The sequence below is a fragment of the Equus przewalskii genome, chromosome 5 (assembly GCF_037783145.1).
Source record: "Equus przewalskii isolate Varuska chromosome 5, EquPr2, whole genome shotgun sequence".
Classification (NCBI taxonomy): domain Eukaryota; kingdom Metazoa; phylum Chordata; class Mammalia; order Perissodactyla; family Equidae; genus Equus; species Equus przewalskii.
The window spans coordinates 20,799,462-20,860,409 of NC_091835.1; the positions used below are offsets into that span (position 1 = coordinate 20,799,462).

Here is a 60,948-nt window from a genome sequence, read left to right on the forward strand (position 1 = left end):
CCGGAATAGCCTTGGCTGTGCTGCCATGATTGCTCTAAAACTCAGGGCCTTAAAGCAACAAAACTGTTATTCTTGTTGGCTCAAAGGCCACTGCAGGTCCCAGCAACTCTTCAGGGAAGCTGTCCTCCATGAGGTGGCTTGGTTTGAACCTCTACAGTAACTATGATTGATGAGGCAGGGGAAGAGAGCCCGCTAGAGGGTCTCCAGCTAGCTACTTAAATGCTTCCCCCAAGAGTAACACGCCACCTCCACGCACAACTCATTGGCCAAAGCAAGTCAGCAACCATATCTGATCTCCAGTGTGCAGGGAGTAACAATTCCCAGAATGTCTAGAAGAAAAAGAACTGGAAATATTGGAGAAGAGCCTTGATGCCCACAAAGGGATCTACCTTTCTAACAACTAGAATCCCCACATCTGTACTCTCTCCAGATAGTAAAGCACCTAAGAAATGGAGTTACCAGGAGAGGTCAGTGGGCCCAAACTACACAACAGGAGTTGGACGTGCAATTGTTTTCATAATAATAGCTAAAATCTATTAATATTAGCTAACATTGTTATGCCTGCTTTATACACTGTGTCATAGGACGTGTGATGTTGACTGTTATGATGATCTGATCAGCCTTCTTTGTTCCTGTGTTGATTCAGTTGATGAGCAGACTGCGGCCCCCAGAAACAGGGTTTCCTGTATCCATTCATTTGTGTGCCCCTCACTTGAAGCAAGTTACTTCATGGCCAACATTTTGTAATGGATTCAATTATTATTTTATCTTTGTTTCACATGCATGGATAGATAGATAAATATAGACAGGTAGATAGGTAGATAAATAGATAGATAGATAGATAGGTAGATGGATAGATGATAGGTAGAAGGATGATAGATGATAGGTGGATAGATAGATAGGTAGATAGATAACTATAGCTGTAGATACAGTTTGTGTGTGTATGTGCATAAGTGTATATGTGTGTGTATATATCTATATCTATATCTATATCTATCTATAATCATGAATGATCAATTCCATGGTCAATTTCAGTGAAGTTTCTCATTTTTTTATGAAATTTCAGAAGCACTCTGGTTTCCTTGATTACACTTAAATATATTACCAAGAGAACGCTTCTCTTATCAGTGTTTCAGTATGAAAATTATGAAGGGGACCTAATGGCAGCTATCCATGAACTGATTACAATTCCAAGTTTTGAAGATTTCATGTTCCCCGGTAAAAAAGTAATGATTGTATGATCTCAGGATTTTCTGTGACGCAGTTTGGGATCTTCCTCTAACAACAGGAGACACTATTTTTGATGTATTTATCTAGTTTAATATTAACTATCTCAACAGATGATGCTCATGAAACTTTCTTCATTGATAGTTTTCTGGTTGAAGAAAGAGAATCTCCTCTTCCCTTTTGGTGAGCTTAAACTACCATATATTTTCTTTGATTGTATTTAATCTATTTTATGCCTAATTGTACCACAATAGGTTGCTCATCCTCACTTTGATATTTAAACACTTTTAAAGTTTTTGATGTTTGTTGACTTTCCTTGAGGCCTTCCCTTTGCCAAACGTAACACAATTAAGGGTAAATTAAAATGCACACGCTCACTGAGGAATCGCGAGCAATTCCAAATGCTCGTCTTTTCTTTGAGAAGGTTCATGTCAGATGCAAGCTTCCTACACACGAACCACCACTTACTTCGTGGACTGCGCTCTGGCCAGAGCCTTCATTGGAAATCTTTACGTCGGCTGAAGTTCGAACCTTGGGAGCTCATCCGAGCCTTCACCCTGAAACTTTGGGTCTTTGAGTTTAATAATTTCCTTGGCAAATTGTTCATCTTTTTTCCAGAATGAGAATTATAATGAGAGAACAGCATTTTCCTGCTTCTCCTGCATGCCATGGGTGGGTTTTAGGGGGATGGTGGGAGACCCTGTCTCCCCAGCTGGATTCTTTCTCTTCCCCCGTAGTGGTTCCCTTTGGCCACGGCTAATGATGGTGCCTTCTCACGATATCCTTGAATGTCGTCACCTTTGACCAGAGCCAGCTCATGTGTGGATTTTAGAGCCAATTTGCCATCACTTGATGGCACCACACCAAGAGCTGTTTGAATAGCAGCCTATATCCAGTGACAGCCATACAAGAGTAAACATCTGCCGACAATGTCTCGCCATAGAAACCACGGCTGTTCCCTGTGATGTACAGTGGCTGTTGCCCTCAGCACCTTTAGTAGTGTCCTTGAGCTTCAGTCTTGCGTGTCTACATTAAAAATAACACAAAAGCCTTTCAGTGCCTACGCATGCCACTCATTGATCTGTCAGCTTCGCTTCCATCTAAGAACAGCTTGAGGGGTCTCTGAGTTGCCTCTTGGAGCAGCCACCTCACTCTACAGCTTCCTCAAAGACAGTGCCCATACCTCCTTGGAGAGCAAGGGTTAGGTCTTAGTCAATCTTATAAGCCTCATAGCAGAATCCTGGACATAGTGCATACTCAATAAATGGTGAAAAATCCAACTTCTAGGATGAACCATATGAAATTGCCAATATGTAACTCTTTTTTGACCTACAAAAATGACAATTTCATATGGTTCAACTTAATTTATACATGTACTAATTTCCATCTCATTAAAATTGTAATGTATTTTATTCTTATCAGCTCTCGAAATTATTCCTAAGATAAAATATGGTTACCTGAAAATTTCAGACTTGGTCTCTGCTGGGTCAGAGAGATTTCATTCTTTTCCTGAATAATGTATGCTTTGTATAATTTTAAAGCATAAGAAAGATTACACTATATGTATTTTAATAAACTGTGTCATATTTTTCGATGCAACACTTAACGCCTTTCTAGTTTTAAATCTAGCACAGCTCAAAGAATCACTCAGAAATTTGATCAGATTTCCAGTCTAAAATCACACAGTGCCTCCTCTAACTTCTCACTAACACAGCCATGAAAATGGCAATACTAAAACTCATGGCAAGGTGAAACACTGGCAAGGGGCAGACATCTTAATGCTGTGATCTGGAGGAACTGACATCAACCAAAACACAAAACAGAGCTGGGCGAAATCAAACAAGCAAACAGATAAATATAGACAGTTCTGAGGATTCCACCCATGGTACTCCAAGGCTTGGCCTAAACAGAATTATGATCTTTTTTTTCTTTTTGGAATCACTCTCTATCTCCTAATTGAGAGATTTACGTCTGCACCACCAAGGGAACTGTGTGGTCAGCTACTTCTCCTCCTTGAGGGCTTCATCCTCCTCTCCCTACCAGCTCTCATCTCTATTCTTCCCAGAAAGGTGATGAGGTTAAGCAGGGAGGCTGGAGGGAAGAGAAGCAGTGCATTTTGGGAGTTGTAGGCAGGATGGAGGAGGACCAGTGAATTTTGGGAGTTGAAGGCAGAATGGAAGAGGTGCAGTGCATTTTGGGAGACGTAGTCCCCCAGAGCATATGATAATGATTGCTCACATCTGTGGAGTGCTGGCTACCTATACATCAGACATTGGATTAAGTGCTTAGCATAAATTACTCAGGAAAACTCTGTTAAATCACCAGTTTCCAGCAGTGGCTCCTCTTGATTAATGTTATTACTTTACTCTTGGGAGTTACCTGGATTTTTCCTCCTAATTCCAAACAATTTCTGGATAAATCTAGAAGTCTTTGGAAAGTGTAGTTCAACAACTTATCAATCCACAGTGGACCTGTACTACTGCTTTCTTTTTTATTTATTTATTTTTGAGGGAGATTAACCCTGAGCTAACTACTGCTAATCCTCCTCTTTTTGCTGAGGAAGATTGGCCCTGAGCTAACATCCATCCGTGCCCATCTTCCTCTACTTCATATGTGGGATGCCTGCCACAGCATGGCTTTTGCCAAGCAGCACCATGTCTGCAACTGGGATCCAAACTGGTGAACCCTGGGCAGCCGAGAATCGGAGCGTGGGCCCTGGACCACTGTACCACCGGGCCGGCCCCATGCTACTGCTTTCTGAAAGAGCTCCTTGCATTCTGGAACGATTCAAGAGCTGAGCGCTCTGGGGCGTGTTCAGGTGAAAATCTACCTGTGAACATTTATAATTGCTCCAAGGGATATTGACATTAGTTATGAACTATATTAAGGATTTTTAAAGGGCTGCTCTTCTGTCGTTTTGCGCATTTAGCTTTTAACCCAATTCTGTAAGTTCAGGTGTACAAAGCTACAATTGTCTGTGTAATTGAGGTAAAATATATTCTTAAGATATTCTCTTTTTTTAAGGATCCTATTCTGGTTTTGTAAAAATCATATATACTTATTGCAAAGAATTCAAGCAGAGCAGAAAGAGTTCGAAGAGGAAAGTTAAAGAGAGCAATCACCTGCATTTCTGCCCCTGGAAAACAGCCATTTGTGATTTAAGGAGAATACAAGCCCTGACCAAAGATTCTTAATAACTGAAGACATGTCTAAGCAAAGAGGATTTCCAGAACACGCTTCCCATGAATTACACTTAGAGTTTGCATTTTGATTGGAACTGCCGACAGAGTGCGATTTGAAGCCCCTTTGCTAAAACCTAATATTTCCAGGCTGTCAAAGGTGCATGAAACCCTCTGCCCTCCTCCCCAGAGATTTCTCTCCAGCTTCCAAGATTTTGCTGACCTTGGGCAAGTCACCGCACTCCTCTAGTCTTCAGATTCCCTGGCTTCAAAATGAGAGGATCAGGCCACGTTGTCGCTAAAAGCCCCTCCATGCTTCACATTCTACGGGCTATTTTCCTTATTAAAATGGAAAATCTCCTAAGAGGTGCTTGGGTGCTCAGGGTGGAAATGGGGAGCTCAGGAATACGGGGTAAGATGAACAGCTGGGAAACCCTGGCTCCTGGAGATACAATAGAGGAAATTTGGATATTTGGGATGGAAATGAAAGGGGAGAGAGAAGGGGCCAAATTTAGGAAATTTCATTTCTTCCACAATTTAATCTAGGGTGGAGTTAAATTTTATTGTCTGCACCTGTAATCGCCAGTACATAAAAAAATAATTATATGGGGAATTAAAGCCTGAAATTAAAACACACACACACCCACACCCACATTAGTGATACGTCTTTAAATTATATGGGGGTTGCCTGCATTTCCAGTTCTCATTGTTTTCAGATCATTCATTAACCGACAGAGAGGTGTAGAGTCAGACAAACTTCTAATGCAAGCGTCAGGGGAAAAAAAAGACCAATCCCAAAGTGGCACAAATTTTCATTGAACAGCAAATGTGAATCAAGGTCCACGCGTGCCTCAGTTTATGAGAATTTGATGATCTCATACATTTTCCTTGGAGGTTTACCTTTGTAAACTGATGTGCAGGTCAGTTTGCTTAATTAGAGGGTATTCAGTAAAGTAATAGATCTCATCAACAAAACCACCCACTGAGCGAGAAGGTTCAAAGCTTAGTCGATGATTGTCTTTTTATTTACTGTTGGCCTGTCTGACTGAACTATAAGCTCATAGCAGGCAGGACTTGTTCTGCTTTATTCCCGCTGTGACCTGGAGCCTGGACCAGAGCCTGGTTCAGTAAATGCTTGTGTGTGATGTGCCCCTAGGCTTGCCTGAAAAGGTGGACTTCCCGCTGGGGAAAGATGATTTGCAAAGTAATCAGGACAGAGAATTCTTTGTAACTCCTGTTCCACACTCAGAGATGATGAGAGGAACCGACCTCCCAAAGCATGACTGACGTGGAATATCCTGACAACCTTAGTGGGTGTGGGTTGAAACCAAATTTATTTGATTTAAGAAAAGAAAGATGTGGGTTCCAGTTATCTCTTGCTGTGTAACAAACCACCCCAAACTTAATGGTGTAAAAAAACCCACTTTTCGTTCTGCTCATAGATTCTGTGTATCAGGAATTTGGACAAGGATGGCTCATCTCTGCTTCATGGTGTCTGGGGCCTCACCTGACAAGACGTGAAGGGAAGCGGGGCTAGAATCTTCAGACGCTTCATCACTCACATGTCTGGGACCTGTGCTGAGACCACTGGAACTCTGGGCTCCATTGGGTCTACTGTCCAGACCGCCTACATGTGGTTTCTCCATGTGGCTTGGGCTTCTCAGCACACTAGCTGAGTTCCACAGTGGAGCCTCCAAAGTGCAAGCATCCCCAGAGAGCCAGGGGCAGGCTGCCTCGCCTTTCTGACCTCGCCTCAGAAGTCACATGGTGTCACTTCCACCACAATCCACGGTCACAAGCTTGCCCAGATTCAATGGCCATAACCCAACCTCTTGATGGAATGGAGGCCAAAGTGCTTGTGGCTCCTTTTTAAAACTGCTCCAACATCTGAGATCTTTCCACTGGATGTCTTCATGGAGATAAAGGGCATTTGATTCTGCACTGGCAGTAACTGGTTAAAATAGCTTCATTGTCATCTTCCCGCAAGTATATATTGAATATTTACTATATATAGTAGAATTCTCGGTATGGGGCTATAGCATGGAACAAAATGACAAAAATACCTGTCTTTAAGTGGCTTATATTGCATGGGCTGAGATGGACAATAAACAGGCAAATAGGTAAAATATACTATATTAGAGGGTTACCACTCTATGGAGAGAAAGTGATCATGGAAGGGGTTAAGGCGTATGGGGCATGGAGGGAGGGCAACAGCAGTTTAAAACAGGGGGCGGTGCTCAGCAAAGAAATGACGTTTAGCCAAAAAGACCTGAAAGAGGTAAGGGAGGGTGGGTGATGGATTAAAAATGGCCCCAAATTCTTTGACACTCTTCCCTTTGAGATGTGTCACCTCTTCTTGAGTCCAGGTGTGTTCCGTGATTGCCTTGACCCACAGAACATGGAGAAAGTGACTTGGTACTCGTTTCCTGGTTAAAGCCGTAAGAAATGGGCAGCTTCCATTTTCCATCTTGGGAACCACTTGTTCTCGGAGTCCAAGTCACTATCCCCAAAGCCCCAACTGTCCTGTTGGACAGACCATGTTGGGGAGAGACTATGTAGAAGGGGAGCCCAGTGGAGGCCAGCCTTCCAGGGGCTCCTGCCATGACGTGTATGTGACATCTCCCAGGACTCTCCAGTTCAGCCCAGCTGCTCACTGAACATCATCCGGTCCCTGAGATGATTGATTTGGGACAGTTTTTAATTAAAATGTTTCAGAAGACTTACTGACTGAAGTAGGAGTGGTGCTGGACCATCTCTGCCTATAAGAGGCATGGCCCCATTACTGAGCATTGCTGATGATCGATTTCCACGAACTCAGTGAATGAGCAGAATGACTGTGTAGGGTGGTCTCTATGACAAGAGAACCAAGACTGTCAAGAGGTGAAGTTACTTATTCAAGATGGCACAGCGCTGAGAGACTGAATGAATTTGAACCCACTTCTTTCTGACCCCAAATCCTGTGCTCTGTCCCCTCTCCTGTTCTGACAGGACGGGGACCCCATGCCTTTCCCCCTGCCCTGGTGACACATCTGAGAATCCTCTAGTGCTCTCCGAGGTCCCGTGAATGTCTCTTACAAATGACATGAGCATGTGTAGTGAAAAAGAGCTCCCGCTGACGGAGGCCTCCAGGCAGCGTTCAGTCGCTTCCTTGGGAGGACTGAGCTACACTCAGCTGGGTTCTAGACTTTTCAAGCTCTCTGTAGCCAGGAAAGTCCCCTGCCCTCCACAAGCAATGTGTTCACATCAGAGAGGAAGCGGCCCCAACCCTACCCTGTCCCACGAATGTGCCATCTCTCACCCCAACAAACAGGGGTGGAGATGACCAAGTGACCAACAACTGGATCCTAACCAATAATCCAGAGCATGTTGTCATCTCTACAGATAAACGTTAAACAGTCCTTTTACATATTGCATCTTATGCACACAGGAAGCTGCTCTTTAATTAAAATTTCAACACAGTGATGCATTAGAGGTCCAGTTTCAGGTCCAATGACGAGAAGTAGGTGAGTCGCATTTGGAGGGGGTCTCTGTCCAGACTGCTCAGATCACTCTAGATGAATGGCTCCACTATTTGGAACAACCAGACTGAATCTGACCTTTCCGCGTCCCCAGCTGTAGACAGGACTGAGATGACAGTTGCACGATGAGTCAGCCCAGTGGGTGTGAAGAATTTCTGCTGATTTATAAGGCAGGGTGTCACACCCAGTTCCAGGTTCATAACCCGGCAAAGGGAGAAATGAGACATGGGATCAGGTTACCATCCCAGAGAGGACAGAGAAAGAGGATGTGTGTGTGTCGTGGGTGCTGTGTGTGTATGCATGTTGTGTATGTGTTGTGTGTATGTGGTGTGTGTGCATGCATGTTGTGTGTGTGTGGTGTGTGTGTAGTGTGTGTATGCATGTTGTGTGTTATGGATATGTTGTAAGTGTGTGTTTTATATGTTTTGTGGGTATGTGGGTGTTTTGTGTATGTGTGTTGTGTGTGTGTTGTGGATAGGTGGTAAAGGTGTGTGTGTGGTGTGAGTGTTGTATGTATACATGTGTTGTGTATGTATTGTGGACATGTGTTGCAGATGTTGTGTGTGTTGTGTATGCACGTGTGCTGTGTATGTGTGTTGTGGGTATGTGCGCACGCACACATATATATCTACTTGTGTGAGGAGGAAGTGGAAGCAGATTTGGCAAACCAGGCTGAAGGTCAGGAAGACAGGTGGTCCAGAGAGGTGGGACGTGATACGCATCGGGAGAAGCAGATCGGGGTCAACAGCAGAGCTCCGGAGGACTGGCTACACCTGTCCAGGTGAGGGCCATTACAGCCGGGCTCATGGGATGACTGACAACAGGACAGTTATTTCAAGATCATCATAGAAATAACCCGAAATTGGGGCTGGCCCGAGGGAAGCTGAAGACCAGGGAAGGAGAAGTAAGTCAAACTTTCTCTGTCTCCTTCTCAGTGAGGATTGGAGTAAAATACAGTTACACGCAATATCACAAATCTTGTCCAATCTGCCTGGATCAGGGCTGTAGTCGCACTGGAACCTTCTCTGCCTATGCGGCTGGCATTTCCATCGATCCTTGAGTAACTATTTACATTTGCATCTGCTCATCTCTAAATAGTTTCTCCTTCTTTTTCCTTGACATCTTAAGCTCTTTGTCTCTCAAATGACAACCACACACCCAAAAAGAATGTCTGACTTCGCACTCTCATTTGGCTGTATTATGAATTCTGCTCTGTAGTCATATTTATGAGTCCCGGGGTTCTTACTAAAACTGGGTTTCACTAGGATTAGAGGAAGAAACGTTCATATCTTTTGCATAAATAATGCAAAGGACAAGGGCTAAAGGCTGCCTTATGGAGCTCATTTCTTTTCCTCTTTTATTTAAAACCGCTAGCTTCTGATCACAGGGGTCACCTAATCTGGAAGTTCACCTCAGGAGCCCTGGAATCTCAGGACAAAAGGGGAGAGGACAGAAGAAGACAAGACAGTGCCATATGGGGTCCAGAATAAATGCCAAGGGGGCAAAGACACCCTCCCCCCACCCCGGGGAATGAGACCAGCTGTGGGCAAGATCTTGGTGACCAGTGAGGAATGCACTAAGACTCTACATGGTAACCTTATGACCTTGGCCTTGTCCACGTGAGTTCCTCTGTGGATGTGACTCTAAATGGCAAAGGAGCCCGGGGCCTTTAAGGCCTACTGGGGTTTTGATTACTTGAGGGAAAGACCATCCAAGGATGGCCTTGAGCAAAACCTCTAGCTTTTGAAACCCTGAGCAGAGGGTCATCCGTGATGTTGTAAAACCATCGGCCAGATTTTGAATCCTGGCTCTGCCACTTAGGAGCACTGTGGCCTTTCTGAGCCTTTGCCTTTTCATCTGTAAAATGGGCTGATGGCAGATATTGGGATAAAGGAGACACTGAGTTGTGACAACATCCAGAACGATGATGGCCTGGGGTCCACACTCGGCAGCACGGGGTTCCCTCCTTCCTTTGCAGCCAGTGCCAGTTCTCAAGGGATGGCCCTTGTGCATGGTTTGGAAATAAGAGGAAGAAATGTTAACTCCTTTGAGATTGATCTCACCGCCTTTTTGTTCCTCAAACCTCACTCATTTTGCCCTTGTGACTATCCCTGTGGTCCCCTGAACCAGAACCTGTAAGTCAGGAGCTAAAAAAGTCTGAGAGTGAGGTTTTACGAATCTTGTTGCCAACTCTGCACTGATGGATAAATGTAGATGATTTTGGGACCCACAGAGATAACAGGCCAGAGCCCGAGGATCTGCCTCCCTCCTTGGAAGTCCCCCTTTTTTAAAAAAATTATTTTATTGAGGTCATATTGGCTTATAACCTCGTGTAAATTTCAGGTGTACATAATTACGTATCAGTTTCTGGATAGACTGTGTTGTGTTCACCACCAATAGTCCAGTTTTTTGTTGTTCTTGTTTTGTTTACTGTGGAGTATTTTACATGCAAGAACCCAAACGAGAGAGGCAATACTTGGAAGGAGAGCCAGCGGGTGAATGGACGCTCTGGTATTGCTGAGCCTCACGTGTACGGACCCACCCTCCAGAACCGAGTCTGCCGGCCAATAGTCCAGTTTTTATCCGTCACCATCCATACGTGCCCCTTCACCCATTTCGCCCTCCCCCAACGCCCTTCCCCTCTGGGAGCCGCTAATCTATTCTCTACATCCATGTGTTGGCTCATCTGCCACATAGGAGTGAAATCATGTGATTTCACCGGGGAGTCCCTTTTTCCATCCGTTACTTCCCATTGCTCTCACTGCCCTGTCTGTCCACTTGGCTCCAGCACCGGCTCGTCCCTGTACGGGAGCCATTCCTGGCACTGTCCATGTGGATGGCGCCCTCGGGGTTGTACGGAGCTATTCCAGGGCCCTTCCCTGCCCTGTGCCAGCTGACTGTGATTCCCAACATCTCTCAACTCTTCTTGGCAGCAACTTCCTAGCTCTTCTCCCTGTGTCTACAATCACCTCCCTCATTCCCACCTCCTTACCTGGCAGGGTGACTTCCCTGACGCTCACATTGGCCTCAGATCCTCTGGGGACTGGCTGTTGTTTGCAGGACAACCAAGGTCACTCCTGGCAGGTAGACATCCGAGGTCCCAGAGGACCACTCTCAACGCTTCCCACGTACACCACTACCTGACGATCCCAAATGGGCAGGCCTGCTTTTGTCACGCCCCATCTCTTTCTGAAATTCCCTCTTCTTGGATTTCTAAGCACCCACGTTGTGCTTGAGAAGCTCCTTTCATCCCTTGAGAAGCAGCTTAAATGTCACCTTCTCTGAAAAGCTGTTCTATAATCTGCAAGGCAGAGACAGTCTTCCCCTCCCAGCTTCTGCAGCCATCTCAGCGGCTAGGATAAAGATGTACCGGGCACTGTATAGTGTTCCAGCCCCCAGACCCTGGGGATACAGAGGTAAACAAGAAAGTCTCTGTCCCCTAAAACCTTTCCAACTAGGAGAGTGATGGAAAGTTAACAGCCAAATAAAATACAGTGTGGTCAGAGCTGGAAAAATGAGAAGTCACCATCTACGGTACACCAGGCAGCGTTGCAGCTGCTTCACAAATAAAAGCTCACTTCATCCTCATTAAAACCTTAAGAGATAGAGACTACTGCTATTTCCACTTTTATAGATGAGAACACTGAGGCACAGAGATGTTAAGAGACTTCCCCATTGCCATACAGTGAGTATCTGATAGAGTCACGATTTGAGAATTCGTGTTCTTAGCCATTATACCATGCTGCCTCTTGTTGGGTCTCCCCACTTCACATCCATCCAGTCCTGACGGCAGTGTCACACAGCCACAATCCAAGGATGAGGAAGGAACTGTCACAGGCCGTTGTCAGCCAAGGCTCAGCTGCACAGCCACATTCCCGTGGTGGTCACAAGTCTCCCACAATGCTGATGAAGACATGTCCACTGAGAGTCATGGAGAGTGGAATAGGAAGGCAATCATCCAGGAACCCCTGTGCTGTTAGCTCCCCAGGGCCTGAGGTCCCTGCCTGGGGGCTTCGAGAAGTCGTGTTATCATAGATAGTTAAACAAAGATCTGGAAATGGGTGAACGTCATCCAAATGCAACTCTGGATTTGAGTGAGTGCACATTTCAGAGAATCTGTAAGTATTCAGTGCCCAAGAGGCACAGAGGCCAATGGGATTGGTGGGCTCATGAGTTTGGACAAGAGGGAGGAGGCAGGAGAAACAGCATCAGAAGAAGGAAGCAGGTCATGGAGGACCTCAGCCCCAACTGAGGGTTTGTCCTGAGGGTAACGGGAAGCTAATGGAATATGGAGAGTAGACAACGTACCCCTCACGTGACTGAGAACACTGGAGGCAGGCTTGTCAGCTTGAGTAAATAAAAATACAGCACACTGAGTTGAATTTGAATTTCATATAAATAGTGAATCATTTTTATAAGTATGTCTCATGTGACATTTGGGATATACTTATACTAAAAAATTATTTGTTGTGGGGCCAGCCCTGGTAGCCTGGTGGTTAAGTTCAGTGCGCTCCACTTCAGTGGGCTGGGTTTGGTTCCCAGGCACAGACCTATACTACTTGTCTATCACTGGCCGTGCTATGGCAGTGGCTCACATACAAAATAGAGGAAGATTGGCAACTCCTGTTAGCTCAGGATGAATCTTCCTCAGCAAAAAATATGTAGATAAAAATTTAAAAAAAATTATTTGTTGTGTATCTGATTGCGTGGGATACACTTATACTAAAAAATTATTTGTTGTGGGACCAACCCTGGGTGGGCTAGTGGTTAAGTTCAGCACTCTCTGCTTTGGCAGCCTGGGTTCAGTTCCTGGGTGTGGACCTACACCACTCATCTGCCAGTGGTAGTGGCTCACGTACAAAAGGAAGAAGATTGGCAATGGACATTAGCTCAGGGAGAATCTTCCTCAGGAAAAAAAAATTTGTTGTGCATCTGATTGCATGGGACATACTTATACTAAAAAATGATTTGACATGTTTCTGAGTGCATGGGATATACTTATACTAAAAAGTATTTGTTGTGCATCTGATTGCATGGATATAATATTTTATACTATAATTTTTGCATATAAGATTATAATATACATAATTTTTAGTATAAGTATATCCCATGCAATCAGATACATAATAAATAATTTTTTAGTATAAGTATGTCCCAAATATCACATGGGACTTACTTATACTTAAAAAACATCTGCTGTGGTTTATATAAACTTCAACTGAGTGTCCTGTATTTTTTCTGCCAACCCTTACTGGAGGAATAGGTTTGGGAAGGAAGACCAGGAGTCTGAGTTTGAGGACGTGCTAAGTTAGAGATGGCTGTGGGCCATCCGCGTAGAGAGGAGGTGTGACCAGTCAAATGTGTAAGGGCTGAGACTCAGCCTAGGCTGAAGCGAAAACAGTGCGGAACTCATCAGGGTACAAAGTGTAAAAGAAGCCACTAGTGTAGATTGTGTGCTGCATGATGGACGAGCCCACACTTAGAGGCGACCTGTGAACACTCACTACCCAGCCAGCCGCTCCGGGAAATACTGACTCTGCGAGGATCACAGCTCTTCATTAGCGCTATTCTTAATAGTGAGAAAGTGGAGTAGAGGTCAAGGTCACTGGAATTTGAAGAGGTCTAGTATATTAAAGAGTGTCTACACGGACACCCAGTGACCGTTACATTTATATGACACTATCATTTATAACATGTTTAACAGAGAGCTCATCAGTGCTTCCACCCATTCTGCAAAGTATTTATTTCAATTTCATCAATGATGCCATTAAATCACAGAGAGATTTAATAACTCAGTTCATTATAAGAAAGCCAGGGAGTGACAGAGTCAGAGGGACAAACCCAGCCTTCTGACACATGTATTCCTCCCCACATAGACCCTTCTGCAGAATACAATTCTGTGATGTTTTGGGGGAAAAAATTATCTGGAGCAATGGTATGCATTCACTTTGCCCTTAAATGCCATTTCATCTTACCTTGACTCTTAAAAATGGCTAAGTTGTCATATTGTCATAATACACACAGTCTTACTCAACAAGGACCAGAGAAACACTCCCCACTGGGCTACATCTGTCTGATCACTTGGCCATCTCATGGCAAATGCAGAGCTCCATATGTCTGTTGTGGTACTGTGACCAGCACTGATCATGAAGTCAGATCAATAATTGAATTCCCAGTGCCACAGCCTGTTTCAGCAGTCACTTAGAAGCAGCTGTACCATATTAGAGAAATTCTTGTCTGCCTAGAGAAGGCCTGGTCTTGAAGCCTTTCAAAGAGCTTCAAACGACTCCAAGACAATTCTCTGCCTTAAATCGCTAACAACCTTGCTCATCTTCTCTAATAGTTACACGTGCAGCAAATATGTAGCTATTAATTCATATATTTTTTTCTAACCAGTAATTCTCTAAGAAAAATACTTCTGAGCAACTGTGGGTTGAAACACTGGTGTTCTCCTAAAGGTAAAGAAGACAGCGTAAATGCTCACATTCCACAGCTGAGGTGACCCCGTTAGATATTCTGCCCATTGTCTCCCAGACACAGGCAAGTCTCCTAGCTTATTCTGTTCTGGTTGTTCAACTAATGGTGCTATCAGAGTAATTCCATTTCCCATGATCTCAGAAATATTTTGGGGCAAGGGCAAAAATAATTTTACATATGTGTACACATACATGCCACCCCCAGGACAAACTGGATATGTAGAGAAAACACGTTTGACTTGGCACTCGACGCCTTTAGACCATACTGCTTTATTAACAGTGACGTGGGTTCCATGTGTGCTTTCTAGGTGGCACCTGGTTTACCAATAAGAGTTGGAGCTTTTTAAGGAAAGAATCAGGACTGAAGGAGCTGGGGGTGTTTACCCCTAAAAGAGAGGACTTGTGTGTGCCCGCCTTGGGCATGGGGGTGCAATGAGGACTGGAGGCGCAGGGAATGAAGACCATGATTGTCTGGGACGCTGGAAGAGCTGCCATGTGGCAGCACATAGACTTACTCTACATAGAGACAGGTTGTGAGTGACAGGAAGGCAAATTTTGGTTAAATATAGAAAAGAATGTTCTGGCAGTCATTGCTATTAAAAAGTGCAATGGATTTCTTTATGAAGCAGAGTCTCCTGTTCCTGGAAGTGTCTGAGCTGAGACTACACATCTGTTTTAGTTATCTATTGCTTTGTTATCTATTGCCGTGCAAGAAACAAAACTTAGTGGCTTAGACAACCATCATTTAAAGATTGGCGCAGGATTCTGCAATCTGAGCAAGGTTCGGTGAGGACAGTTCATGGAACATCATCTGAGTGGCTCAACAGATCCACTTTGAAGATGGCCTCACTTGGCTCTGGCAGGTTGGTCCTGGTTGTCATCTAGAAGTTCAGCTGGAACTGTTGGCTGGAAGCCTCAGTCCTCCATGTGGCCTCTTCACAGGGCTAGGCTGGCTCTTCACAGTGCGGTGGTCACAGGGTAGTCAGACTTCTTATATCCTGGTTGGCTTCGTCTAGACAAAAGAGAAGTTGTCAGGGCTTATTAATGTTTGGGTCTAGAACCGGCATAGTGTCACTTCCTCCACCTTCTACCGGTTGAAGCAGGTCACTGGGCCAGAGCAAATTCAAGGAGAGGAAACTGTGTAAGCATGTGACCACATCAATTTTATTGGAGGCCACCAAAGTTATGTTCTATCACGGTGTCCAGCTAGCTTTATTACAGAGAAGATTCATTCTCCAGGTAGGATGTTGAATTGGATGACCACTCATTCTTTGAACTCTAGAAATTGCTGTTTCAATTTCTTTTCAATCTCCAACTTCCATATAATAACGGGCGCATTGTGAGCATTAAAATAGGACTTACTGATTTTCTGATTGAGGCAGAGCCTTGCTCAATCCTTTCAAAGGAACACAGCTTTCTGCAAGACATAATGCCTTCTCAAGCTGGAGAAGGGTTATTCTTCATGCTGCAGATATCAACTTGGCCCCAAGTAATTCATTTTGTACACACTGGTGCCATACAGAAGCACCTGTTACTCTAGTAGCAAATCTGTGCTACAATGTAAGGGATCGTGGGGAGTTATATGCTGTAACTTACGTATATATTTATTTTGCTGCCTGAATTGCTTTTTAAAGATAAATTTTCTGTCTGTTATAAATGTAATACACACTCACTATAGCTCATGTATATGGAAAGGAAGCACACGAAAAAAGAAAAACGATCATTTACAAAGACCGGTGGATAACTACTCCAGCCTTTTTATATAGATTCTGATATAAATTAACTTAATGTGGTTATCTTATTTCATTTAATTTCACCATAACTAATTTTCTATGGTAATAAAAACTTTTATGAGATCAAAATAATATATTTTATGTTATAATAATATTTAATAATATTATTAAAATTTTTACAAATGCTTTAAATTACTATAAATAATTCTGCCATGTGGGTGTCCCATAATTTACTTAATTATTATGCTAATCTTGGACTTTAAAATGTTTAAAAAATTTTTTAACATTAAATGCTGTATTAGTATAAATATTTTTCTGCATAAAGTCTTTCTTTCTTTAAAAAAAAAGCTATATATTGATTGTGTACTTAATATATGCTGAGGGTGTCTATATTAGTTTGCTAAGGCTGCCGTAACCAATTACCACAAATTGGGGGGCTTAAAGCACAGAAATTTATTCTCTCACAGTTCTGGAGGCTGGAAGTCTGAGATCAAGGTGTTGGCAGGGCCCTGCTCCTTCCAGAGGCTCTGGGGAAGAATCTTTTCTTGCCTCTTCCTAGCTTCTGATGGTTGTCAACAATCCTCGGCATTCCTTGGCCTGATCCTACGTAAGAATGACTCCACTCCAATCTCTGTCTCTGTCGTCACGTGACCTTCTCCCCTCTGTATGTTTGTGTCCAGATTTTCCTCTTCTTATAAGGATATCAGCCCCTGGGCTAGGACCCACCCTAATCCAGCATGTCCTCCTCTTAACTTGATTACACCTTCAATGACCTGACTTCCCGACAAGATCACATTCACAGATTCTAGGTGGACGTGGATTTTCAGAGGGCACAATTCGACCCAGTCCAGTGTTCCATGAATAATCTTTTCCGATCCTCACAATCACCCTGTGGGGTAAGAAAGTCGATCATTCCGAAGCTTAGAGAAGTCCGTCATCTTTTCTAGGGGCGTACAGTGAGGAAGCTGTGGAACAGATACCCAAAGCCAGGTGCCCCAAGTCCAAGGGCGCATCTGCAAATACCAGCCTCACTGCTGGAGGGGCTCTTTGCATCCGAGAGTCCAACAGCTTAGGAGAAGTCTCAAAGGTGAAGGCCTTGACCAGTCAAGAGGGTAATGAATCCCCAGGAATGTGGGTTACAATGACCTCACTCCTTAATTTTCTTCTTTGGGAAGGAGGAGGAAGCTGGGGAGGAGGAAAAGAGAAGGGTACGGAACAGGCGACCCATGGAGCTCTAGGTGGGAAGGACAGGGGTGGCCCCAGCAGGTGTCTAGGAGGCACTCCAGCTGCAGTAAGGATCCAGCTGAGGGGTTATGAGGTGTTCTGGGGCAGCTAAGGTCATCCAGCGGTTCTGAGAGGTGCCGATGCCATTGGCAATAGAAAGAACAGCTTTCGGCAATGACACTTCCCTTTCCTAATGAATTTTGCATTCCTCCTGATGAGGACACATAGATCGGCTTAAAAATAGCATCAGTGAAGCCTCTCTTAGCCTCATCATTTCCACTTTCACATCCTGAAGGAGCGCCTCCAAATTCGGAGCTGACAAGAGGCTGCCGAAAGATTTCCTTTCAGAAAAGAATGGGCCTAATGGGCCTTTTGACAAATGGTGCAGGTTTCATTTTCTACTGCCCCTCAGTTTGAACTATTTTCAGTTTTCTGGAGGAGGTGCCATGTACATCTTTGCGTCCAATAGTTGGATCGGAGTGGAAAGGAAAAGGCTCTGTGGAATGAGTTTCCCATGAAAATCAGATCTCATCCCTCTAAAATGAAATTGTAGCAGGAAGCCGTCTGGTTTAACAAATCGAATAGTGACAAGATAGTCTTCTCACTGACTGTTGTCATAGGTCGGAAGATGGCTCATAGGAGTGTGAGAGGGAGCTTGAGGGGGCGGGGACAATTGGTCCTTGGCTCCCCTAAGAGCTGTGAGATGCTGCTTCTCTGGGGCGGAGGCACAGGGCACTTCTGAGCTTGCTTCCTAGGCATCCGCTGTCCCTCACCTTAGAACTTATGTTTGTGCCGCATCTATCTTGTTTTGTTCTACTTTTCACAACAAAGAAGAAAATTCCCTTTTAGTAGAAGATCATGAACTTTTCAGTTAAAATGGTGAATGAAGCAGATGCATTGAACATGTCTCTCCTCCCCACCATCCTCAATTTTAAATCAAGAAAGTAATCCAAAAGGGAAGAAAATGCGTTAACCAGGACTGGTGCATTTCAAAGGCATGCCAGAAACGTCATGGGATCTCTGTGAAACGTCACACGATGGAAATCAGATGGAGGGCGTGGGGGCATGTTGCCGGATGTGTGTGCCCCACCCCCTTCCTGGGAGGCAGTAGCAGGGCACCATCTATACCTTATGGCCCACGCTGCAGAGATGAGAGGCAAGTGGGAGCACAGAAGTGATGGGGAGCCACCTCCCTCCTATGGAGTGTTCTGGAGGTGGCAGATGGCCACTGGAGACTCTTGTCATAACGACATCTCCAGGTGGAAGCAGGGGGTACCTTGACGCTGTGCACAATGCCACCTTCAGCGGCTAACAAGAGGTTCCAAGATAGCTGGAGAAGTGGCCAGCGACCCACCCTTCTTTGCAAAGATAGTCTGCAGCGCAGGCATGAAGCCCCTTGTAGAGAATTTGACCTCTGACCTACCAAAGTGAAAAAGCATTGTTAAGTCATGGCTTTCCTTTCTCCCTCGGCTGGGCTCAGACATTTTTAGCAGGAACCTGCACAATGTCTCCCCATCTCTTCTAGAAGCCAGCTCCACTGCTAGTGCCCCCAGATACAGTCAGAACTCCCCTGCAGGAGAAAAAGGCTGAGAAACACAGCTAGACATTTGAAGGGAGACAATGGGTCCAAAAGGGATCAATCTAGGGATCCACGGCAAACACCATCCTCCCCATGACCTCTAATTTATGGGCGTGAAATAGGCTTATTGAACCATAAAGTATGCTTTGGAGATTCTCCAATCTGTGTTCTCAGTGGATATTGGGCCTCTGACTAAAGAATGATATGAGGGCAGGAAAGAAGGTTTTTTGGTGAAAAGTACAACCACTGAATTAAAAAAAAGTTAGCAAAAGCAGAGACGTTTAGATCAGATGCTCTGAAATTCTCAGAGGAAAAGTCTGCAAAGGTCAATGAGAAAAGTAAAGTTAACTAGATAAATAAATAAGTGAGAGATATGTAGAGATAAATAAGTGACATGGAGGACAAATTCGGGAGACTCAAAATATTTGTCATCAGAATGGAAATAGCAACAAAGGTCAGAGTCATAATAAAAGGATTTTCCAGCAACAGATGGCATTTTATTCTTTCATACTTTTAAGGTCTTTTCCATAAATGTGGTCCTGAGTCCTCTTATATTCATAATGTTCTATATTTAGACTCACTCTCCTTTTTTCCTGGTTAGCCTTGTCAAAGATTAGGAACTTTCAGGGTCTCCTGAACATGCCCATTTACAGTCATATGTCACTTAATGACGGAGACATCTGAGAAATGCATTGTTAGGCAGTTTTGTCATTCTATGATCATCATGGAGTGTACTTACACAAACCTAGATGGTATGGCCTATTACACACGTAAGCTATATGGTACTCATCTTACGATATCACTGTCACATATGCTGTTTGTCATTGACCAAAATGTCGTTATTCGGCACATGACAGAGTATCACCTGGAGTGCTTGCTAAGAATACAGATTTCTGGGCCTCTCCTCCGATGTTCTGGGTTTGAATTTGGGAAGGTAAGGGGACCTGGAAATTAATTTTTATCAAGAACTGGAAGTTATCTTAGAATCATCTAAGTTTGGGAAACCAGTAAATAGCCATACCTTTTCAAATAATTAATTTTCAGATTTAGTTAACACCTTTCTTGTTTTTTGTACTTCATGAATTTCTGGTTTTGTCTTCATTATTTTTTTCCTCAGTGTTTTGTTTCCCCACTTCTAGATTCTTAAGATCATCCTTAGTTTATTGATACTTTTCTCTTTTTTTTTCAAGTGATAAAAGCTTTTAAAACATAGACTTTTCATCTGGGGATAGCTTTGTTCAAATTCTCTCGTTTTTGATAAACAATATTTGCATGGGTCTTATTTTCTAAAGAGACTGCAACTTCACTGAGTCCTTATATTAGCCAAAGCATCATTTAAAATTTTTTTTCATTTAGTTTTTGTTTAACCTCTAAAATTTTTTTTAAATTTCAGTGCCAGTAAAGACCTTCAATGCTATAACCAACTAGAAAAAAATATGGCCAACCTTGACATCTAATCAAAATCCTAAAGTTATTAGTATGGGTGTATAAATTTGGAGATAAAAAGAGAAAAATGGAATTAACCATTAGCTACGTCAATTTAGAGGAGGCTTTCTCAACCTTGACACCATTGGCAATTTGGCCCACATAATTCTTCGTGGTGGGGGCTGCCCAGGGTGTTGTAGGATGTTTAGCGTCATCTCTGGCCTCTGCCCGCTAGATGCCAGCATCAGCACCAACCCCCCCAAACTGTCTTCTCGGAGGTAAAAACCACTCCAGTTAAAAACCACTGAGTTAGAGAAAGTGATTTCTAGCCTTGCTCAAGGATGAGAATGGAAATCTGCAGGTCTTAAACCCACCAGCTTTATCCGTTTCAAAATCCTTTCTCCAACATAGGTTCACTCCTCCGGGCTTTGGAGGGGAGAGGAGAGAGGGGAGAGAGAAGGAGGTTGCTTTGAAAGGCACACTGCAATGTGCCTTAATCAATTTATTGATTCTCTTTTTGTCCAGCAGAGCTCACAACTCCTTTTTCTCTCCATCCTTGGCAACAGTTTCCTAAGCCAATATTATTAAATTAATGTCAAAAGCAGCTGGAACAATTCCTGTCAGACGGTTATACAGTGGGTCCTTAATACACGTTAATAGCCCTCTTGAAAATATTTATTTTATATCACTGAATGGTGGGCATTTTAATCACTCTTTTGTAGTCAATAAATTGAGGCTGGAGGAGGTAAAATAAATGGCCCAAAGTTTTGTATGTACTTAACAAGTGGTGGACTGGAAACAGGGCCTCAGTGTGGCCTGATTGCCGCATAAATGCTCTGATTTCTTAGTTAACATGGAGGCCAGTTAACCGAGTCTTAGCTGCTCCCTCCCCAGTTCTCATAAAATTGCCCATAAAGTTTGTAAAACTGCACTGCTCTGTGAAATAAGAATATCAACCAATAAATTGCCAGACAACGTGAGGAATTTTTCCAGAGAGTCTTCTTGCTGTCCTTGTTATCTTTTACTTTCCTTCATCAAGTTTATATTTTGTTGAATGAAAACTAAGAAAACAAGGAGAGACAGAAGATAGTCATGCCATTTGATTCATGAATTCTGCTGATGGTAAGGTAGCTTAATGAAATGCAAGTAAAGCTATTTTGCAATAAAATATTATCATAGGGTTGTGTATAACAGCAAAACCTTTAGAAAAATACAAATGTCCAAGATAAGGGAATGAGTTACTAATGATGATTCAGCCACGCAATGGGTTATTATAAAAATATTTAAAATTATGCTTATAAAGCTATTTTACTAACTTTTTAATTGTAAAAATAAAACAGTAGTACTGAAAGATACTAATGCGAAAATAAAAATCCGGTAACTTTTCCCACACTCGGTACGGTAGTTATTAGGGCAATTGATAAATTTGCCAAATTTCTCTAATTCTGGACATAGTAAGATCAGACTTTCCTGCCCACTTCAAGTTAGATGTGGTCACGTGACACGCTTTGGCCAATAAAATGTGAACAGCCATGAGCTTGCCCATTTTCCAACACTCTCATCAACACTGGGTTTAATCAATAATCCTCAACCATTGCCAATCTGGTGGCAAGAAGATGTATGCATTTTTTTAGTTGCCTTGCTTTGATTATTAATGAAGTTGAACCACTTCCTTTTGAACATTTGTAGCTATCCTTTTGTGAACTGACTCCTTAAGTCATTACACTAATTTTTATTCTAAGTATTCTTGGCATCTTAACCTATTATCTGCCAGGTAGGTTGCAAACATTTTATCCCTCTTTGTCACTTTTTCTTTCAACTTTGCTCACGATTTCTTTTCACAAAGAAATTGATGTTTACATAGTCAAAATTTATTCCTTAGTTAAAGGTTTTGGTCTTATGACATGCTTAGAAAATGCTTCCCCACTTCAAAATTATAAATATTCATCTTAGGCTATATGCTAGTGCTTTTATGTTTTTATTTTTTAATACTTAAAATTTTTATAACCTAGAATATTTTTGGGGTAAGGAGAAAATTCTCTTAATTGAATTTCATTTTCTTTTCCAACTGGTTAATAAATTGTCCCCACTTCATGTATTAAGCCATTTCTCATATACCCCATGGACTGAAAATTATGCAGTTTTTGTTGACATGAGAATATTCTTATCACAATGCCTGTGAAAAGGACTGAATGAAATAAAATTGTAACAGATAGAATGAGCCCCCTATCTCAAGCAAATATATTTACAGAAAAATTCTGAAAGGAATTATATGATGCTGGTTTCTGGAGAATATTTTTTACTTTAATACTTTTATATATTTTATAAGATTCCTACAATACATTATGTTATTTTATAATCAGAAAAACATACATCATTTTAAAGTACTGTGTTCTTGAATGAAGTAGAGAGGCATATAAATTCAGCTTATTTTCCTCATAAAATTAGTTTCCTTGCCTTAGCTATATTGTTCAAAGATCTCTGAATTCTGGCAACATAGCTACTTAATTTTCTGGTTTCTAGTGCTTCCATATCTCAAATTCATCACCCCATAAACTTCCCAAGCAGTGGGGATAAATGCGAGTTTTTTCAAGTGAAGAATTACAGTGCATCTTTAGTGAAAAAGTCAAGTCTTAGGAACGCAACTGAGTTGTGCAAAGTGGAGATTTGTAGTCGCAAAACTTACCTCACTCTCTTGCTGCTTAATGACTTTCTTCTTCCTTTTGCTTCTGGTTACAATAGATTTTGGAAATATTTGGTTTTATTTTTAATGATTTGAGAAGTCAATCCACTTTCCTCTAAGGGCATCATAACAAATATCACTCCTTACAATTCATAAGGAAATTCTGTACAGCAGTGAAATAAAATGACCAGATCTGCCCCTCCTGAATATGTTCGTTTGAATATGTGCATATATAGTCACGTATTTGTGCTGGACTTCTCACATATAATTTACGAAATTATGTAAAACAAAAATTTATGCAAACATAACCAAGTTTATGAATGTTATTTCCAGCAAGATATTCTTTTTATTATTTTGTCTTTTCTTTTTTTTATGAAGATTAGCCCTGAGCTAACATCTGCCACAATTCTCCTTTTTTTGCTGAGGAAGACTGGCCCTGAGCTAACTTATGTGCCCATCTTCCTCTATTTTATGTGTGGGACACTGCCTCAGCATGGCTTGATAAGAGGTGCATAGGTCCACGCCCGGGATTTGAACTGGCAAACCCTGGGCCACCGAAGTGGAGTGGGTGAACTGAACCATTATGCCACTGGGCAGCCCCTATTGTGTCATTTTTAAATAAAGTTTAAAGCACGCAGAAGAATGCTCTTTATTGTTTAGGGATGATGTAGGAATGACATAAACGCATGGGAAGGATGATAGCTGTCCTTTCGTGCCAGTGGTCAGCTCTGATGGGGAGTGTGGGAATGCAACTGGGGAGGGGCATTGGGAGGTATGAGACATCCTGAGAACCTTGACTCTGCACGACAGAGCTGAATCTGTATGGAGTGGGAAAGGAAAAGGAGGAGACCGGGGTGACTCCAGGGTGCCAAAGGGAATGGTTGGGTGATGGTGGAACCATTCCCCAAGATCCGGAATGTAGACGAAGGATGAATAGCCTCTCCATTCCTTCCCCTTCCAATCTTTGCCCAGTAGGGCTGATCTCTATGGATGTTTCAATTGGCTCCCTCACCCTGTGGCTTCTGGTTGGGCTTGGCCGTTGGGCAGCACCAACAGAGAGGGTGGGAAGAGGGAAGAGTGAGGATGTTTATTTCCCGGCTCCCTCTGAGCCAGGCTGCAGGCTGACACTGGCTGCAACCTTTTCCTGCTGCTCTCTCTGGGTGCCTGGAATTAAGCCCTGCCTCTTCAGTCTAGCAGAGTAATGGTTCCTTGAAGTTGCCCATGCAGGGACAGGACACGTCACGTTCCTTGTTGGTTTTCTTCAACTGTGCCCACATCTTGAAAATGGCTCCTTTACTAAATTGTCCTCAATTACCCTCTTTGAATGAGTCCTCTCTTTCCTGCAGGTTTTCTGACTCACACAAGGAGTATGGCAGATATATTGGTTTCCCATGGCTGCTGTAAGAAATTACCACCAGTGTAGTGGCTTCAAACAACACAAATGTACTCTCTTACAGTTCTCAAGGTCGGGAGTCTAAAATAGGGTGGCAGGACTGCAATTCCTTCTGGAGACTCTAGAGGAGAATCCATTTTCTAGCTGTTTCCAGATACTAAGGCTGCCGCAGTCCTTAGCTCATGGCTCTAGATCACTCTAATCTCTGCTTCTGTTATCACGTCTCCTCCTCTGACTCTGACCTTTCTGCCTCCCTCTTATATGGACCCTTGTGATGACATTCTTCCCACCCCAATAGTCCAGGATGATCTCTCCATCTCAAGATCCTTGACTTAATCACATCTGCAAAGTCCCTTTTACCGTGTGAAGTAAAATTCACAGGTTCCAAAAGAATTAGGATGTGGACATCTTTGGGGGGGGGGGGGCATTATTTTGCCTAACATAACAGATTTTTTCAGGAGAGACAGTAAATTTGATTTTAGATTTAAGATGCCTGTGGGAATTGGAGGAAATATGAAGCAGGCTATTTGATATCCCGATCTGGAGGTCAATTTAGTTTTCAAGATCTTCCCTGTACATACACCATATCACACTCCTATCTTGAAACCAATGTACAATAAAAACATAATTCATCTTCCCATATGTGGTTTTGCTAAGTCCTCTAAAGGAAGCCATCTGTATTCCAATACCACTTATTAAGATGGTCTTAAAGATAGTCCTGTTCCTCCTTGAGTCTGCCTTTTCTATCTTACTGATATAGACCCTCTCGATTTTATAGTCTTGTAATTCCAGGTGCTGGTTAAGCAAACTCAAAGTGAATTATAGCACAGTTCAAACCCAATGGGCTCATATGCAACTGATTGTTTCTAAGGCTTGCACAAGCTCTGTTGACTCCACTATAGTATTTTGGGTCATTGACGGTAGAGATATATTGATACAGGTTAGGACTAGCTGGATTCAGAAAACTGAATGTTTTTATATCATAACAACTTTTATAGGCTTAGATTCTAAGTTAGTTTAAATATGACTTCAACCTTTGTTATCTAGAAGTCCTTGAACTTACACTTTGTTTCTCTTATTTTTCTGATTTATGACACAGGGATGGAGCCATTTACCAGGCTGGTGTCTGATTAAAGATAGTCAAGATTCAAAAGCCCACTACAATCCCTGTCACATAGAAGTCACGTGAAAGCATTGGCTCCCTGGCTGCTTTTGCACTTGACGATCATTATTACAACAACACACCACTAGCAAAACACTCATTCTTAGTAAAATGCAATTCGTTAATCGCTTCTTGAACACATACGCTAGGTAACGCTAGGCACTGAAGCAGATACAAAGATGAACGAGCTCCATCTCCTTTCCTTACAGGGTTTACATCAAATAAGAAAGACAGGCAAGAGCAGAAATAACTCTAACGTGTACGTAAATACATCTCTTCACCCAGAGCAACGGTGACAGTTTCAGACCAATCTCTCCAGCTTTCCTATCTGATATTGGCTATTATACACAGCTGGTGTTTTGGTAACATCTGGCTGCAATTAGAAGTGTAGTTTGTGGCCATGGAACAGAGGACTACTGTTACCAGGACCATGTCTTGTTAACACAAACAGTGCTGACCAACTGAGCCTGGTTAGATGCAAACAAATTCGCCCTGGAAAGTGATATTGATTATAATCCCAGAAAGAAAAGAATGTCTATTAAAAGGAGAGAATCAATAATGATTACTGTCTTCCATAAAGACTGTTTCAAAATCCAATTTAATAAATAATTACGTAATATCTTCTACGTGTGAGGCACTGTGCTTGTGTGTGAGAGAGATTGTGCAATGAGTCAGGGAAGAAACAATCTCACCCTCAAGGAACTGGCAGTCTGGTGGAGGAGAAACAGACTTGAGAACAACTGAGGCAGAACATGACAAGGGTCTTGGGGAAAGTGCTACACTGTGGAGCTTGAAGGAGACAGAATAGATTTAATCGAATGAGTCAAAAATGATGTCAAGGAGATGGGACATTTGAAATAGACCTTGAGGAATGACCGTGTGAATATGCTCCAAATATTGCATATGCCTTATACTTTATTTCTTCAATTTTGCCTATATCTTTCTTGCTTTTCTGAAACTATTTTAAAAATAATTGTTGTACAATTATCCACGTTGTACATTACTATATTATCACAAAATGCAGATATACAGTCAAATAGGAAAGTTCCTTTCACTATGACTCCCATTTCAACTCCTTTCTACAGAGACTAACAAACGTGTATTATTTCAGAACATTTTCTACACATTTACTTACATATATCTGTAGTTACACAAATATTTGGAAAACAAATTGACCTATACTACGTACATTTTAAACTTACATGTTATATGTCGATTATATCTGAATAAACCTAGAAAAAAATGTATAAATGTTATGAAAGATTGAAAAAACAAACTTTATAATGTTGAATACCTCTAGTTGGCAAAATTAGGAGTAATTTTATAATTCTGGTACCTTTTTCTATTTTCCACAATCAAGTTGTATTTTTAAAAATTAAAAACCTGATTGAGAAACCAAACCAAACAAAAGAAAAAACAGTTAGGGAGCGAAAAAGCCTTCTTTTTCCTCAACCATGGGATATAGGTCCTGGCTTCCTCATCAAGGGGCCAACTTAGGTTATTCATCCACTGTTAAACTTAATTAGTAACAGAGGAATGTGTCCTGCTGATTCCTGACCTATGACTGTGGCAAGGAGGATGGGACCATATCCATTGCCTTAACAAGCTTCATGTGGGAATGGTACCACCCAAACCAGATGGCTCCTCCCGACTGGTGGGGTGGGTATTTGAGAGGCACCCATGACTATTTCCTCTTTTTCTTCAACGTCCTATGTACTGGGCTTTACAGTGTCCCTCCAAAATTCAAGTCTATTCAGAACCTGTGAATGGAACCTTATTTGGATATAGGGTCTAGGCAGATATAATCGAGTCAAATTGAGGTTATACTGGATTAGGGTGGATCCTAATCCAATGACTGGTGTCTTTACAAGAAGGAAATTTGGAGACAGACCCACAGGGAGAACACCATGACTGGAGGCAGAAATTGGAGTGATGTAGCCACAAGCCAAGCAATGCCAAGGATTGCTGGAAGCCACCAGAAGCCAGAAGAGAAGCCTGGAACAGATTGTCTTTCAGGTCTGTGAGAGAAGACCTTTACCTGATGGTTTAAGCCACCCAGTTTATGGCGCTTTGTTACAGTCGCCGTGGGAAACCAACCCTTGCTACGCTGTGCAGAGCAGTTCCGCGTGCTGCACAGCCCTCTCATTTTCCAACATATGGAGGCACTTGTTCTTGATTTCCAACAAGTGTTCAGATTTCCCCTATTTACGTATGCTGGTGGTCATCTTAGCTGGGAAGGGTGGAACTGGAAGCCAATTTTGATCCTATGTTCCTTATTTCTGTGAGTTCTTTTGATCCAGAAAAATGCATTGAATAAAGAGAAAATGAGGATGGAAAATGTTTACCGGAATACCCAGGGGATGGATTCCTTTCCACTTCAAGCTGTGATGTGTTTCTGTGTGTGTCTGCCTATGTGCGGTTATGTGAACACGTGAGAAAGGGAGAGGTTGGTGGCAGAAGAAAGAGAGTGAGGGAGATACATGGAGACAGAGAAAAAGGGAATAGAAAGACATTTTATCTGAAGCAATTCACTTCTTGATAATAGAAATGATTGTGGATACTCTCTCTTCCAATTTGTACAACCTGCTTTGTCATTCTTTGCTGTACTATTTAGAATATAGATTTAGGCACCCTTTTCTCACATAAGCCTAATTTATGTCAAAAGTGACTATATAAAGAAACTCTTGTGCCATTTTTCTCTTAGCTAGTGGTAGGGAAGGTCGTTCTTCAAAGTTTTTAACAAACGGGGTATTTCAGCTTTAAGCTAATACAAAGTTTGTCAACTGAACAAAGGCGTTCTCAGTGGCAGGATGGAAATCTCAGACATATATTTCTTACAAAGACATAGAGATCTTTTTCACTTGATTTTCACTGGACTACAAAGACAAGCTTCAACGTGGTTGCAGCTAGATTTATATAGAATTTCACTAATACAGCAAAGCAAGGGCCATGAGAACATCCTGATGGTCACATAGAGGGAAAGGGTTATAATAAAGGGTTGATCCAAATTAAAGATTATATTAATTAAGCAAGGATTTCTATTTCACATTAATTTCGGCAGCTATATCATGGAATGACTTGTCTTTCCAGAGAAGGGGAAAAATAGCTCTATGGTTATATATAGAAAATTCATAATCATTTGGGCAGAGGAATTCTACCCAGCTCTTTAACTATGCTCTAATTATAAAGACCTGGGCAGGTTATGTGAAAGAAAAAGTTGTTCATGACATTTGCTAAAGAAGGTAAGGCAGACTTTATTCAGGAGACAAGGAGCCGGGTGGACCCAGTGGATGAAAAATTACTAAAAGGAAACCCCAGGGGTGAAGGGGATTCTGGCTAAACCAACTTGAGTGCGTATTTGCTGAAGGCAGCCGGGGTGATCTGATATCAAGGAGGGGGCGAGGAATTTGATCAGATATCCAGGGGGGTCAGACACCAAGTAAAGGGAAAAACACTTTCTTTTACTCTACTCACAACACTTCTGTCATCAAATGTGTGGGGTTTTCCCCACACCAACCAATTCCCCATCTCTCCGGACACCAAATGGGTGTCCTACAATTCAATGCTGACACGAACTGCCTGGCATTAGTGCAGACCCCACAGGTGAAGGGCTCAGTCCCACAAGACTTCCCCCACTTCAGATGCCAGTCAAAAGTCCCAGGGTGTCACCTGTACTTCTGACTAAACGGCTATAAATTAGGGGTCTCCAGAACCCCTTCCCCAGGTTTGATAATTTGCTAGCATGGCTCACAAAACTCAGGGAAGCGCTTTGCTTCCTTTTACCCATTGATTATAAAGGATCCAACTTAGGAACAGCCAAATGGAAGAGATGCATAAGGCAAAGCATGGGGAAAGGATACAGATCTTCCATGCTTGCTCTGAGACGCCACCCTCCCAGCACCTCCGTGTGTTCACCAACCCAGAAGCTCTCCCAACCCCATCATAAAGGCTTTTTATGGAGGCTTCACTACCTAGGCTCCTTGATTAAATCATTGGCCATTAGTGATTAATTCATCCTCCAGCCCCTCTCTCCTCCATGGAGGTCGGGGGGGCGGGGGAACAGGCTGAACATTCCAACCCTCTAATCACATTTTTCGTTCCCCAGGACCAGCCCCTGAATCCAGAGGCTACCCAAGGGCCCCCAGCCATCAGTGGTCTCATTTCCATGTAAAAAGACACTTCACTTTGGAGATTCCAAGGGTTTTAGGAGCTGTGTGCCAGAAATAGGGGCAGAGACCAGGTACACATTTTTTATGTCACACCAAGGGTCGGGGGTTTTTGCTATACTGATCCAGCAGGATTCTTGCTAAAACTGGACTGAACAGACCAAGGCCAGAGCCCAAGGATGAGGCATAGTCAAAAACAGGACTCAGATGAACCCGACTAAAGTTTGGTTAAGGAGAGAGCCTTTGTCGGTTATTATCTGACACTTGAGATATCACGGAAAACAAAATTTCATACAAGGGTCGTATGTTCCATGAGAAAGGGGCAGGCATCATGTCAGTTGCAGCCGTATGCACTGCACCTAGCATTGTCCCTGGCACACAGTAGATACTTAGTAAGTATTTATTCAATGAACTAATTAATGCTGCTTAAAAAAAACGGTCACTATTTGTGGTATTTAAGAGTGTGCTTGGCAGGAAACTTCATGAATTGGATTCAATATTTCTACGATTGTTATTCAGTCAAGGCGTCTTTACGGAGCCCCTATTATATGGAAGGCGCTGGCACATAAAGGTGAGCAAGAACACGTCTTGCCCTCCTGGGTCTGCAGACGGGCATCAATCATCATTCCACAAAGAACTGTGAAATCAGCTGCTAAGGAGAGATGTGCAGTGTCAGAGATGTTCACATCAGCGGGGTATGACCCGGTCACAGAGGTCTGAGAAGGCTTCCCAGAGGGGCTGGTCTGTCGTTGCCATGACAGCGATGAGGAGAATGAACCAGGTTACAGCACAGAGCATGTGAGAGGAACATAGGCAGATATTCCCAGGGTGCGCTGGTTAAATCATTTCAGCCGCACACACTAAGGTCTGGATGACAAGCTCCCCATGTGGTCTTTCTCAAAACACCTCCTTTCCCTTTGTGTCCCCAGTAATATTTCTAGTAGAGTGAGAACGTCTCCAGGACTTTTCGGTAGCTCATCGAGGTGCCTCTTACATATTGTAAGTAGGAAATTCTTCTATTGTAATAAAAAAGGTTACTTCTATTCCTGTTTTGCTGATTGTAGTAGTGACACATGGCTCATTGGTTCTTACACTGAACCTGTGACCCGTCACCATCTTTCCACCTCCTTGGCTGCCTCCTGAGCCAAGCTGCCTTCTCCCCTCTCTCTCTGTTACTTCACTTGGTTGTACTGTACGCCCCCTTGTTTGCTGTTTTGCTTTCTGCAGTTTCTGTTACCCCTCAGTCTAAACCTATGAAAAGGAAAATTCCAGAAATAAACAATTTGCAAGTTTTTAATTGTGCGCCTTTCTGAGAAGCGTGATGAAATCTCACACTGCCCCACTCCGTTCCACCAGGGATGTGAGTCATCCCTCTGTCCAGAGGATTCGCGCAGCATAGGCTACCTGCCCACTGGTCACTTAGTAGCTAGTTATCAGATCGACTGTCGCGGTATTGCAGTGCTTGTGTTCAAGGGATCCTTATGTTCCTTCATAACGGCCCCAAAGGGCAAGTAGCAAGAGTAGCAATTTATTACAGTATACTGTTATAATTGTCTATTTTATTATTAATTATTGTTGTTAATCTCTTACCATGCCTAATTTATAAATTAGACTTTATCATAGGTATGTATGTACAGGAAAAAACTACTATATATGGGGTTTTGTACTATCTGTGGTTTCAGGCATCCGCTAGGTGTCTTAGAAGTATTCTCCATGAGTTTCCTCGGAAAATTAAGAATAGATCTACCATATGATCCAGTTATTCCACTGCTGGGTATTTATCCAAAGAATTTGAAATTACAAATGCATAAAGATACATGTATCCCTATGTTCATCGCAGCATTATACACAATAGCCAAGACCTGGAAGCAACTTAGGTGCCCACCAAGGGACAAATGGATAAAGAAGATGTGGCATATATACACAATGGAATACTACTCAGCCATAAGAAATGATGAAATCCAGCCATTTGTGAGAATGTGGATGGATCTTGAGGGTATTATGCAAAGTGAAAGAAGTCAGAGGGAGAAAGTCAAATACCATACGATCCCACTCGTAAGTAGAAGATAAAATCAATGGCAAACAAACACACAGCAACAGAGATTGGATTGGTGATTACCAGAGAGGGCGGAGGGTGAAAGGGGTGATTAGACACATGTGTGGTGATGGGTTGTAATTAGCCTTTGGGTGGTGACTATGATGTAATCTGCAGAAATCAAAATATATTACGATGTACACCTGAAAGTTCTATAATGTTGTAATCCAGTGTTGCTGCGATTAAAAAAAAAAAAGAAGGCTCCTCCATGGATAAGGGGGAACTACTGTATTTTTAGTGGAGCACTTATGCTGTCTTTTGATTCCTTCTTTACTTATTTGTGTGTTTATTGACTCCACACGGCCCCCCCCCCCCCCCACCCAAAGCTGTATGAAGTCAGGGACCTTGTCTGTACATCCCTGGTACAGAGAACAGTGATTGGTCCTTGGCAGGTACCAAAACTGTGTAATACATGAATTGATAAAAAGATATGAGAGATTTAACAAAGAAGAAAGAAAACGATACTTTCTCTATTAACAAGGTAACTTGGCCACATCTTACTGCCTAGGAGCTGCTGTCTGAGGAAGTCAGCATGCTCCACCCCTTGAGAGCCATCCCCAGCTCTCTTCCCATCCAGACTCAGAAAATCACAGAACAGGAAGTAGGGGTGGATTCTTGGTGGCGCATTGCACCTTGGGAGTTGTAGTCCACACAATTAAAGCACAGGACTCTGCCAGTTCTACACTTGAGGGTTTGTTATTTTTCCTACATTCTGTTGTTTCAGACATCAGAGGCAGTGGTGTGCTCATAAATGATTAAGAATTGGCTTTTTAGAGTAACAAGAAAAAAAACACCCTGATTTGTAGTATTTGCCAATTTCTGTGATATAAATCCTACCACGATAGCCAATTTCAAGCTACCAAGTTGAATTCACTGAACACAGAGCTGGGAAGATTTGTGTGCAATCGGGTTTCATAAACCTGTGCAAGTTGCCTTCAGCACATCACTGGAAAGGCGCTAGACACCCCAACATCTCACGAAATTCCAGGTAGCTTATATATTCCAGACACATGGGTGTGTGCTCTAATTTTACCCCATTTGTGACTGAACTCTCGTTCTCCCTGGCTGGTGGAAACATTAACTTTAGTCCTTCTTGTGTCTTTCATCCTCCTTCTTAGAGTCTGGTCAAGGATGTTACATGGTACCCCGATGTAGCCAGTGGAGGGGCTGCCTCTGGTCCTTGGTCAAAGGAAACATTCATATCTTCTGTTTGCCCTCTCAGCTCCAATGGAACCTCTTGCCAGTCTTGATGTCTACTTAAAATAATAACCGTGCCACTCTGTCCTGGCACTTACTAATAATGGCCAAGCTCTGTGTGGTTGCGATGTTGAGAATAGCTAAACAAAAAGATTTTTCTTCTCCCTCCACAAAAAGCGTAGATGAATAGAACAACATAATGGCCATTTTCAGTGCCAAAAGCTAGAGTGGTGATTTTCTGCATCTTCAGAACTCGTAATGATGGGCCTGAATCTTTGGATATTTTTGAGATGAGAACAGTCAATAAACCAGCGAGAAGCAGCTTTTTTGTGACGAGCTTCCAATTCCTTTATAAACAGGGAAAAGCAGACTCAAATGTCATTATGCACAATTTTGAATGTACCACATGATTTTAATAACCAGAAGACAAAAAATGAAGAGAAAAAGATTTGAAGGAGATGCACCCAACTGCTAACTGTGCTTGTCTTTGATAACGAGAATATTTGAAATTTTTTTCTATTTTTTTTAGTTTCCAAACTTAAAAAAAAACAAACCTAGGCTTTACTTTGATAATAGAGAAAATAAATTTATTTGACTGGCTAAAGCAAGAGAACAAGCAAAGAAATAAACCAGTTCCACCACCACCAGTGAAAGCAAGAGAAGCCCCTTGGAGATGGAGGCGGCCTTGAACTCTCATCGGGGGACTAGAAGGAAGTCTCAGTCTGGGGTGGAAGATGATCAGAGGCAGTAAGCAAAAGGACAGCTCAAAGAACAGTTCCTTCAGTTCTGCTGACACTGCCCTGGCAGTCACTACCTGCCGCTTTATTGCAGAAATTGGCAGCTGCTGACTGGACCACTGGTTCCAGTGTCCACCAATGTAGGTGTTCCAGGATAGGTGTTTATGGGGTGATCCAGGAAAAAGGTATGACCACAAGGTGGCAGTAGCACACGCAATCATGATCCCAAGATGCTTTGATAGGTTGGCATGTGGGGAAAGTCCCTCAGGCAGGATTTTATGGTGTGGCTACACCGGAGCAGGAGCGGGCAGGGGAATTCTGGGGGGACAGGGGCATCAGAGGGCCTTACATGTCTAGGTGCTGTTGCTCAGCAGCAAAGCAAAGGGTCACAGGGTCAGAGAACTCTGGAGGTCAGTGGGGGCTTAGGGCCTTATAACTATAAGGCGCTATCTTATCAACAGGTAACAACTGTGGGGTGAGGTTTCACAGGATATGCAAAGGAGGCAGGTTTGAAATGGCTAAACATATGCTTCTTTGGACTATTTTAAAATAATTGCATATGTAAACATGTGAGTCCAGCAGCACTGAGCTTTTGAGCTAACATATCTTAGCCTGCAGTGAAGAAATAAACAACCTAGGGGCTAATGCACAGAGGCCATCTTTAGCTCATTTCATATACAATAGGGCACCATCATGGCAAACGAAATCGCTGCTCAATGGAGGCTAACGAAAAGAGGTGTACAGAGACTGCCCAGCCTCTCTGAGCCCAAGCCACCAGCACTGATGGATTTCAACCCAAGGGACTGCCTTTTCCAGTGCTGCGTCTCCCATACCAGAGGGGAAGACTAAGGTTGTGGTGGCAGTAGGGGTGATGCCTATGGCCAGTGGTACCTGGGACTGTCCACTCTGGGATCAGTCCCCCGATCTTCCATAAATCAATCAGGTCCACACACACGTGGGCCTGGCCTTTGGCATTTGCAACAATACGTTGTCTGCAAGAGACACTTAAGAGAAAAGGACACATAGAGCTTGCAAGTAAAAAGATGGAGAAAGATATCAGCTAAATGAAAACCAGAGAAAGCAAAGGTAGAAATGTCAATATTTGATGAAATAGAATTTAAAGCAAAAAGTATCATAAGGAGCAAAGAAGGATGTTTTGTGTTTGTAAAAGGCACAATAGAGTAAAAAGATATCTCTCTCACAAACATATGTGCACCAAACAATACAACTTCAAAATCTAAGATGTGACAATTGAAGGGATGGCAGAGAAAGAGGCAAATCAACAGTATTGGATAGTTTAACACAACTTCCCCCGAAAATGATAGATAAAGCAGGCAAAATTGTAAAAATAATAATAATAACAGAGTTACCAAAGACTTTCACAATACTGTTAATGAGCTTGAACTGTTAGAATATGTAGAACTCAGTACCAAATAAACAAAGGATGTATGTTCTTTAAAATCATACCTAAAATTCTTACCAAAATATGCCTGCCTTTAATCATGAAGTCGTAGGAATTTAATATTTACATACTATGTTCTTCAACCATAATTCAAGACAATTATAAATTAATGACAAAAGGCTAGCTTTAAAATCTATCTTTGTGAGGCCAGCTTGGTGGCGCAGCAGTTAAGCGTGCATGTTCTGCTTCGGGCGGCCCAGGGTTTGCCGGTTTGGATCCCGGGTGTGGGCATGGCACCGCTTGGCAAGCTATGCTGTGGTAGGCACCCCATATATAAAGTAGAGGAAGATTGGCATGGATGTTAGCTCACAGTCAGTCTTCCTCAGCAAGAAAAAAGAGGAGGATTGGCAGGAGATGTCAGCTCAGGGCTGATCTTCCTCAAAAAAAACAAAAAAATAAATCTATCTTTGTAAGGGTAAGAAGAAAATTATAAAGTAAATTAAGACATATTTAAAGCAGAATAAAGATGAAAACAGTTCATGCCTCAAATTTTGAGACATATTTAAAATGGTATCTAAAGAGACAGTTACCACTTTAAATACATTTATCAGGAAACAAGCAAGTTAAAAATAAATTGGGAAGTTTTCAACTCAAGAAGTTGAAAAAAGACAGAGCAAACCCAGAGAAACATAAAGAAAAGAATGACACAGAGAATGGTGGAAATCAATCAAATGGACAATAAAACCCTAACAACAATAACAGAACAACAGAGAAGATCACAGAACCAAAAGCTGGCTCTCTGAAAAGATTATTAAACAAATCTCCAGCATCAGCCTAGTGGCATAGTGGTTAAATTCGCACACTCTGCTTTGGTGGCCTAGGGTTCCTGGGTTTGGATGCCAGGTGCAGATATGTGCATGACTCATCAAGCCATGCTGTGGCGGCGTCCCACATATAAAGTAGGGGAAGATGGGCACAGATGTTAGCTCAGGGACGATCTTCCTCACATAAATAAGTACATAAATAAGTAAACAAACAGACAAATCTCCAGCAAGGCCGATCCCTGGGAAAAAAGAGAGAGAAGATGCAAATAATCAAAATAAAGAACGAAAAACAAGTAACTACAGTCTAACAGACTTAAAAATAATAATAAAAAGCACATTGTGAGCATATGTACACTGAAAAGTACGGAAATCTTCTGGATGCGTTACCAGAAAAAAAAAAAAGTAAAATGTCAAACTGGAACAAGAAGAAATGGAACGAGAATTGACCAGTAATATTGAAGATGCTGAAATTGTTGTTAAAGATCTTAACTCTCCCCCAAAGTCAACTCCAGGTGATTTCACAGACGAGTTCTCCCAACCTGTCAAAGAACAGGCAGTTTCTATATCACACGAGTTGTTCCAGAAAGCAGAAGAAGGAATAGGCTATCACCCCCTACCATAAATCGCCTGTAATCTTGATTCCAAAATTAGATAAGGATGACTCTGGAGATGAAAGCCGTACACCCAGTTCACTTATGAATATAGGAGCTAAACCCCCAACTAAAATGCTCTTTACCCAAATTCAACAGCGCCTTAAAAACTAACTCATCACGATGAAGGAGTGCGGCTCTCAATGCAAGGACGTTTCAAATCAGAAAATGAATCAGTGTAATTCACCACAATCATAGACTCAAGGAGGAAAATCACACAATTATCTCTAAAAGTGCTGAAAAAGCATTCTATAAGTTTCCACCCATAGCAAACCTGGAAAAGAAAGAAATATCCTACCTGGATAAAGATTATAGACTCCACATCTATGGCAAATATGCTTGATGGCAAACCATTGGCTGCATTCTCTTTGTGAACAACACAAGAATGTCTGTTATCAACACAAATATTTACCATAAAACTGAGTCTTGGCCCAAATTGAAGGAAGAATTAAGACATTAGTAGGTGAAACCTAAAACTATCACTCTTTGAGAATGACACCATCATCTGCCTAGAAAATGAAAATGACAGACTTAACAGATTAACTATTAGAATTAATCAGACTATAAATTCTACAGATTTGCCATGTTAGATTAGTTAAAAAAAATCAATGCAATTTATCAGCAACAGTGATAACCAACTAGAACATAAAATAAGAAATAAGAAAGTATTCACAAAAGCATCAAAATATTTCTGAGTATTTAGGAATTAAAGAATATTCCAAATAACTCTAAGGACCAAACTTTAATGAAGGACACAGAAAATAATCTAGATAAATGGAGAGAAATCCCATGTTCTTGTGCAGGATAACTTAATGTTATAAAGATATCATTTCTCTCCAAATTAATCTATCGATTCAATGTAATGCCAACTGAAATTGCAGATGGATTTTTTGCAACATATAAAACTTTACTGAAAATACGTACTTGGGAAAATAAAAGTATGCAAACAGCCAAGTCACCACTAGAGTTTTCCAACTCAGAAACAAATCGTACAGGGCCATTTTGTTTCTTCAAAGCTTTCCAGCTCACCATTGTCATCTTTAGAAACAGAATATAAAGGGAGGACCTTGCCCTGTCACATATTAACATATATTACAAAGCCAAAATAATAATACTAATAAGACAGTATGTCTTTTGTTCAAGAACAGACGTAAGCTAATAGTAAACAATAGAGAGCTGAGAGACGGGGCCAGCGAGTCATCTTCCTGGACATTTCCTCGCTGGTGAGGTCCCTGAAAGCTGGACACGCGTGGACTCTAGGATTCACCCCCCATCCCTCCCCCTGCTGCTTCTGACCTACTGCCCTTCCCTCCCCCTCTCTCTTTCAGCTGTGACATTATCCGATTCTCTGATCCATCTCTTTTCTGAGCCCGATTGGGTTTGGAGTTCAAGTGGCCTCATAGGTCATTTAGAATCTCATGGTTGTTTAAAGGACCTAATTGTTTGAGAGATCGATCAAAACAGGAGGAGAGAGGAAGTAACCCTGGCCCTGGCTCCCAATCTTTGCCACCACCTTTATTTGCCAATCTCTCGATCACCATCACCAAGGGCTTTTCTGTTAGAGGTGTTCTCACCCATCCTTGACACATTGGCGGGTGTTTGTGGAAAGGCGGAAGGAAGCTTTAGTTAACATATCAGATTTCACACTGATCTGCTGTTTGGTGAAGCACCTTGTTTCCCGTTTGCAGAGATGTGGTAGCTCATTGGCATCCTCAGGGACTGCTTGAACTCAGGCGAGGGTGGTATGTTACTTTCCCAGGGCTGCCCAAGCAAAGTGCCACACGCTAGGTAGCTTCAAACAATGGGGATTTATTCTCTACAGTTCTGGAGGTCAGAAGCCTGAAATCAAGGTCCAGCAGGGCCAGACTCCTTCTGAACGCTCTAGGTGGGGGTCTGTTCCATGCTCTCTCCTAGCTTCCGGTGTCCCGGCAGTCCTCGGTGTTCATTGGCTTGTAGATGCATCACCCCAATCTCCGCTTCTGTTGTCACACTGCATTCTCCCTGTGTGTCTCTGTCTCTTCTCTTCCCAGTCAGGACTCCAGTCATACTGGATTAAGGGCCCACCCTACTCCAATATGATGTCATCTTAACTAATTACATCTGGAACAACCCTATTTCTAAGTAGAGTCCCATTCTGAGTTTCCAAGTAGATATGAATTTGATGGGGACACTATTCACCCAGGATAGACGGACTTGATTGGCTTACTTTTATAGTAGACTGACTTTTGGTATTTTCTAAATTATTAGGAATGCACCTAATTCTTATATCCCTCAGTTGCCTTCCCCATAACACCAAATCATCAGACTTTTGTGCATACGCTCATTCTGTAAACGTTTATGAGGCTTATGCCACATGCCAGGGAATGTGCTAATGGGGACGTTGAGGAGTTCACACTCCATGAGGGAAACAAACACACAAGGAAAAAATTGCGATAAATGCTAACATAAGGGACAGAGAAGGGAGCCTGGCCAGATCAGAAAAGGCTGCACTGAGGCGAGGCTTAGAGAGGGTGAGGTGGAACTTTCAGGGAATAAGGAAGGGAAGGGAATTTGGGGCAGTAGGACCAGCATGTGCAAAGGCACAGAGGCATAAGAGAACATTTGTATTTGAGGAGCTACATGTGTTTCAGGTTGACTGGAGAGTCAAAGTGTCTGGGAACAGCAAGAGATGAGTCTGGAAAGATCACGACAGACAAGGAGACAGATGGGTGCAGAGCCTCAGCTTATAGGTAATGGGGCTTTACCTATAAGGGCTTTAAACAAGAGATTAAAACAAAAACACATCAATGTTTAAAAATGCATCCTGGAGCAGTGGGGAGGATAGATCAAAAGGGAAGAGATGAGGTTGGGAGACTCCAAAAGTAGCAGTGTTTTTAAATTAACCCAGACAAAAGAGGGCGTCAGCGTGGTCTCAGGTGATGGCATTGGGTGTGGAGAAGAAGGGATGGATTAAAGAGACTCAGGAGACGGCACTAATGGGGTTGTAGGGAGGTGGGGGGGGGGTTCAGGTATGACCCCTGCTTTCTAGTGAATACTGGTCGTGTAGGTGCCATTGCTCAGAGGTGGAAACAGGTGGAGGAGGTTTTGCGGAGGGTGACACTGGCAGTGATTTCCCATTTGAGTTGGACAGATATTCCTTAGTGTGCGAGGTGTGTTGGGAGAGTTCAGGTGGACAGTTGGCTTCAATAGATGGGATACAGAAGGAAAATCAGAGGTTCAAAATACAGACTTGAGAGCCTCTATGTTTTGGACATGGTCTTGGATGTGCCCAGAGTGGGCAGAAAGAACACAGTGGGAGTTCGGAGAACTGAACACCTGCAGCCTACAGGAGACGGAGAGGTGAGCGACCTGGAAAGGAGCTCAGGATGGCGTAGGAGGACAGGGGCCCAAAACACGGCAGAATGTGGTTCTCAGACCCAAAATCGTGGGGCATGAAGTATACAGAAGATTTGGGGCTCTGAGACATGAACCACACACACACACACACACACACACAAGTGTTTCTATAACAGTGATCTCACATCAGGGAACTCAGCTTTCTAGATTTATAAAGTTGGCATTTTTATGCTGATTGTTAAGGATCTATCTATTAAAATATCAAGAACATTGAAAGTATTCTTGCTGAAGGAAATTTACTGCAGCAAATGCATTGCAAAGATAAAGAAAAGACGAAATTAACTTAGAGTTCTTTTGTAGTTCTCTAAACCAGCTTGCGCTCCTCTGCCATAAAGGGTTTCCTACGATGCATTTGATCAATGGTGGGCAAAGGACCCCAGTGATGCCACATTGACAGTTGTAGGAATGACATTCAAACATACACATGCACACACACACACACACACAGAGCTTCTAAAAGTTAATAAGCAGTTCATTCTTACTGTTCTTTTTCTTTTCCCTCCTTCCCTCTTTCTTTCCTTCCCTCCCTCCCTCCTTCCTTCCTTCCTTTAGAATAGCAGATTTATGTAGCACCCAGAAACTATTTCCTCATTTTGCACACTTGGGACACCAGGAAATGGTGATGACAATTAGGAAGCAGGGTCCACCCAATCCAGCTATCTATAGATAACAACACTAAGGACTTTTTGGGTTTTTTAAACTCTGGTTGTCTTTAGGAAGATAAGAGAAGACTATTTTTGGAATAATGAAACCCAGGCTGATATGACAACCACCTAGAATTCACGCGTGTGCGCAGACAGGGATGCATCCAGAATCTGTGGCATGAGCATGTGTCCTTTTGCAGCTCTGCTGTCCTGAGGGCATGGGGGTATTGTTGGGCCAGCTAAGAACACAGTTATGTTGACCTGCCTTCCTCTCCTCTAGGCTCTGGAACTCTCTCCCGTGGGGTCCAGCCTGCTCTGGCTCACTCTGTCAGTGCGAACATGTCTGCTTTCTCTTTGCTAAGAGCTCGGATCTCTTTGTGCTAAGCCTTGGCTTCTGTTACACATCTGTCCAAACCTCAGGCTTTGAGGTCTGTATCTTGATCGGTTGGTATATATGAAAGACTCGCACATTCCAGGCAGTCTTAGTGAACTTACCCACATGCTCTGTCATCTTTCTGCCTCTAACTGGAGGCCCCTTATCTGCAACCTCTCACAGCTCTTGTCTCCCTGTGGGAAGGGTGGCCCTTTCCTTGGAAGCAGTGCATCACCTCCTGCTGGGCCTCCAATGAAGGTGACAATAGCCGTGACACTCCTGGCATAACACCATTAAATATCTGTGCAGCCAGCCCTGTGCTCCAAGGGCGACAGCCATGATTACTTAATTACTTCTTAGCCACGTCTGTAGCGTTGTCTCAGAAAACTTGCTGTTTCTAGTGGGCGTGGCTTAGAGAAGACAGGCAGCTGTCTCTAAATTCAGAGTCTATAAATTTATACAGATTTTATTCAACAGGTTTCCAAAGTCTGTTGTTATTACCTTATTCCTGTTTTACACATTTTGCTACAGAATCTTTGCTTTCTGCTTGTCCCTAGATCCAGGTCCACCGCTAACTGGGTTCTTCACGCGGAGCTGCTTCGCTCCCACAGCTCTCCGCTGGAACAGCTGGACGCGGCTTTCCGATGCACACGAGTAAGTTGCTGCTCTTTTAAGGATGGTGTATCTTAGCAACGACGGATTGTTTGCCTGGTTTTCTGCCAGTCAATTCTCCGCATGCTGCTCTCCGCTCCGTTTTTTTAAACTAATCTTTCAGAAGTATTGCTGATGAGCTGAAACTAACATGCTCTTGCCATCAGAAAAAACCCACAACAGCCAAAGTAACACGCTGTAGGACCATCCTAGCTGCACCAAGGTCTCATAGCGTTCCTCAGTATTATTTAATGTTTTATATTAAACTCCAAATGTGCTTGTTGTTTTAGTAAGTGTCTGGAACAATTATAGCCAATAAAATTTAAATATATATACAAATGTATATATCAACACATATATATTCCTATGCTTATGTATATATACTTTACTTTTCATTTCTTTCTTTTACATTTCATTTTACTTTGTGTTTCTACTAGTGCAAGTAGAATATTATTTTCTTCATGTGTTCATTGGCCGTTCATGTTTCTTGTTGCATGATTTGGCCAGTTCAGGACATCTGCGTCCTTTGTCAGTAGAGATCAATTATTTTCTGGACCACTGCTAAACCAGCCAGGTAAGCATGGGTTCTATCCGGAGTCTCAGGTTATACGTCACTAAGGCAACAAACTTGGACCAGAGGATCCTCAGGTCCTTGCAGGCTCTCAGTATTTACGATTCCAGGATTTACTTCCTTTGATGCTCACAAACAGGTGTTAAGAAGGAAAACTTCAGAGCACTATGACAGAGAGAAATAAGGGGACCCCACTTATTTTGGGGGCCATGAAAGTTTCTTCTGCGAAGAGATGTGAGCATAAGAAGAAATGGCCAATTGTAAAGTAGAACAATAGGGGCGAAATGAGGGATGATATGGGAAAATAAATTTAATGGGCCTGTTAAAGACGGTCAGGCAGACTCTAACAGGTATATTGCAATAAGTGTAGGGACTGCTGCAATGGGATTCTGCAGTGGGAGAGAGAGAGAGAGGGCTCGTCTCCAAACACAGCGTGGGCACGCTGGAACTTATAGCCGAGGAGCAGGGTTGCGGTTGGCGGATGGAAAATTAGTAAGTAGAAACATCAGCAGTGAAGGGGGTTCTGGCTAAACTGACCTACAGAATTCTTGCTGAAAACAGCCAGGGCGATCAGAGCTCTCCTGGGGGGTGACGGAGGATGAGAAACCTGCCCAGGTATGGAGGGTGATCAGGTATCGAGGGTGGGGCCTTCTGGGTAAACTGCCTTTGCAGGGTTCTTGCTAAAACTAGATTTTATAAGGAAGTGCAAAGATGGGCTTAGGAGAAGATTCAGGAGCCTGACTAAAGTTTGGTCAAGCCACGAATCTCTGTCAGGAGTGGCAGGGACATTAGGGAGAATCTGGTACTCGACATGGCAGACACGAGAATGTCTGAACCAGCCTCTGAAAGATGAGAATAAACAGGAGTGCACTGTTGTTCCCAGAATCTGTGCTCTTTGCCATGTAACTTCTCAGTGCCCACCCGCTGTGGGCAAGACTCCTTCCCCACGCCTTTATGACGGGCTCGACCATGCGGTTTTCTTTGGCCAATGGGATGTTAGCAGACTGGATGCAGCAGGCAGGAAACGTGCCTATGTGTTTCTGCTTGCACCTCTGTGCTTCTGCCATTGCCTAAGGAGATGTGTGACCAAGGCAGCCTGCTGGTCCTAGGCAGGGATGAGAGACTCATGGAGCAGAGCCACCCCAGCCAAGCTGACCCTAGACTAGCTGGCCCCCTAACTGACCCCCAGACTCAGGAGCTACATAAACACCTGTTTTTGCATGCTATGAACGGTCATTATTCAGAATTAAGGCCACAATTTCTGACACATAGCAAACCTGGGCTGGCATGTGGCCAACGTTGACCTCGGGGGCACTTGAAGCCACACTGCAGGAATTATTGTGTTAGTTTCCAGAGAGTTCCAATACTGGGCAGAAGCCAAGACACTGGCTTGGGGTAAAGGGGAGAAAACCAGTAAGGCCCTAGGAAGAAAGAACCGGTGAGCTATAGACAGGCCATGAGGATCCAGCCAAGTGCAATGGGAAGGAGTGAAATCAACTTAACAAAGAAACTGGGGAGCAAATCCAGGAACCATGTGGGGAGCCTGTTCCATCACCTGGAACAGCATAGAAGGCGCTGGAGGAAGGCCAGAACTTCATAGTGTGCGTGCCTTGGGGGCAGCCTGACAGCCTGGCGGGAATCTTGTTCACAAGAACAACACTGATTCGGATCACACCACCTTCTGGGGACAGGTATATGCCCAGTATTGCTAAGGATGGATTAGGACCTTGTGGGACTCAGCATCCAGGTAAGAGCTTTCAGACCTGAAAGCGGGAGGGAGCAGACCAGACTGAGAATGACCATATTTTACATGTGTACGGCATTATGACATCTATCATCTCCTTAATCTTCCCAATCATCCCGAAAGTGGGCACTAACATCCCCATTGTATAGATCAGGAACCTAAGGATCATGTAGACCAAGTGCTTTACTCCAGGTCGTGCAGACAGAAAGAGGCAGAACCAATGTCCAAACCCACCACTTCTGAGTTCTGCCCTCTTTAAGGGAGAGCCGGAGCCACTCTATGCGGATCTGAACTCTGTTCTCCTGGCTGTTATGGCTTTTGGTTTTAGCCATTAAGAATATCCAGTGCAGGGGCCAGCCCGGTGGCTCAGCCGTTAAGTTCACACATTCCCCTTCGGGGGCCCAGGGCTTGCCGGTTCGGATCCTGGGTGTGGACATGGCACCGCTTGGCAAGCTGTGCTGTGGCAGGCATTCCACATATAAAGTAGAGGAAGATGGGCACAGATGTTAGCTCAGGGCCAGTCTTCCTCAGCAAAAAGAGGAGGATTGGCAGCAGATGTTAGCTCAGGGCTGATCTTCCTCAAAAATAAATAAATAAATAAAAATTAAAAAAAAAAAAAAGAATATCCAGTGCATTCCTTTTATTTTTGGTTCCATGCTTTCTCATAGAGACTTGCTAACAGGAGACCTGTTTATAGGATCACCATGAATGTACTCAGCTTTATGAGGTTCATTCCCGTTCCTTATTGTAAATCTGTAGGCGTTCTTAAGCATACTCCAGGTTTTACTGAATTTTCTTGGAATGAGACTGTGTAGCTCTGAGCATTCTAACCCACCAAGATTCTGGACATGGAGTGGGCTCCAAAGTATGGGAGCCCACCCAAGTGCTGCTGCTCAGTAAGACCTTGGGGCGGCCTCCCTGGATAATATTTCTGAGCTTTCGTGTCCTCCAACTGAAGACACACATGGCAAGACTGGGCTGGTGGCCTTGTTTTTGGAGGGTGTGTTGTTGAATTTCACTTTGACTTCTTTTCAGTTAACAGCACTTGGCTTTTGTGACAAATTAAAACTTTCTTCTGATTAGCTCCCAATGCTAAGGGTAAAAATCAAACTATAGGATACCAATAGAATTTTTTAAAAAAGTAATCCATTGAGTTGCAATTATGAATCTCAAGTTTGAAATCCCTGGATTTACGTGTGTGGCATCATGGCGCCTGTGCTGGGTGGAACTCCTGTGCGATGCGGCAGGATGACACCCTTGTTTTTTCTGGAATACATATCTGAAGTATAAATTTTCTGTCCCAAAGCATGTTTTAGTGGGTTTTGCTTTATTTTGTTGGCTCCTAATTCAAACACTTGTACCGCTTTAGTAGTCAGTGATTAATTCCAGGTTCCCATTCATGTGGGAATTACTCACGGTTCCTCTCAAAAGTATGCAGCGTTCATCGGTGTGACTCACGTTCGCACAATTCCAGAGCTAATCACAGGGCTTATCCAGTCGGTCCTTCAGGAAATGATTGAGAGTGAAGTAAGCTGGCAGGCTACTTCTCTCCTTTTGAGCTGGAGATGAAAGTTTTCCCATGAGTTTTTCTTCCATTATAGGACTGTTATATTTATATTTCTTTTTTAAAACAAAATTTTAATGAAGGATAGCATATTTTAAAAAAACTTAAATAATAACTATAGAGCTTGATAGATTTTAGCAATGTGGACCCGCTGGTGTAGCCAGGACCGAGAGCAAGAATCAGAACATTATCAGCCTCTAGAAACTCCCTTGCACCCCTGATTTCTTTTTTCCCAGCTTTATTGTGGTGTAATTGACAAATATAAATTGTATGCATTTACGGTGTCCCATGAGATATTTTGATATCCATATACATTGTGAAATGGTTACCAAATCAAGCCAATTAACATATCCATCATCTCATATAATTGTCTCTTTTTTGTGCATGAGAACATCTAAGACCTACTCTGTCAGCAAATTCCAAATATACAATACGATATTGTTAACTATAGTCACCATGCTGTGCATGAGGTCCACAGAACATACTCATCCTGCGTAACTGAAACTTTGACCAACATCTCCCCGTTCTCCCCACGCACCCACCGCCCCTGGCGGTCACCATTCTATTCTCTGCTTCTGTGAGTTAGACTTTTTAAGATTCCACGTATGAGTGAGACTATGCAGTATTTGTCTCTCTGTGCTTGGTTTATTTCACCTAACATAATGTCCTCTTGATTTATAGATGTTGTCACAAATAACAAAATTTCCTGCTTTATAAAGGTTGAATAGTATTCCACTGTATATATATAGCAGATTTCCTTTACCTATTCAGCCATCGATGGACACTTAGGTTGTTTCCACATCTTGGCTACTGTGAATAATGCTGCAATGAACATAGGAGTGCAGACATCTCTTTAAGACACTGATTTCATTTCCTTTGTATATATCCCAAGAAGTAGGATTGCTGGATCATGTGCCCCTTGATTTCTAACTCCATAAATGAGTTTTGCCTGTCTTTGAAGTTTATATAAACGGAATCATAGACTATATACTCTTTTGTCTGTTTTTTCTTTCACTCACTGTTAGCTTTGTGAGTTTCATCCATGTTGTTAGTTTAGCAATTGTTTGTTCATTTTTGTTGCTGTATAGTATTCCATAACAAATCACAATTTATTTATTTATTCTGCTGTCAACTCTCTCGCCACCGACTAATGACATAGACTCTCACTTTCAAATATTTATCGACCATTTACCCAATAACTATTTTTTTTGCAGTGAAAGATTCACTCTGAGCTAACATCTGTTGCCAATCTTCCTCTTTTTTCTTCTATTTTTCCCCAAAGCCCCAGTACACAGTTGTATATCATAGTAGTCCTTCTAGTTCTTCTGTGTGAGCCACCACCACAGCATGGCTACTGACAGAGGAGCAGTGTGGTTCTGTGACTGGAAACCGAACCAGGGCTGCCGAAGCAGTGAGAGTGCCAAAATTTAACCACTAGGCCATCAGGCCTGGCTCTATCCAATAACATTTGTCCATTTTTCTATTGAATCTTCTTTTTTTGAATTTTTAAAAATTTATTTTATTTTCTATAATTTTTAAACTTTTTGTTTTGAAACCCTTTTAATCTACAGTAAAGTTGCAAGAATTATCTAATGAATACCCATATAGCTCCATCTAGATTCATCAATTGTCAACTATTTGCCACATTTATTCTATCATCTATCTATCTACCTATTTATCTATATCTATCAATCTATCATGTATCTATTTATCTATCAACTTTTTCTATGAATCATTTGAGAGTAAGTTATAGACATCATAATGCTTCATCTCTAAATACTCAAGTAAGGATGTCTTAAGCACAAGGACATCTTCTTTCAAAACCACAATACTATTATCAAATTTGAGGAATTTAACATTTTTATACTGCTATTATATAACATATAATTTACATTAAAATTTGCCGATTGTCCCAGCAACGTCTCTGTAATAGCATTTTTCCCTAATCTAGGATCACACACTGCATTTAGCTGTCACATATCCTTAGACCTCTTTAATCTGAATAGGTTCTTAGTCTTTATGATAGTATTGATATTTTTGAAGAATACAGACTATTCATTTGGTAGCATGCATTCTAATATGGATATTTTTGGTTGATTCTTCAGGATTGAATTCAAGGTATTTATTTTTCTCAGAATATTTCATTGATGCTGTACCCTTTTCAATGCATCACTTCAGGAGACTTATGCCATCACTTTGATCACTCAAATAAGGTATTATCTACCCAATTCCTCCAGTTGGAAAGGTACCTTTTCCTTCTATGCAATCAATATGTAATCTGTGAGGAGATGATACCATGTTGATATTGTGCTCCCCAATAAACATTCACCTAAATTCTTGTCTGAAATAATTATTTACTACAAGGGTTGTAAAATGGTGAATTTCTAACTCTATTATGCCTTCTACATTTATTAGTTGGCATTCTACCATCAAAAAAAGAGCTTTTCCTTCTTTCCTTTGTTTATTCATTCATCTATATTTTTTAGTACAGTATGGACTCCTGTATTCATTTTATATTCAACGTGTTATTGTTCATTTTTGCCATAGTTCTTTTGGGAAATTGAATTGTCCTAAATTTAGCCAGTGGGAGGTCCTTAATGACAGTTTGGACAAATCTTGTTGGGGATCAATCTTTGAACACTTCCTTGCTTTATAGCATGACACAGTCCAGGCTCATTAATGGAGTCGTTCAATGAACATAGTTTCTTAATGAAGTCCAATGTGTCAATGTTTCCTTAAAGGTTACCACTTTCTGTATTCTGATTGAGAATTCCCTTCTTAACTCAAAGTCATGAAGCTTTTTCCCTGTGATTTCTTCTATGGGCTTTAATATTTTACCTTCCAAGGGTAGATTGATTTTGTTTATGGAGCTGTAGCAGACTCTATGAGAAGAAACAGAACTGGAGAATGAGGGAGGCATTATTAATTACATGGGCCAATAGATGTAGACCAAAACCATCCTGGGGAAACTGGGACAATGCCTGCCCTGGACCCCTAAGGCCCTAATGCTTTGCATTGCTCCCTGGGTACCTCCAGACCTCATTTCCTGTAGGTCTCCCCATCCCTCTGATGTCCTTGCTCTTCCTCAAACCCACCCAGCAGTCCCTCGTCCTTGGCACAGGCAGTCCCCTCCACCTGAGCTCAGCTCTGACAAACATCCATTCAGCTCCATTTGCCCTTCACTGAGGTGTCTGCTCAGGGGTCACCTCCTCAGACACCCAATCCAGAACAGCCTTGCCCTATGCTCTTGGTTACTCTTTACAACTTACCGTGCATCCTTTTCTTCATGCCACTTATCACCACTTGATGTAGCCTGACACACTGGATCACAAGCCCCAGGAGGGTGGGGACTAATTCTCTTCTTTTACTGTTGTAGCCTCTGATGGCCATGAAAGTGTCTGGTACAAACCAGGTTGCAATTAATATCTACCAAGTGCACGAATGAGTGTCCACCTCTACCATATCTTAACATCCAATGGATGTAGTCTTTCCCACAATATTCTTTTTTTTTTTTTGGTGAGGAAGATTGGTCCTGAGCTAACATCTGTTGCTAATCCTCCTCTTTTTATTTTCTCCCCAAAACCCCAGTACAGAGTTGTACATCCTAGTTGCAAGTCATTCCAGTTCCTCTATGTGGGATGCCTCCACAGCATGGCTTGATGAGCAGTGCGTACATCCATGCCCAGGATTCAAACTGGCGAAACCCCAGGCTGCCAAAGCATAGCCCATGAACTTAACCACTCTGCCACGGGGCCGACCCTTCCCACCATATTCTTTTAAAAAACATTTACTTGCCTCTTTTGTCTGCTTATTTTTCCAGAAAAAAAAATTGTTTGAATCCCCTTTCCCAAATTCTAAAATAAGCAAACAGAAAAACAACTCTATTTGTATTATTCATTGAAATTGTCTGAACTTCAAAATTAACTTAGAGAAAAATGCCTTTTTAGAATATTCTGCTTTACCACTCAGAAATACGGGGTTTCCTTTCTTCTCTCCCTTCTGAAGATTCTTTCACGGTTCTCAGTGCAACTTTCATTTGTCTTTGAGATGATTTCGAGCTGTTTTATGGGATATTTTGTGTCCCTACAGTGAGTGGGATCCTTTTTCTACCACGTCTCTTAATTCAGAATTGTGGGTATACAGGACAATTCTTTTGGGTGTTAATTTCGTCCACACGCTTTGGTGAATTCTCTTCTGACGTGTTCTATATTGCAGTGCACGTCGATACTTGAGGCATATAATAATCATGATGATGACTAACATAATTACAACAATTGTGATCATAACAGCAATCGTAGCAATGACATGATCACGACGTATCATCACACTGTCTTAGGTGTCTTCCATTCCTACAACCACACCTGGGAGCTGGTAGACCCACAATGAATATTTGTTGGAAAAATGAATAAATTAGTAGCCAGAGTCACAATTCTCATTTTCCCCTGATTTCATGGAGCTTCAAGTGAAGCACTGACCATGATGACGACTCTTTGAAGACAACTATTCTTAATCTGTGAGGTGAGAATCTTTTCAGTCCTGGTTTTCAAAGAGCTACATCTGGAAAGAGAACTGAAATGTACTAAATGCATTTTCAACACCTTCTGAAATGGTTATGTTTTTCTTTTTTCAAATATCAATACAGGACATTATTTAAAGTTTGTAACATCTTTCCATTTCTGGGGTAAATTCTATACATCCATGTATGTGTATATTCAGATTTAGAACACAGGCGTGTGGTAGGATTTTGAGTAAGATCTTCACATCCTAGTTAAATGTGAGACCAATTTTCAGTGCATATCTCTGATGTTCTGGTCAAATGTTGGAGTCAGGTTTAGGCTAGCATTTCAAAAACAAATTTTCTGTTACATTATCATTGTCATTTCCTTAAAAAGATACCTGAAACCAGAGTCTTTAAGGAGTAATCATTTGAAAACGTCTACAATATTTTTTGGTTATTGACCCCATTATTTAAAATTTCTATTATTTAAAAATTTGGACAAAATATTTCTCTTTATTGACATTTTCAAGTTAATTACTGCATGATTTTGCTAAGGAGGTTTGTACCTTTAAGAAATAGTATCATATCTCTTCTTATAACAACTTATAAATTTCTAATTTTTATTCTTTGTATTTTAGATTTTTAAAAATTAGATTTGACAAACCCTATTTTGCTGATTTTTGTAAAAGGAAGCAACTCTTGGTTACATTTATAGATTTCATTCTTTTTTCTAATTAATTAATTTCTGCCATATTTCCTTTATTCTTCTTCTCCAGGTTTCCTTAGGACTAATTTTGTGTAAAAACAAAAAAACCCTGAATCCTGAGGTGAATTTTTAGTATATGTAATTCCTGTTATCTCTTTTTTAAAAAAATGTGCCTCTCTCTCTGATGATCTTAGTGGCTCTGACATATATATTTTGAGATAGTGTGTTCTCATTTTCATTCCCATCTAAGTAGCCAACCATTGTACACTTTTATTTACTTCTTAATCCTACAGGTTTTTAGACAAATGACTTTAATTTTAATATTTTGGAGTGATTTTTGTGTTTTCTTTTGAGCTCATGTTGTTAATTTGTAAGTTTATTGTATCATGGCAAAAAATGTGATTTTTGTATTGCTTTGTGGAATACATGAGATCTGTAGAGGTGAGCATATGACAAATGTTCTAAATTTCCATGGATACTTAAAGTAAGAAAAAAAGCTTATTTATTTCTAGGAAAAAATTACATGTCTAGAAATTTCTCCTTATTAATTACATCGATCAAATCTCATGCATTCATATTTATTTTGTGGTGTTTAATCTCTCTTGGACTGACAATATTGTTTTAAAATCTTACCATTGCCTTTCTGTTAAACGTTGTTTGCAGTTATAGTAATTTTTGCTTTATTGACTTTAATCCATCAACGAATCTCTAACACCAGTATCTTCTCACATTGGGTTGGGTTTTGTGTCCCTTAAAAATGGCCCTATTTGCCCCATTAAATAGCATTTGTTTGGAATTCAGCTTCTCTGCAATTATATTTCTATCTCTTCTTTTTATATGCTAACATTTGCATATTGTATATTTGCTCATCCTTTTATTTTCAATCTCCCTGTTTTTCCCCTTTGGGTGTATTTTTGTAAGTAGCATGTCAGGGGAATCTTGGCATTTTAATAAGTGGGTTTAATTCATTTCTTGTCCTGCTTTGCTTTCGTGTTTTGTGCTGTTGGCTTTAGTGCTCCTCGCCGCTCCATTTCTCGCCTGCCCTTTGCCTTGGAGAAATATGTTTAGTTTGCTCTTCTGAAACGACTTTGAACTTTGGCATTCTACATTTAATCCTATCAGAGCGGGGCTTCCCAGAGTGTGTTTGCCAGAACGCTGGCGCTGTGAGACGCTCTGTGGAAAAAAGAGATCTGTGATCAAACATCACAAAGAAGGTGGCATCCTGTATATCCCCTAAGAGAGTTTTAAAGCACAACAGAGTAGAAAAGCCTCTGATAAGTCCTGCCGTGTGGGTAGGGGAAGCTCCTGTCCTGGTTTGTTTCCCCCTAGTTATTTTTTAAGAGGGCTTATGCCACTGTCACAGCCTGAAGCCCTCAAGAAGATACTTCCCCAAACGTTAGTCGAATATGAATTTCTGAGCTTATTCTGGTACAGTGGGGAAAATTCCAGTATTGATGAGGTTCTCTGCCTGTACCCCGTGCATCCCTAAGACTCAGCCACTGAGTCCTCTTCCTCCCCCTAGGAAGAGGAGTGTGAGCTCCCTGGAGCAAAGGGAGTCGTAGCATAGGGAGCGGCATGCATTTGACCCAGAGGAGGTCCTCCTGGGCGTGAAGGTGGGGACAAGACCCTTCAGAATGGGAGGGAGGAGGAGGAGGGGAAAGGGGAGGAGGCCAAGAGGTGAAAGCCAGGTTCTGTGTACCCTGTGGTCCAGAAGGATCCAGAAGAGGGATGCTGGGTGTTCTGGAGTGTTGGCCTGCCCCGGGACCCGTAGGGAGGTGTGGGAAGACCCCAAGGCTGAGGCTGCCAGCTGTGGCCGAGACCCTGAGGGCCCGCAGCTCCAGCGAGAACTGATGTGGGACCACTGGCCATGCAGAGGGAGTCTCAGGCTTTGGTACCAGGTCAGGCGGGCACAAGTGGAATCAGAGCATCACTCAGAGGCCTGAGAGGGTCCCATTCCTGGGTCAGAATTCCTTCTGGGAACAGAGGGCACACTGGAGCTAGGATACCTGGAGTGGAGGTGAATAAAGGAACTCTCTTGAAAGGTGTGTCTGAGGACAGGGGACCACGGGGGACAGAAGAGTGAGAGGAGGGAGTGGTTACTGAACCCAGACATGGGGAGGGCTACATGGAGAGGACTGCCTCCCAGGAGCTGAGACCTTTAGCTGAGGGACCAGGCAGCCCCCAGTGACCCCATAGGGAAGCAACCAGGGAAATAAATACCCTGGCCCCAATGTCCTCCCCTCCCGTCATCTCTTGTCAATGTCTCCATTGACCAAACCCAACCAGTAGCTGCAGGGCAAGGAGACCTATGGATGGGGTCCATACAGGTCAGCTTCACAGGACACAGAGTGGGGTGGGAAGGACGGGAGTGCACTTGGAGGGCAATACCCAAGGTCAGCACAGTGCCCAGCGGTGGATTCAAGACCCTCCCGCCCCCACGCTGTGTGGTTGAGTCCACTCTCCTCTCTACCCAGATGTCATCTTGCCTGGAGAAAGGGGCAACAATTGCTGAAAAAGAGCCCTCCATTGGCCCCACCTCCTTGTCCTGCCACCTCACCAGTCCCAGAGGAGGGATTCAGATCAACAGGGGAACAGCGATGAAAAATAACACTATGTACTTTTGCACACGAGAGCGAAGTACGTAACTGTCACCTCTGATTCACAACCACGTGAATATTTAGTATGAGTCAGTTTTAAATATTTGTCTGTTTTATGGTAGCAAGTTAATCTGCTGAAAAGCCTTTGTTACGGTTAATGCCTCAGAATAATCCCCATTTCCCTTCTGCACATTAGCATCCATTATTTGCAACCCACACATTGTCAAACGGTGATGTCTTTGCATTTACTGTTATTCAATTGAACCATTGCATGCGTGGGAACCCTACGTGAGCAGTCTCCACGAGGCCCAGTGACTGAAAGCCTGGATGGACGCTCCAAAGATGCTCTGCAGTGGTGGAAGGAACCACCTGCGTTTCTCTTTACTCGACATGTCAGAGTCAGGAGTCAGTCCTGTTGAACCTACAGCCACCACCTGGACTTGGATGCTCGGAGGAATATGTGTATTCCAGATGCTCCTATCTTCGCTCCTACTCTTCGTGCGTACCTCTGTTAGCCAGCCTTGCTGGGAGCTGTGGGGTTGGATCAGTATAGTTAGGATGGCCAGCATTGAGGTCACTGGCCTGTTTCATACGATTCAGAACATGGATGGTCCTGATTGGGTGGGGATGCTGGGTCCCCATACCCGAGGCTTCCTCGTGGTGGGTTTCAGCTTGGGCAGGGATTTGCAGTGCTGGCTGCACATCAGAATCACCCAGGGGGCTTTAAAAAGGCTGGTACCTGGTTTCCACCTCCATCCATCCAGTCAGAATCTCTGGGGTCCTGTGTGGGCATCTGGGCTTTTTAAGGAGCCCAGGTGATTGTAACATGCAGGTAGGTTAAGACTGAGAACCACGAAGCTGGGCTAACCCCCTTTCTCCTCACCTGTCACTCATTTCTCCCCCAGGAGGAAGAGGAGTAGTCAACCATTGGTGACTATTGATGACTACTGAGACTATTGGCTCCTTCTTAACCCCTTTCTTGAACCTGCCTGTATGCAGAGAGGTGCATTCTCGCCTATGGTCTTGCCCTGATCAGTCCCTAAGGGCGAAGTCCCATGGGTGTCTAGCCCTGTGGGTGGCCAGGTGGGTATCTGCTAATTCGGTGGCAAAGCATTAGGAGCCCACTTGGCCAACATCTCAAGCCATATCTCCAATGCACTTTGGCCATTGATAGAGCTGATATTCTCATCTCTTGCCTGGCGTCTCTTTCTATATCTCATTGATTCAGAACACAGACTGTAAAGAGAGGGATGATGTGTGTTGACGCTCCCTCTCCTAGGTTGAATTTGTCTGATTGGCACATTCTTCTGCCACTATGGGGGAAGGTGTATCATAGAATGTGTTTCAAGAATGTCTCTATTTATAACAAAGAATTATGATTAAACAGAAGCAAACCAAATTCATCTTCATTATAATACACACTTGCTTGCGTATTCCTTTGTTTTTATTCTAGTTTCTAAATTAGCCCACTGGAGATGACAAAAAAAATACTATCTGGGGGAAGGAAAAAGATGATGACTACAGAAAGGCAAATTAGGATGGAGACCTGGGGCCTTAGATGTGATCATTCTCTGTGGGTCAGCCCTAAAATGGTCCATTGGGATTTGCTCGGAGAGTCTGGTCAGGCCACACCTCCATGGTGACCTTGCTAGAAGAGCATCCTTCATTAAGTCATACTCCTTGAAGCAGCTCTTCCCAACCCAGACTTCACCATGGACCCAGAGCAGACAGACTGGCCTTGAGTGCCACCCTTATCCTAAACCTGGGCAGACACTATTGCATCAACCATGAATTCTGCTTAGGCTTCTTGATTCGTATAGAAGAAATACACTTTCAGGGAAAGTTCCACCAAATTATATTCCCAGTGGAAATACATGAATGTTCTCCTGTCTTTGCAACATCAGATATTATTCTTTTCTATCTTTAGGCTTATAGATAAAAAATAATATCACATAGTTATTTTAATCATCATTTTGTTGATTAATGCTGATTAAACTTTTACATATTTTCTCTTTGAATTAAATTTCATCTTTATTTTCCTCTTGGAGTATTTTTTTCTGATTGATTTTTAAAAGCTCTTTACATAGTAAAGCTCATGTAAATTGAAACTATTTCCCCCAGATTGTCATTTATCTTACTTCTGTTTTTGGTAGTTTTTCACAGAAACTTTATAATTTCTATAGTAATATATGTAATTACTTTTCTATCTGTTAGATGCTGAAATATTTGTCTATGCCCTTACATAATCTCTAACAAAACAAAACTCAACTTCCAATATTAATGAACAATTGTATTCTGAAAGAATGGCCAACACAGAAAAATCATCAGTGTACGTGCAGAGATGCAGGAGGTCAAAAGAAGGGAAATAATCTGAGAAAATAGAACAAGGATCTCTCTCCCCATGAAACAGACCTATCGCAAGAAATCAAAACCTTCAGAATGTACCAACAAAATTCTGAGAGACTTTGCATTTCTCAAAAGGGCACCCTCTCTAAGATTAGAAGAAATGGGTTTCAGGTGAAAAACAGGATTGCAATATTTTGGATTCCAAGGGAGGTGGCGATCTGTGGTTTGGCCATTGCAGGAAAATGAGTTGGTAGAGTAGAAAATCAGCTCAAGAGCTAGGAGCTGAAGAATAAACAGATGTCAGTCCATCTATTTATCCAGCAAGCATTTGAGTACTTCCTATGTGCCAGGCAATATTTGGGGGCTGGGATAAAGCAATGAACAAAACAGAATTTGAGTTGCCACAGAACTTGTGGTCTACCGGTGGGAGATATGAAATAAATAAACTTTATAACCAGTAGGGTATTCTGTCCTTGGGAGTCCTCTCCCTCTCAATGCCGGGTGGGGAGGAAGCTGGAGAATCTGACGAGGCAACAGCATGGTGCTTCTATGGCTGCCACACAGGATCACATTTGAAAATGTCCTGCACATGCTAATGGAATCTATCTGACTGCTGCTGCCTCCCATGGCCCAGCAGGGGCCTTGGAGGGCCCCACCCTTGGGCTCCAAGCTCCTGCTCCTGTGGCCGTCATGGTCAGATGCTCAGTCTCTTTCCCCGTGTAAAACTGCTTTGCCAGGTTGGGTGGGTCCAGACAAGCTTCCAGCTTTGGCCACATGCTTTGTGATGTGCATGATAGTCATTGGTTGTAAAACGGTGTAACAACACATTAAAATGGGACTCTTCCTGTCTCGCTTCAAGTGAAGCTTGAAGACAATAGATTTTGAAAACTCCATGCAGAAATGTCAATGTATGTTAAAAACCCACTTCTTTTTAAGATCTTTATATGTGTTGATGTTGGGATGTGGAGACTGAGAAGGAGGGTATATGAAGAGGGTTTTTGGAAAAGGCTATCATGTCTGTGAGTCAGGGAAGAAGCGAGGGGTATCCGTTCCTATCTGGAGGTTGGTTTGAGGCTTCTCACCAGGACCCCTTGGAGAGCTTGAGGCGTGTTCCCTGCAGGACTGGCCTCTGACTCTCCCAGAAAACAGGTAAAAGGCAGAGAGGAGCTGACCAGCTGCTGCTGAGTGAGCTGCAGGAGAAGTGGGCATATTGGGACTGACGTATGAGTCCAGAGTTTGTGGGGCAAAGACTTCATGAGCATTTCCTTGTATGGGTCCACATGGGGGAGCCCATAGTGAGATGTCAGTTCCTGTGAAATCTCTTATCAGAGAGAAGCTTCAGGTACTGCTGGATTCCCAGGAAGGCAGTGGGAAGGCAAAAGGGGTAAGAGGTGTGCTGGGATTTGTCCTATTATGGGAATAACAGGTAACAAATATTCAGGGATGGGGCAGGATTTCTCCCGAAAGGAAGAGTCAGCTTAAACATCTGTCAATCACCTTAGAACATACTTGCTCAAATTACCACCTCTTTTCCACAGGTCTGTGGTGTTCATATGTGTGTGTGCATGTGCGTACCTCTGTGTATGAAGAGCAGGTGGTTCAGGGGAGGAGAAATAAAGAAGAAACAACCCAGCTCCAGTCCAAGCACATCCTACTACTGTGAGTACCTGATGGCCTAGTGGTTAATGTTCAGTGCTCTCACTGCTTCAGTGGCCAGGGTTCATTTCCTGATCACAGAGCCAGACCACCCATCTGTTGGTGCCATGCTGTGGTGGTGACCCATAAGGAAGAACCAGAAGGACTCACAACTAGGATATACAACTATGCACCAGGGCTTTGGGGAGGAAAAAAAAGTTAAAAAGTATATCGAGGGGCTGGCCTGGTGGCATAGTGGTTAAGCTCATGTGCTCTGCTTCAGCGGCCTGGGGTTTATAGGTTCAGATCCCAGGCACAGACCTACACATCACTCGTCAAGCCGTGCTGGGGGTGGGGCTGGCGTCCCACATACAAAGTAGAGGAAGATGGGCACAGATGTTAGCCCATGGCCAATCTTCCTCAGCAAAAAGAGGAGGATTGGCAGTGAATGTTAGCTCAGGGCTAATCTTCCTCACTAAAAAGAAAAGCAAAAAGTATATTGAACATGCGGTTTGGTGAGGGCCCTGAACACTCAGAAGGGGTGTAGGTTGCAAGTAACTGGAAGGCCCACCCCTTGTGTTCTAGCTGAGGACCGGTTCTTGGGGCAGCAAGGAATCAAGCCCACCAGTCTGCCTCCAGCCCAAGCTGCTGCTGTCTACCCCGACTGCCCACCTTGCTGAACTGGCCAGAGGAGAAGTGGATGTGGGAACAGACCCTTTCTTGTTCCCTATGCCTGTTACCTAATCCTCCTGGGACCCCCACCCCCCCAGCCTCCTCTTTTTCTAAGGTGGTTGGTATATTAGGCAAGGACTTGATGGTTGGGAAAATCAGATTTGCCCCACAAAGAGTTAAATTCCCTGCGTGATCTCGGAGTAGAGGTTTGCAAAGCCACACTGCAGAGACAGGATGGGTTTGGAGCCATTAATGGAGGAATCAGACCCTCATTTGTCTAATTAACAGGTTTCAAGGTCACTCTCCTTTCTTCTCCGTGAATGCATATCGCTTTTAAAAGTCATTAAAATAATATGTCATGGAAAGAGGTTTGATCACAAACATAGAGCATCTTGTACCTCTGCGGTCTCCAACCGCTAATGTATCATTATAGTCATTCTAATGGTAGTTCAGGCACCAATGTTTATGAGTTTTATTTTTATTGGCAAGAATTAGAATGTGTTTAAGATCGTCCTAGTAATATTGTCACGATTACTCTTTTGCACTGTGATACAGGTTCCTAAGTGTGAAGAACGGGATGGAAGCAAAGGTCGCCCTGGGCCACCCAGGGGAAAAGCTGTGTATGTGAGCACCATCCATCATTCGGCTTGTGGTGGGGAAGAAAAAGGCTGAGATCCTCGGTCTTGATGCCCAATAAGTGATGGTCCAGTTGAATTCAACGCTGAATTTTGTAGTTTCTGTTTAGAACAAAAGAACAGAGATAACAAAACAGATTCCCTTCAATTCCTTTGAACAAAAACCTCACCTGGAAGAGACGGCATGTGCGAACGGAGGGACAAATTATTCTCTTTGCTTATAAGCGTTTTCAGGAAAATCACCACAAAGAATCCTGTGAGTGGCACATCCAATGCTTGTTTTGTTAAAAGATATTGATAATGATAAATTGGCCTCGGATAAAAGGTTTATGGTTGGGGGTAATTTTATTGATTCGGGCCCGGCTGGTCTCTTGGAAGTATAATGTTATTTTCAGTAAATCGATTGTCTGGTTTGGAAAGGCTTTGCACTACGTTTGTCTTAAATTATATTTAAATAATTGATCGCAGTTTGTATTTGTTAATGACCTTTAACTGAACTGTCATTGACCTGTGTTGGGCCACAGAAATCAATTTTGTGGGTGGTTCATTGGTCTCTGTGACTTTTCTAAAATACTCGGTGTTTTTCTCTGTTCAAATCTTCTCTTAGGTGTTTAATTCAGAAATCCAGGATTCTGGTTTATTTTGGTAAATTAAAATGGAATTTTCATGAGGAGAAATGTTTCTACTCCCTTCACAGCTATTGAAAGACCACCCATATGCACTGCATTCTCCACATTTGGGGTCAAATATTGAAACTCTAGAAGAGAGAAGGAACAGTAACACCATGTACCCAAAATGGAGCCCATCCCATCCCTTTCCTCTCAAATCTGGGCCTCCAGTTTCACAAAGGATGTCTATTATTACTCTGTTTCTCCCGTCACCCAGAATGAAGGCCTCAATTCCTCGTCTTCTTATTCTCTCCCCAACCCTCACCATACCCATTTGTTGCAAAAATCCCCTTAACTCTTCTTCTGTGCTATTGGACTTCTGGCCTCCAAACGAGACATCCCTTGTCCCCATTTCGACCACCCCCTTGCTGCTGCTTTGATTCAGATCCTTAAGGAAGGGGAGACAGGGGTATAATGGGTGGTTGCATGTCTATTGGGACGCTGAGAGATCCCCGAATTGCGTATCAGTGCGCTCTCAGGTTCTGAGGGAGCTGCACACCAAATCTGGAAGCCCGATTGTGCCCTAACCCACACAGGGAGGGCGTCTACTCACTGGTCACTGTCTAGTCCAGGGTTTCCCAAGTGGATGCTGCAGAGCCCATGGTGGGCAGAGATCCAGGGCCCCAGCCACCACTTCACCCAGAGCTTCTGGGCTTCATCTCTTTGAAGCGACTTGCCAACATCCCCTTTCTCGCTGTACGGAAGTGGCAAAATTCATCAGGGGGTAAAAATGACTTTTTTGCTTTGAAAAAACCTCAAACTAGGTCAGGGTATAGGAGATTAAAGTGAGCTATTTGCCCTACATGCTGAAGGAGCAAAATGTTCGTGTTTTCTGCAGGCAGCCTGACGGATGGGGATTGGGGGGGTGGGGGGATGAGCTTGATTCTCAGTGATGACATTGTAGTCCCTTCCTGAGGCTGCTGTAACAGAGCATCACATACTGCGGGACTTCAAACAACAGAAATGTATTATCTCACGGTTCTGGAGGCTGGAAATCCAAAATCAAGGTGTTGGCAGGGCCATGCTCCCTCCGAAACCTGCAGGGGACAATCCTTCCTTGCCTTTTCCTGGCTTCTCATGATTGGCCCACAATCTTTGGGGTTCCTTGCCTTGTTGATGCACCCTCCAATCCTCTGTGCGTCTTCACACCGTCTTCCCTCTGTGCATGTCTGTCTCTGTGTCCAATTTTCCCCTTTTTGTAAGGATGCTAGTCATAATGGATTAGGGCCCACCCAAATGACCTCATTTTAACTTGATTACCTCTGAAAAGACTCTATTTCTAAACAAGGTGACATTCCAAGGAGCTGGAACTAAGGTTAGGACTTCAACACTGTATCATTTTTTGTGTGGGGGCGGGGGGGCACAATTCAGTCCATGACGAGGGGAAGATTGAAGGAGATGCTCAAGGTGGAGGCCCAGAGGCTGGGAGCTCAGGAGAGCAAGCCATTTGAGGAGGAATAGCCAGAGAATTTTTAGGAACAGAGAAATCCGACATTAAATTTGAAGGTATTCTTAGCTCTAATCCGTCATCACTCTTCATTTCCCCTCAACCTTGAATGAAAGACGTGTGCCCGACAG

At 42.8% G+C, this 60,948-nt stretch overlaps 1 long non-coding RNA gene across 1 annotated transcript; it reads left to right on the forward strand.

The window, feature by feature from the left end:
• Nucleotides 1–49,402: 49,402 nt before the first annotated feature.
• Nucleotides 49,403–59,379, forward strand: LOC103540894 (uncharacterized). Its single transcript, XR_011539856.1, has 5 exons — nt 49,403–53,454; nt 53,711–53,912; nt 54,320–54,497; nt 57,299–57,419; nt 58,623–59,379. It is a non-coding gene; the product is annotated as an uncharacterized lncRNA (long non-coding RNA).
• Nucleotides 59,380–60,948: the final 1,569 nt, after the last annotated feature.